Here is a 72,089-nt window from a genome sequence, read left to right as displayed (position 1 = left end):
AGAGAAGAGTGGTTTCCACCTTCAAAATTTATTTTATAGATTTGCAGACAGCACATATTAATTTTGAGCAGTTTAATACTATATAGAATCAGGCAATAGCACCAAACACCCCTACCCATATGTTAGAATACTTCTTTTTTTTGTATTACCTATGGGACTAGGAGTGTCATAACTCCATTTTGGCTGCCCAAAACTGTCTATAATAAGATTCTGCTGCTTCTGATGTCGCCGGTACAAAAGAACATGCTGAAGTTCTCCAGACTGGGATCTGATGATACCTGAGCAAATACCAGTGAAACTCAAACAAAGCACGTCAAGCCTCTAATGCTGCTCCACATAGTGGTATGAAGTTCATTTCTTCAATCATTCTGTAAGACCCAGAAGGTAGACTCCAGATCTAAATATTTGAAAAGTGCTGATGAACAATTCAAGATTTACCATGATTCTTAAGGACAGAATTTAGGGATTGTGTAGCTTGCTTTTTTTTTTTAAAAAAAAAGGAAAACCAAAAGCTAACAGCCTCTTTAAATTACAAGATCATGTTTTCCTTCTCCTCACAGACTGAAGATGAATTGAGACAATCAACATAAGTCATAAGAACAGCCACCTCCTGAAAAAAACCTACTTCATTTGCTGTAAAATTTGGAAGAAAAGCAGGAAACCACAAGAAAAGATTCTCTCAAGGTTAAGGCACGCGAATGCTGCAGTGCAGAATCTGTCTGTAACCGGAGCTCTACCACAGAGCTGATAGCAATGCTAGGCAAGTTGCTTGGATCAGTCCTTCCACAATCACTATTTGTGGATGCCTTTTCTGGGAGCCTAACTTGATAACTGTGAGCTCTAGTTTATAAAACTGCTGACCGCTCACACTGCCGTTCAAGGCAACAGCAGCTCTGCTGTGAATACGCACTACATCATTCCGAGTGGTGACATACGAGTCCCCACGACTCTCAAACCAAGCATCTAACATTGCAAAAGACCTCTCTCTGTGCCAAAGCTCACCCACTATGTCAGGAGAAGGCCATTCATTTATGTCATGGAAGTGTTGGAAAGATTGATTTTTTTTTTTCCCGTTTCTGAAGCGCAGAGCTACTATAGACTGAGCACCAATGAAAAGCTCACATTCTCAGAATAACGTTTGAGTGACAAAGCACACACCAAGAGACCCAGGAAGAGTCATTTGTCAGTAAGCAAGCATTACCTACCCTGTACACAAAGCCTGGTGAGAGTCCCACATGGCGGGGGAAAAAAAAAAAAAAAGACTCGTGATTATACATGCCAACAGGCTTACTTAAGGTTGTACACACAACACTGTCTGGCACTTCCTAATTTTCAAATAGTCAACTTCACAAGTTTTAAGTTGTCTTAATGCTGTCTGATGTCTATAATACGGGTATTCTTGTTTCTCTGATTAGCGAGGGACCCAGTTAAGCATCAAACATGGTATTGACTATGCACAGGCCCCACAAAATATCAAATATGCAGCTTTCTGGCATAGACTGCACCTGCATTGCAGATAACAGACTGCAGAAATGGACAAAGGCAGAATCTTTTTCCGTAAAGCTTTGATGCTGACTTATAAGGGGCTTTCTTAATTAGTAACATGTATTAAATAATCTCATTTTAAAAGAAAGATGAGGTGCATCTAGGCACTTACGTGCATTTGCAACTCCAAGTCAAAGATTCACCATCCAATTATTAGCAAGTGACCAAAGGAAGAAAGATTACGCAATTTTTTTGGTCATATGCAGTCATGCGAAGATAGAGATGAGGTACTCCTCTCCTAGCTTGTATTAGCACTTCCATTATACAATCCCATTAGGAGGTTCCTATACCTTCTTTGGAAGTCTTGCAGCACAGGGCACAGTAAGAACTTTAAGAGTGTTTACTTAATATCTTATCCAAACTCATCTTCTCTGGTACATGTCTTGATAATGAATCTCTATGGTCAATTTTTTTTTCCCTAGCTTAGGAAAACAAGCTCATTTTTAAAGCTCAAAATTATGATAGTGACAAATAAACACTGTAAAGTGTAAACCAAGTTACATAAAAATCACATTATACGTTTTTTCCCTCTCCTCCCATTTTGAAGCACATTGTACTAATGCTGCCTGTCACATCACTAGTCCTTGAACTAATTAATCTTTGAAATTGTATCAAATTGTAATAGGACTAAGGAGACTTGATAGTCTGCTGTATTTAAATGGGATGTACTGAGAAGTGTCAAATTAAAACTCAACAGCATGAGCTGTTAAATAAAATCTCCTACCATATATTTAGCTTTCTGGTACCTGCACAAGTATATACAGAGAGAACAATGGGGCCTAAAGCTATGACCACTTATGCTATAAACTCATTAGATCTTACAAGTTTAGTAATGGTGAGTAGTGTTAAAGATTCAGTAGATGACATGCTCTGCTGGGAATCAGCACTACACCAGCCACTGTTAAGTAAATCGATTATAAACCACTCTGCACGAGAAGACACTGGTTGTAGAATGGCAGGATTTTGGCTGCCATGGTGCACCAAAATCCTCACAAACCATTAAAACACCATGGCACATTAAAAAAAAAAAAAAAAAAGGACATTTTAATGTCGCGATATAATTCAAGCTCCACCTCAGTTAATTTTACTTTGCTCCCCTGACCTTAACCCTGTCATTTCAGTCAGATACAGAATTGTTCTTCAGTACCTGTAGTAAGCAGTTACATTCTCTTCCTTTAACCAGAAGACTTACCTTAGTCTTATAAGGATCACTGTCTCTGTCACACTGATGCAAGTAATGGGGTGAACGTAATCTTCTTTTCAGAGTGGACTAGCTTTGAGCTTTGTGCTTTTGTTTGCAAGAGGTGACTTTGTGAGATGTCTCTCAGTATGATTCCATGTGCTGTAGGAAACAAGATTACCCTACCTCACAGTCAGAATGAGTGACTTAGTTGCAGGTGTGCCCAAGTCCTCTGTACTTTCAACACTGGCATGTCTTCACCAAACAGTTTGCTCATAGAAAGCCAAGAGTTAATGAAACACTGTTCAGTAGATTCCAGAATCACAGCATTTCACCAACACCACAACCCACCGTCCCATTATGCAGTAAAATCACTGGGAAAGGGTCTAAAAAATTGTGAACCGACACGTATAATTATGCAGACCCTGCATTCTGCCACAGAAGAAAGTGCATTTCACCTGTCTGTACACTTAAACTTACTTATGCAGTCTCTGTGTTCAGCACAGACTCACAACATTTTTAAAGCCTATGAAACACTTAGAAGGCTATGTAACTGGAAAGGATTTAGATATATAAGGCAAGGTGAAAAGGACTATAGGTGTCTAAAGCTTCAACTTGTATTCATGTTTAGCTAAACCCTCCTTAAATTGCTTATTGTAAAAGCTTAACACCAAAAAAGTTGTTGTCAATAAACAAACTGTTACTGGGTAATTTCACTGAGGAATGAAGTATTAGCAATGTTTTTTATAATAGCTTGACTTGCTCATATCAAAATAATCATCAATAATGTAAACAGCACAGTTCTAATGTGCCTAGATGTGTATTAGCAACACCTGCCATTACAAGATCAGTCTGGCAGTTCAACAGCAGCAAATTGGTAGGGTACCAATATTGATAAGCAAAGGACTGGAACTGCACTGATACAGTTAGATTGGTTTACAAGGCTTCTATTTTTACAAGCCTTGGCAGCTCAGGTTCTCTAATGAATTTTTAACATGTCAATTAATATGTTTATAGAAAGCAATGTCAGCTTTAGCGAATACATAAGAAAAATCACAGTTGCATGCCAAATGTACAACATAAGTGTTAAAATTCCGTGCTTTACATTCAAGAGATTCAAAAGAATTATTGCAGATGATCTGATGAGAACACTCATCTAGAAAGGAAATACAGTAAAATTGCAAAGTTAATGGGCATGATTCATCACTCTTTGAAATATTAGCTTGACTTCATGAAATGTGATGTATGCCAGGGCTTAAGAAAAAAAACACTTTCTTTTTGGCAAACAGAGTAAGACACTGACCCCCTTGTCATTAAAAGCTACATTATACCAAAACAAATTACTGAGTACTTTGTCATCTTCACCAACATACTATCGATGCCATAAGTTGAGCTATGTTTACTTAATAATGTATGCTTCCACTGAATGTAACTGTATTAAAATACTAGCTACTGTCTTGCAGCTCTTTCTCCAACAACATAGAATGATGTCAAATGAATGCACTGTGCAGATTTCTTTTTTGTTGTAGTTCCCCAGTTTGCTCTGTGCATTACATAAAATCAGAAATTAGATTAACTTTATGAAACACATTTTTAAAATCCATAGGACAAATTTTCAAAGTGCTTTAGATGTTTTATTTTTAAAACATTGTAATTTGTTGAAGAATAAAAACCATAAACTTCCTACAGTAAGATTATGCATGTTCTGTGAAGTTGCTGTAGAAAGAGAAATTTTACCTTTGAAAAGAATCTGTACATTTTGCACTTATGGGCAAAATAATAGAAAATAGTCCTTCTACCAGCATTTGAACTGCATCAGTTAGGCAAGCAGATCATCTGGTAAAAATCTGCTAACCTATACAGCTAGAGGGATATTACAGTCATACAGGAGAGTGAAGTTCCTGTAATTCCTTCAACTCTCTGTGCATTCATCACCTTGAGGATAAAAGATGCAAGCACATCTGTGGATTTGGGTAAACGCCCTTTTGTTAACTAGGATATTATGGTATTTAACATCTGCTTCTACCTTTGCTGCATCAGAGGTAATGCGGTATCATAACCAAAAAAATATTCACGTTTGTATCTTGGTGAGTGAGTGACATATTAAGTACCACAATTTTCTGAATGAAATGCAAAAATTAAAGGACTAAAATACTTATCTGCTACAAGTTGACATTCAAAGAATTTCAATGGTTTTAAAGTATATAAAAAAGCAATAGATGAATTCCAGAAAGCACGCTATTCAGACTGCAAAGTCATCTTTTCTTCCCATTAACTACAGATGACCTAAGCTTTGCAGCATATTTCAGTACACAAGAGAGAACTTTGCACTCCAGTTCCATACTCTGTCACATCCCAACACAGCCTGACAAACATTTCAGGATTTGAGACTACCACAGCTCTTCATTTTTAAAATAACACTACAGCCTCATTTCATAAGTTATCAAACTCTTAGAGCAAATATTCTCAAACCACAATCCCTTGTGATAACCTGAAGAGCAAAGACTGCAACACTGGTTAAGCATCTGTTATGTTTTATGCAGCAATCCTCATTGCTGTTTGAAATCCAAGGACTTGCAGAGCTAATTAACTAACAAGGCTACACTCCTCCAAAATATTATCTTCCACAAGGCTTTTTCATGCTTCTATACCGCCTTAGTCCTGAGGAACTGTACTCCAGTAGGAAGACATCCTCTCAATTAAAACTCAGCTGAAGAAATCCAAAAGAAGAAAGAAGAGATGCAGGCAGCTGAGAACAGTTGTTCAAGAGAGACTGATGCTGGTGCGAGTACATTCATCCCCAGTGCAAGGGTACGCAGAGCAAGGGGAACACAGGGTGCTGGACAGATCCCGCCACTGCCCACACAGCCAAGCAGGCATTGGACTGAATATCAGAAAAAAAAAAGTTTGCAGCCATGGAGGAACACCATAGCAACCAAAAAGAAGAAAAACCACATGCTTTGTCCCCCAGTCTAAGCAGTCTACTGACCTGATAAGTTGGAAGAAGCAGCAAGATTACTTATCCGGAAAAGGAGAAGCAGCATAACCCATTCAAACCTGTCTAGCATCAGCTCTGGAATGTGTAAAGGCACACCTTTTTCTCCTTTTCAGAACTGAAGTAACAGGGCAGGAGGTGTCTGCATCCACTGATGAGCACAATGCTGCCGTTAGAGGTAGAAGCTGCAGAGTAGGTCCCCCCTGCATCCACCAGCCTGGGCATCTCACCAGTAACCTACCATTACCCCTCCCTATGGACCTGCAGTAGCAACGCTTCATCTACATCTACTGCAATCACACAGGTGGCATACTCATCAGCTTAAGGTTCTTACACTACTGTTTCATATCACATTTCATTCAGATAAGAAAACTTATAGGTTCATGACTTGTTTTGCACCTTGTTTTTATGCTTTGTGAAAGACATCGCTAAAGTAACAGCAAAGAGGACGGGAAATAAAACTATATTCTCCCTCCTCCTGTAAGTAGTAATTAGCTGCATAAAATGTTCAAAGATTTATTTAAACTTTTGAGTGCTCACAATGCCACGCTTCTCTAACTTTTCCATTTACAGACTCCCAGTTTGGCTTAACAATAAAGGCCTAATACCTAGAAGAGTTAAAGCCCATGAATAAAGTTCCCTAGTTTGTTTAGGGGTCAAAAATCAACAGAAAACAAACATGACCGTTCACACTTGCGTTAATATTCTGACAATTCCTCTCAGAAAAGGAGATTTTGTGCCTGTACCCGCAAAAAACACAACCTTACATCTACCTCTCACTTGGAAAGTGTCAACAGGACTTAAAGTTTAATATTTGAAGCCACTACCATCCCCGGGCTCGTGAGGAAGAAGCTTGTGACGCCAAGCTCCCACACTTTTCACGGGTAATTAGCTCATCAAGGAGGACTCCTTATAGGTTAATTCCTTTTTCGCCAAAGAAATCTACCTTTCCCAAAGTCGGTGTGATTTATGAAACGAGAAAGCCGACCTATGCTCATGCCAATGTTTTTTAAAAGTCACTCCATATGCAAGGAAAACAGAGCTCCATCTAGCCGGGCATCCCAGGAAAAGAAGCCCCGCACCTTTCCGAGGTAAGAAGCATTGTTACGCAAACCTCATGCACTGCCGAAGCCCCTGACCTATTTAGAGACGCGCCTTATCTTTTCTGGAAACAGACGTGCAGCTGCCAGAGACGCCGATAAACCCGTCCCGCCCGGGCAGGCGGAAGCCCCGCGGAACCTCGCGGAGCCGCACCGCCGCTACCTGCGGCTCCGCTCCCGCCGCTCGCCCCGCTCCGCCACAGCCAAGTTCGCCCGGCGGCGCGGAGCGGGCGGGCTCGACCGTGGGCTCCGGCTCCGCCCGCACCCCGCTGCCGTGCCGGACATCCCCGGCGCGCAGAGCGCTCGTCCCAACTCCTCCTCGCCCTCCGCCGCGCCGTGACATTGAGCAAGGTCCCCGCCGGCACCTGCCGAGCCCCGAGGCACCGCCCGCCCCTTACCTCGGCTGCCGGCGAGAGGGAAGGTGTGAGGCAGCGCGGCGCCGGCGGGCGGGCGCGGCAGCCCCGCTCCAGCCGGACTGATGCGAGCGCGTCCCAACTCCGCCGGACCCCGGCGGCCCGCCGGCTGCCGCCGCCCCGGCGCATGCGTCCGCCCGGCCCCGGCGCCCCCCCGGCCCCGCCGCCGCCGCCGCCGCCGCCGCCCCGCCTCAGCGGGCTCAGGTGGGCGCGCTGGCGCGGCGGCCGGGGAGCCGTTGGCACCTGTGGGCGCGGTCCCCGCCGCGAGGGGCCCCCGCCCCCGCTCCGCCCCCGCGGTCCCCGCCGCCGCCCGCGGGTCCGGGAGCAGCGTCTGGGGGGCTGCGCTGAGGGGCGAACCGCCCCAAGTTGTGAGCGCTGCCCCGGGAGCCGCTCGGCCACGCGAGCCGAAACCGGCTGCTGCGGGAAGTGGCCTCGTCCCGCGGAGCGGGTTTCTGTTCCCTGAGCAGACCCAGAGATGGCCGGTGGCGGTTCTCTCGGCGTTTTCTGATTTTTTCCACCACAGCCTTATCCCAGAAGCAAGAGCTTTCGGAACGAACCCTTTGTCTTTAAACAACCCGCTAGTGATAGTCCCAAAGCCTTGGCCTGCCTGCCCACCTGTGAGCGGTGCTAAACAAGAAGCCTTACTACTAAGTGATGTTTTGTAAACTCTACAAAACTGTATCTTAAATATAAATATTACACTAGCAAACATCAGTGTTTGTAATTGTACCTAATAGAAAAATAATATTATAAATGACAGAAACATTAAAATCAATACAAACTTAAGTATAAACATTTTTACGCAGTATCAGTTTCAATAATTCAGATATCCCTCCTGTAGATGCAAATGGGCAAAATTATGCAGTGATGCAGTACTTAATTTGTTGTTCCTTTGCAGAAAGGAAAACAAGAACATTTGGCATTGGAGAAAACCTTTTTGGTGTATTTTAGTTTCAGCTTTTGGAGAGGAGCAGTGATATTTAATACCATGAAGAATTGCATCATACCTTGTTTACAGTTTTATGTTCAATAAGCTCTTTTATAATTCAAGACAGGAAATTTTCAGGGTTTGCATTAATCATCCCATGAAAACATGAATATAGCCTTTTTTCTGGTGTTTTACCTACCACAAACTTCTTGCTCTGAAGAAATCTCAACACTAAGTATTTTTGAAAGATTTGCTGGTGTCTCCTACAGAGAGAAAGAGAAGCTGAAAACAGGACACATTTCTTTTTTTCCCCAGAAATTCTGAGTCCATCCGGATCTGAAGTGGTAGAATAGATGACACGGTAGAAAGAATGTACTACTGAAACTGGTAACATTGGACCAAACGTAGAGGACTTGTGAGTGCATACAGTAACGCAGCTCACAAAAACAAACAAACAAAACACACACTGTGCTGGCAGGATTTGGGGCCAATCAGACACTAAATTGATAATCTTGAAGAGAAACATCCGTGTATGATGGCCCATTAGCAATATCCAACACTTCCATATTTGATTATCTTTTGTTTATCTTTTAGCCCCTTTGAAGACAAACTTTCTGTAATCTAGAACAACATATGTTCAGAAATCTTGAAATATCTATCAAGACTGTAAAAAAAGTCAGCAGTTTTCTCTTCAGATCCAACTGTTAAGTCCTATTGTAAAGAACTAAGAATATTATGTTCATGCAATATTATTTTTCTATATAAGCAGCTGTTGTAGTTGCCATAGAGATGTTATTCAATCTCAAGTTGAAAGGTGGTCTACAATGACCATACACTATATTCACTGTTAAGCTGAAAATGTTTAAGAACCCCTGTGAATACTATAACAAATGCATTTCTATTCAGTAGGCTCATGAATTACTTTTTTTTCTTTTTTCTTCTTTTTTCTTTTTTTTTTTTTTACAAAAATACATTTCAGTGAATGCTAGCTATCGACCTCCTATAGAGCAATGTAATGGTGGATAGATAACTGTATATGGTTTTGAACACTTTCTGTGAAAGTATATCTTGGATCTGTCTTTGAAAGAGCTGTTCTCACCAGAAACAGCAACATTTAATCCATAATTGTAAACAAATTTTATCAAGCATTTCAGTTTTCTGCTGTGCAAGCTGCCGTTCTTGATTCCAGCTCCCTGTCAAACGCTGCGTTCCAGAAGATGGGATAGGTTGGAAAGATGGAAAATGTTAAATGCCCTGTGATCTGTATTATCCAAGTGTCACCTTTTATCTTTGTCAAATGCTGAAAGCACACTAGAAGTTATGAAATTACAGAGTTGGTGTAAGACTAGTATTTCTTAGGAGTTGAAGAATATCAAAGCAACTGTAATAGGGATGTGAGCAACAGTAAGACCGTTTAACTTAGGAGAGTTTATAAGGAGATAACTGGTCTGCAAACTCAGAGGAACCTCACAGAAAGGAGAGGCTGCTAGTTGCTGCTTTTTCACTGAAAAGCTGCATAAACCAACTTATTAAAACAGGTAGAGGTGGGATAGTACCCTGAGTAAAGTAAGTAATATGTAGAGTTGGAGGAAAACGTGCCAAGTGTGAATTAGAATTGCATTTTGTCATTTCGGTTTACTCAGAACTTTAAATTTGGCTCTACCAAAATAAACTTAGATTTTTGGTTTTGTTTTGGTTTTTTAAACATCTGTCATTGAGAACAGATATTGTGTGATGTGAGTTTGTCACTGAAAGGAATAGATCCATGCAGAATGGTGCAGGCAAACAAACCTCTTCAGGATGCCCGCAACCCAAAATCGCTTGGGGAAATCCCAAGAGCTGGGAAGTATTTCCTGCCAAAGAGAAGGGTGTCATTAAAGCTGGGTGACATTTTGTATCAGATAAGAGAAGTCACCACTGGGAGGCTTTAAGCAACCCTCGCAGACCCCGTAAGAGACATAGTGCAAGAAATCTAAGTAACTTTTCCTCTTTCCTCCAGAAAACAAGGCAACTGCTGGGTTCTCCACACTACACCATTTTATGTATATGAAAGGCCTACTACTTATTTTGAGGAAGTCTTTCTTTACTTGACTGTTGTACTTTTAATGAGAATTAAGGGTCAATAATTTTTTGTCTATTTCAAAAAAACTGCCTCTAAGCACCACAGGGCATTTGAGGTATGAATATTGGCTTGTGTGTGTGTGTGTGGTCTATGCAAAACACGAATTTAGTGTCCTAATGTTCCAAATGCTGCAAATTCTGATTTGCCTTTTTGGTGATCCTATAAGGCAAATAACGCAAGGAACAACAACAAGAATAAAGACTTCCAGGGCACATTACACCAGTCTCCCTCTGTGGAAACTAACCGAAGTGTTTCCAATACTCTTTTTCGACTGGCTTCTCCAGTAACCTGTTTGATGTTAGCCTTGGTGAGAAATGATTCAGTACAAAAAAAAAACAAAAACAAAAAACCTTCAGAAACCAGGAGACAAGATGTAGAAACAGACTACAGGTAAAGTTAGTTCAGTATTTCCCCTCCATTACATACTAATTCTTCTTATAATAGATGTTTCTAAGTGATTACCTCAACATGTCTTCTTTCCCAGGGTAATTGTCCCAGACTCTCTAAATTCATATTTTCCTGATTTTAAATGAATATGGGCAGCCTTTTGTGTTTGCTTTGCACTCTACCCGTTCCAGGACAGTAATAGCCTTGCCACAATGTAAATATGAAGAAGAAATTTGAGAGGCATTTGCCTTTTTTTCCCCCTGAAGATTATAACTTATTTCTATGAGCTTCAAAATTCATGTCTGATAGTGGAGTTTTAATAGAACACAACTAAAAATCTAACCACTTTCATACATGGAAAAAGTACAGTGAAGAAAGTCCCTCTGATGACTGAAGCATGGTCTTCCATGCCTGAATCTGTATCCCTGTCCCAAATCAAACTGAGATTTTCCTGGTATTTTTCCTCAGTTTTTTTCGTTCGTTTGTGGGGTTTTTGTTTTGTTTTGGCTTTTTTTTTTTTTTTTTTAGACTTTTGAAACTTGATTTCCTTACTCAATTTAAAATTCACAGCTCTATGCACATCTTAAGTTTCAATTTCTCTAAGGGAATCTGACATTTTATAACCAGATACCTTATATGGCTATACATTTTCTAGCTTCTCTGTTACTGCCTCTGGGGAAACAATCCCAGATTTAGTAGATCTCCATCTGCCTCCCCTGTAAAAACAGACAAAGCAAATACTTAGCCACCCTGCTACTTGCTAACCAATCTATCTTTATTTTTTCAGTAGGGCAATAATTTATTTTGTTGTTCTGAGTCCTTATTACTTGAGATGCTTTTTGCAATTTGCTATTAACTCTTTACTGCTCTTGGTTTTGTATTATTATTTTTTTATTCTTCCCCACAGATTACCAATTACCTGGTGTTTTTAAAGTGTGTTTAAGTGTCCCATTTGTCTTGTTAACTGCTCAAAGATACCCCTTTTTAAAACTTTTGTCTGCCAGCTGTAGCTGGAACGCTCAGTATCTGATGAATTTAGCTTGGGGAGGGTGCCTGAAAATTATCTGCGTTATTCAAAATTATTTGATAAGTTGTTTATATGAATATACTTTACTCTCTGAATTATCTAACAACCATTCAATCTTACATAACTACACTATTTGTACTGTGTAACAAGTCAGTTAATTCCCATGAGAGCATTTCTATTTCCTGATTGCATGTTGAGTAAAATTATGTGGATTTAGATTGTAAGCTGTTTGGCACAAGGAACTCTCTCTATTATCTGTCTACATCGTGCTCAGAAATCCACATCTATAAACTATGATTAGGGTTGTATGTGCACAGTCAATATAAATAACAAACAGAATAACCAGATTGTAATAGGAATGCTTCTTCACAAATGTGTTTTCATTTATATACTCGCAATTCTTTTCAAAATGACTTGTGAGCAAAGGTTTGTGTTTTATACTAAGTAAAAACAATATGAAAAGTTTCTGATCAGCAATAAGCATTTTATTTTAATGAAATATTTGCATCTGTACTTCATTACCTTCCCAGCTACATTAAATGTTTTTGCCTTTTTGCAGGTTGTTCTTCCTTTGAGAAACTGAAGCAGAAAAAAGCGATCTAGAGAAAAACATGTGACATCTTTCCAAGCAATTGAAAAGCAGCTAAACCCTTCCTTTCAGTCACAATCTGTTCTAAGAATGAGAGCTCACTGGAACATATTAAGACTATCCAATGTTATCCTGCTCCCTGAGAATATCAGCTTCACAGATAACATGGAGGTTTATTCCTCTCCATAACTGATTTACTGTTAACGCTGGAAATGCAGCATTCGTAATTTAGAGGATTAAAAAAAATGCCAATGACAGAAAGGGAAACTCTTCGCAAGAGTTAGATTTTTTAAATTCTAATTCAGTTCAAGGAATAAGATAATTCCTAGACAGGGAAGAACAGTTGGATAAATAAAGTACATTAGTAATATAGGACTTAAGCTGAAAACTGGCAGAGGGAACATCTGAAAACCTCCTGGTAAAGTACCGAGGTAGGCTAGCCAGATGGCATGCTATTTGTTTTCACTACTTCATTAAACGTAGAAACAAACTGTTCTTCAGCTGTAAAACAAAACCAATTAGAATATTTCTTTCCCTCAGTGTTCCTAAACTAGAGTCCATTAAAAATCACCAGGGATTTCCAGATAAGAACTATACAGTTTCTGTTCTAAAGTACAGGTGAAAGATCAGAGTCACCTCCTGAGTTCCCATCTGTTTTAAAAAATACTACTGCCTGCACAGCATAGGAGATGAGGAGGTGGCATACGGAATTTGAGCTAATGCATTCATGCTTTGATGTCACTCAGTCAAAAATCAAGGATGATGTATCATGTATGCTTACATATTGGAAAATTGTCTATTATAAAACTAGTGCAATAAACTAGGATTCTAACAAAATCTGAATCAAAAAGATCATTCTTCAGCTAAGGGACGGTCTCTCCTCTGAGAGATCTGCCACTTCAAGGACAGACAACAAGCCAAGCATAGGCAGCATAAATTTGCCACTTTTCCCCTAACGGAAAAACCGTGAAATACAAAATGCAACGTAAACGCTCATGGTTTAGATCATAGGGGAAACTAGTCATCTTATATCTTGGGCTGTGTATTGAAAAAGGTATCAAGGACACAAGCAACCTTTTATTCTTCACATAGCCTGAACTTACCTTGGAAGAGTTAGTGTGAGGTAAAATAAGAAGGATGGTCGTGAAAGATTCTTTTCTTTACAACAGCCTCGGGACCTTCTCTGAACAATGAGAATAAAAGACGTCATGAAAACGCACTGCAATCCTTGATTGCAAGCACTTGAATTAACACTATTCAGCATGAAATCTCAATGCATCATCCAGAATTATGAAATAAATAATATTCCTTCTAATTAATCCCCAGGGATAATTGTTCTAGTGACAACAAGAACAGGAGCTGGCTCTCACTGTAGCTCTGTCTGCATCTCAAACAAGACCACCAGTGCAAATTTGGCAACACAGGTGATATTACTTAGCTACTTACCTGAACTGGCATAGCATGCCATAAAAATCTATGTATGGGTGTGGACACATCTATTAGGGGTGCTTTATGGTGGTATTGCAGCATATTCCAGTATAGGAAGGCTATGCAAGTACATTACTATACCAGGATATATGTATACACATCAGCTCTACTGATACAAAGATCCACACTAAAAGTTTGTACTAGCATTACCTGTGGTATTGGACACTGTGTGCCATACTATTATTTCTGAAAATTTGTGTTTGCTACTGGTCAGTTTTGGGTTTGGGTTTGGTTGTGTTTTGTTCTTCCCGCCCTCTCCACCCCAGCAAACAAACTGCATATCAAGACTCCTCTCTCATATGGAAACTTCTCCTTTTTCATAGTTAAACTTTTTTTTTTTTCTCTGTCAAAAGTGAACTGTTTCAGAAAAATACAGGACAAAACCCAAACCTAACTTAAATAGTTACATCTGTACAAAAACTGAACAGATACCAGGTCTAAGAGTATTTAAAGGACAAGCTGCAGCTGTGCTTGTTTAATTTCAGCAGAAATGGAGAAATTGCATCAATAGGGTGGATGTCTCTTAGACACACTGGATGAGTCATATGAATCCATTTACAGGGCACAGTAATCAGACATCTGCAAGAGCATGCTTGTTCATGAGAACAGCATAGAAAGAGAAACACAAGGTGACCAAGAACAAGATTTAGTTTATTCTGATTTTCTATTTCCATAGGGATTTTATGTCTGCATATATACATTTGAGTTCCAGAAAGTTGCTTCTACTTAACCAGTAGGAGGGATGGATATATTATGTGGACATACTATTTTTAAAATACACAGGGATTTCATGCATAGTGTTGAAACTATATTATACTATTGGTTAAAGAGTAATGCTGTGATTACTAAATTTTAGTTGGCAGATAATATAGTAAAAAAAACTTTGGGAAACTTAAGTTGGGTTCCTAATTTTAAAGATTAATTTTAATACACAGCCTTATAATTGTGTATTTTTAAAAACCCAACAAAATGTGCAATTAAATAACTGCTTATTAAACATACAATCCCCTAGCCTTACAAAATTATACCCCTACAATTACTATATTTGCCACTAAGTCCCATGACAATTTTTAAATAATTAAACTTTCTTTAGATTGTTTGTATGGATCTTGTACAATAAGATTTTTAGGAGCTCATTTCTGATAGCATAGAAATTATACCAACACTTCAATTCTACATCTGATTTTCTCAAGGTTTATACCTCAGCTGAAAAAATAGTTGCACAGAACATTTTCTTTCATTTGTTTACTCTTTGATTCTCTAGAAGAAAGACAGCAATAGATACAGTTTAATTATATACTAAACAGATCAAAAGCTGCCTCTGTATGATTACACAGTTCCAAAAAAGAACAGTCACCAAAATAGTACCCACCAAACCAAATTACATCTGACAGAACCACAGAGAAGCAAATCAAAGCTCACATGCAAGGTAAAATCTGCACTACTGTGAGATCTGCCTTCTCTCTAAAACGAGGCTTAGCGTGTACAAAAAAAGGGTGGGTTCAGCATTGTCAAAAGAAGCAGCTGAATGGGAAGCTCTCAGATCTCAGAAGTGAATTGCTTAGACTACAGTTGCAAAAAAAAAAAAAAAAAAAAAAAAAAGCAAGAAAAAAAAAAAGCACCACACCTTGTCTTGTACTGTTGCATTTCTTGTCACACTGAGCTGCTCAGAAAGCAGTGATGTTGCTGGAGCGGAGGGCAGGGGTCTCTGTGAAACCCTCCCCATCACTGCACCAGATACGGGGCTGAGCCACCCTTGTGGTCAGGGATGCCTGCAGGGCACACGGGCCTGAGGTGTGGGTCTAGCACCTGTGCCAGGCACCGTGCCTCCACAGAACTGGTAAAAAATATGATGTTTGTATTTCACAAAGCCTCTGTTGGCTGTGGAACAAATCTCTCTCCTGGGAGTTGTGAGCGCCAGTGACCGGCTGTAAGGAAATAGAACAGTGGTCCCAGGGACAACAATAAGGCACAGGGATCTCTGGGGGCTTTTTAAGGTTTTGCAGAATGTGCAGGGTATGGTAGCAGATTTACTGCCTGTGCTGAAAAGGGGAAACAAATTCTTCCTCCTGAGCTCCTACATGTCCACTTGATGGAAGTTCCAAGGGGAATGCTAATGAGTATCCCACTTTCCACGTGGATAAGATAATGTTTCAGTGCACAGATACACACTTATGTACAAAACAACAAACACGGTTTATGTATTAGGGGGGTTTTATCAAAGTTGTTCCACCCTGTAATTATGCTGAGAAATGAATTGAATGGAATTTGAATGACTTAATGTAAATGAGCTATTAACCTACAGGATATTTTACCAAATGATTCATGTGCACTCGCTCTTTCCCTCTTCCCTCTCACTTCAGCGTAAATGTGAAATGAGTGACTAGGCTGATCAGGACATCAGCAATTCTGGCTGCAGCAGTGTTAGCAGAAATGAAAAACAACTTTCCTTACACTAAACAATCCAGATAAAAAAAAAAATCATGCTATTTTAATGTATCACATTTCCACAACATTTGCAAATAGGAAAGAATCAAGCGAGACACTGAGGTAGTCTCATTTTCTTGTAATACGAAATCTGTATTGGAAGCAGCCATAGAAATGAGTGAATTAATTCTGGGATCAGACTGAGAGGAAGACTAAGTGATGCTCTGCTCAGATCTACACCTACACAAAGTCCATATCTCTCACAATTTTTAGCTCATTAGGGACAACTCTTCATGTTTCTTTTCCCAGTAGGGATAGGAAATCAGCTCATTTGAAAATGTGTGACAATCTGGCAACTGCATGGCACAGACAGGCTGTTGTGTCTCAGCAAAGGAAACAATAAATGACACAACTGTCTCTACTGCCAGCCATCACCCCACCAAATTGTACAACCTTTATCCATTCCCTTTGGAGTTTAAAATCTTCATGACAGCAAAGGTAGCAGGGAGATGGACTCTCCCTAAGAGTCCACATTACTCCTTTCTTCACAGTAGCATGATGAATACTAAATGGGCAAGAAAAAAAAATATTTCCTCAAGCTGCAGCTTGGTCGCTGCCTGTCAGCAGCCCTTGTGCAGGCTGGCAGGGTGACATCGGCCCTCTGGCCAAAGGCTGGAGTCAAACCTTACTCTCAGCATCAAAGCAAGTGGAGTTTCCATGTGAACCTTGCACCAGGCGGTCCCTTCAGATTGAATCATATAGGTCTTTAACAACTAAAAAAATCCCCCTCTCCTACAGAACTTTGCTATGACAAAGAAGATTTCAATCATTTTTCTCTGCTCTATCTACTTCTATGGGTAAAACTGGTGTCAACTGGAGGATGTTCTCTCTCCTCTTGAAATCAGGCTGTATTTTGGGGGGTGGTGGTAGATACCTCTCTCCTGGGATTATGAAAATGTGTTTTCCTGGTTTCTACCCCAAATACATCAATCACATCTGAAAGTATGCAGAATTCCACTGTTTCATGTTGTAAACTGCAACCCTGTTTAAGACCAATCATTAAGATTAGGACCTAGAAATTATATAAAGCAGGATGAGATAACTCGCTTAAAACTTATGGAGAAGAGAGTAAGGAATCTGCAGAACAGACTGGGAAGACACAGCCAGCCCTGGCTGTCCAGCTCTGAGCTTCTCCGGCACGGACTGTGTCCATGAAGAGTATCTGTGTAACCAAAACAGAGCACATCATATGCAATGTTGTCTACAATAAGCGAGTTTATAGCCTGGGAGATTGTTTCCTTTTCCCATATCAGTCACCCAGGTGTTCCTACATGCTGTCCTCTGCGGCTGCATTAGGCAGGACGCAGGGAGGACCCAGTGCCAGAGACCGGTGCTGGGCTCCAGCAGCTGGCTGTTTCTGGGACATCACCCTCCTTCCCAGCCGCCTGCTGCCCTCATCCTGCCGTCGGTTCAGCCGGCTGTAGGGCAGGGAGAAGGTCAAGCACCTGGCAATAAAGGCAGAGAGCAATCCAGGGAGATGTGGCGGTGCTGACCTTGGCCTTGCCCTCAAGCCTTTTTGCATGTGACATTGTCCCTGTGCTCCGTGCCAGGCTGCTCCATCTCTGCGTGGGAAACACGTGGCCTGACAGTGGATTAGTAAATCCAGAGGGACTAATGTTGTGTTCACACTTCCTCCTGCTCTTGTCACTTGCTGTAGCAAGCCAGGGGCACAGCAGCTCTGTAATATCTACTTGAGATCGAACTAAGCAGTTCAAGGGATTAAGATGGTTTTTAATAAAGTAAAATATTTTATTTCACTGCTTTTTTTTTTGTCCTTGTCATGAAACAAACCAGACTCTAGCTGTTCCTGATGTAGTTTCAAATGAGCTGCCCAACCACCTAGAGCCACAATAAGGGAGATGGTTTTTCACACCTAGTCTCTTTATCTTATTCATTTAAATACCTTCCCCTTAAATACCTTTATAAATTTTAAAAGTCCTTGATTTATCCCCTTGGAAAGATTTTCATCTTTAACTATTTAATCCTTTAATTCAAGTCATCAGTTGTATAAATTGTATCAAAGTTCTTTAGGGGAATTATTTACGTCATTTTTAGTTACGTGGTAAATATTCAGTAAAAATTAAAGGTAACTAAAATGTAATTAAAATTATAGAAAGATATAGGAGGGAACCTATTTGGAATAATCTAATTCACCTGGACTTTCAAAAAGCCTTTAACAAGTCCTGCACAAGAAGCTATTAAAGAAACCAACCAGTTGTGAGCTAGGAGATGAGGGATTTGAAATGTGGTGCTAGAGTATGAAGCATACAAAGGCATGGTCAACATTCTGTATGGCAATAGTTTAACAGTGAAACCGTCCAAAACCTTGTTCTAACATTGTGCAATACTGCTAGCTGTCATTCAGCTTACTTGGAACAAGAGTGACAGGAACTAAAGAACTTGAATTAGTTGAAAGGACAACACAATGACAGCTGAAAGTCAGTCATTGTTGACAAGAACACAGTAATGGACTTCAGAGGAAATCTGTGAATTATTCATACAAGTTTGGCACACCAATTGTGGAAGAAAGACAAGAGCATCACTGTGGACAGCTCAGTCTCCCTGATCAACATTCAGTGGCTGTCAAAAAGCAAACATACAGACTCATCTAAAGCACAAGGAAAAGCAAAAAAACAATATGGAAAATACAATGTCATTTTGAAAATTAGTGGTATGGTCCCATCAGTCAGGATGCTGTGTTTGATGGCCCAAGAGTACAGCATAGAATCAGAGGACAGAGCGAGAAAGAGAGGGAATGAAAGTTATTTTCGGCTGTGAAGGCCTTCCTTCTGAAGTGAAACTCTGGAGAAGTGTTTACAGAAAAGATGAATAGAAGAGCACTTAGGCCTGGACATTGCCAATAATGAATATTATATGGAAGAGAAAATGAGCACTTCTTACCCTACCTCATAACAGGAGTGACATTCAATGAAAATCGAAACAACACATTTAAAACTGATTACAGCTTTCTTTTAATGTTGTAGATGATTCCATAATAGTCTGCAAGATTTGTGGCATCTTCTTCTGAAATACTGACTGATAAGGAACTAAATATTTCACATGCTATTCTAAGCAATCAGGTAGAGCAGAAAGCTTAAGAAAATAAAAAGGGCCTTCTGCAGATATGAAGTTCCCCCTCCTCCCTCTTTAATTTCTTTTTATAAAAAGAGATAACGGTCTTCACAGAAAAATGAGACTGGAGTTATTAGGAACAAGAAGGAAAAATGGAGTTAAAGTAAATGCTAGGGTTAAAGTGTAGATGAAACCTGTCATTTAGAATAAGAATTTCACAGACTGATGACAACTGCCATGCAACTAACCTTGAAACTCACACTCCCTCGACTGGAGTATAATACGTAGATCATTAAAAGCATTGGTCTTCACGCTTTTTTTTTTTTTTAATAAACTACAGTGAAACTGTAATTATGGAAATAAAGCCTTCCTATAAATACTGTGAAACAAGGAAAGTTTTTGATTATATATGCACCCAAAATGAGGTGGACCTTGAGTCTTGGGTAGAAGCCCTGCGCACTAACCCAGTCATTACTGCTGACCACACTGCTCATCCCAGCCCCGCAGGGGCAGCGCCGGGGCCGGACACGCCTGCTCTTCTGCTTGAGCTTCTGTCACTCCTGGAAAGGAAAATATAATTGCATGTATATAAAACATCAGAATGCGACACCAAAATATAACTAACAATGCCGGTATCAGTAATGCCACCTTTTGAAGTGCCTGTCATTAGGTACTATAAAAAAATACACATTCTTCCATTTTGGTGGCATTATATTACACCACGTATCACCACAGAACCTCAATTAATGCACCATGTACATTTTTTTCCCAAGGCAGATTTCACAACGTCAATATATTAATATTTTGTACTGTTTAACAGGGTATAGATGAAAAATAATGTTTGGGAGCTATTCAGATAAAGCTCATTACACAGAGTATAAGCTGAAATTCATTCCAATGAGCTATATTAATTCACACATACAACTAATCTTAGGCTCTTGTGTAAAAAGAGAATGAAAATTCAGGACTCTATGCAAGTGTGTGTGTTTATACATATGCAGAAAACTGAAATACACTTCTCCAAGATGTCTGCACCTCTGTAAACAGAGAGCTAAAAATGAAATGGGAGGAAAGAATAACTTTGTGAAATGAAACAAACAAACCAACTCCGAGTGCACAGGGATGAATTTAGCTTGAGGTTCCACAAGGAGCACAGAGGCTGCGTCCTTCCCTGCCATGGGCATAGAAAGGAAACTATCCTCACAGTTTCTCCTCACAGCCATAATCACATGAATATACTCAGCAAGACTGGAGGAAATGATGGGCCGTGAAGCACTTGTGGATGGTATCTCAAAGAATTCCCATTTCAAACAGGTACAGTGATCAAAACAGGCTGATGCACCCTCTCTCTTCTACAAATAGGTATAACAAGGGTTTTTTTCTGTGCAGAGAAGAGAGGACAGGAAGGAAAAGAGCTGCAAAGGGACTTTCTTTTTTTTTCTTTCCCAAATGCCTTATTTTCAGTTCCTCATTTCAATCACTGATCAAGTAAGTCACTCGGCTTCAATTTTTTCTTACGCACTTTTGTGTTCCATCTCTGGTGACTCATAACGAAGTGTACAGCACAAGAAGGGGGCCCTGTGAATCTAATCAAAGAATGAGAGCCTGCGGACCAGACATCCAACCTCAAAGCCTGAATAAAAGAAGCATATTCATTCAAAGTATGTGTCTCATTTCAGGTAGTCATCACTTAAGTATTCCTTCCTCACGGGAAGCCACAAAGGCTATCTGCACCCCTACCATAATACAATCTAATATATCAACTTTTCAACTGGCTCTTTCAACCCCCAAATTAACGCAATGTTCTGTTCACCATAACCACCATGGGACCGGCAACTTCAAAGGGAGAATATGCATTTCAGTTAAGTAATTAATGAGCAACACCAGTCAACAAGCTAAACTGAATTAGCATTGCATCTACACACCTGTGCCAGTGGACACAGCTGAGAACAGGTTTGACCTCACCGCCTTACCTGCCATGAGCACCCTGACAATGAAGACAATTTCTCTTGTTTCTTGGAGCTTTGCATCCTCTTCGACTCCCTTGCTCTTTCCTCCACCCTCTTAAGAAACATTGCAGCTTATTTCCTCCCTCAGGAAAATTTTTGGTCCTCACTTTATTTTACAAAATAATGGAAAAAGACAACATAAAATGCACATAGCTTAAACAGAGTCAGAATCTGACAGTTTATTTTCTTAATGGACTTGTCTGGTTTGTGGGTTAGCAAACCATTTTCCCAACAACACTAAGGTTTTCATTTGCAATCCCCTTCCCCCCTTTTTTTTAAGTTACAAGAAAATACTTGATGATAGTCATAAGCAGTAGACAAGAAAAGAAAATCCTTGTCTCTAGTCTCAGCCAAATTATAGATTTGCTTGAGGAAAACATATAAAAAGCACAACATCTCTGAAGTGACCTCAAGTTTTTCCAGTGAATGAAGCAATGTTTTACTCATGCCACTTTTAACCTAGTAATACGTTTCCTGTAGAGTTTTAATTAAAATAGCCCTTTATTCTACATTTGACTTTACCATTTCTTAAAAAAAAATTTACTAATTAAAAAAAGCTTTTAAAAAAATACTAACTTATCTAATTGAAAATAAATTGAAGGACAAGTTTCCCTGCTCTCTGAATGTTATCAGAGTAACTAGAGTCGATTCTGCTAACATCATAATAGACTCTAGCTTTTTCAGATTCTCCAAGAAAATTAGCCTTAGGCTTTCACCAACAGTGAAAGATAATTCAAAGTAGTTTAAGAATGGTGGATGATCTAGTGCCGTCCTTTATATTCATAAAACTGTAAAAATTTAACGACAGGGAGGCACTTAGATTGCTACCAGAGCTTGAAGTGTCCACCCTAGCCCACATAATTTTTGGTGACTGACATGCACTAAGTTATTTTAGAGTATATCCTGCATTCAAAAGTTAAGAAGAGTTATGTTACTGCAGCCTTAAGTAAATTAAAGAACATCATACTCCTATTAGTATACCATCTAAACCTAATTAGTACCTCTAGTAATTTTCAAAATTGTATTTGATTTTCAGTATGTACCTGATCTGTTTATAAAATTCATTTAGCATGAACAACACAAACAGAAAAACACTTCCCCATGCAGAAGTGAGATGAACTATCTACAATTTGAAGTCTGCAATACTGCTTAAATAGCAACTAAAAAGGCTTTAAAATTCATGATCATTAATGACAATTTAAAAATATTTTTAACAAAGAAAGTGAGCAGTTTTGTCCAACTGCTCTCATCCTAGAGGTCATATTTTGATGATTTATGTAAAGAGATGGCCTAAATGGTAGGCTTTTTTTTTTTTTCCCTAAAAAACATTCTTCAGACTCGAGTGTATGAATAATCAAGCTTCACAGACCTTGCTCCAAATAAAATTATGGTTACAGAACATAACTATAGTTCTTACAAATACCACAAACACTTCAGTCAAGATTTATTCCTACATGGATGGTGAATTCACCGGGTGAGTCAGCAGCTCATCTCCACAACTCCTAATGCCACAAGCATGAGGAAGTTCAGAAACTCATCCAGGGAGTCCTGGCAAATGGGATGCAGTCTCACTCTATCTATGGACCTGGATACTACAACCACTTTTGAAAGGTAAATTTTAAGCACGCAAAATCAGAACAGATCATCACAAACTCCTTCCCTAATGTCTTTTGGGCTCACAGCAGCTCAGACCAGCTGAGCTGAAGTCTCCTCCAGCAGCTGTCCCCCCGGCAGGCACAGGCAGTGAGCACTCGCAGCCTCGCTCAGCAGCAGCTCACACCTGAACAGTGACCAGCACCAGGGACTGGGAGCCAACCCCAGAAGCTCAGGACAGTTCTATGTTCAAACACACCGCAGAGACCAAGGCTCCAGTGCCCAACGCTGCACCGCTATGAACATCCGCACTCATCACACGCTTTTAAGTACACTGGTGTAGGTTGCTCACAATAAGGCAGATAAACAGCACATTTCTTTCCTCTGACATCACGTTTTCATTCTTCTGAGTCAAGAGCACTTGTGATTGAAACTTGCAGTTCAGTAAGACCAAAGCAGCTTAGTATTTATTTTTTCTGAGAGGCAGTCAAGGTCTTCCCTCAACACAATCCAGAGGTACCTACATCAGGTGACTTCTGACAGCAGAGGTCTATCAAAGCCATAACCAGACCCAACTGCAGAAAGCTAAGGCTGGGCTGTTTCAACCGTGCTTTTAAGCAACAATGATTGATCAAAAGAGAGAAAAATGTCATAGGACCTCCACTTCTTGAAGTCTTCCAGTCAAAACTGCTATTCAAAACAACAACCTGGAGCTCCAGTTTTAATCAGAGACCAGAGGCAGGAGTTACTTCATTACCGTGCATGGTCTGCAGTTAGCTGTTACTGCTGAGGAGAGAAAGCCCAGGATCACTGTGGATCACTCAACTCTCCAGCAATTGAGAGGATGGACTGAAAACAAACCTACCCTCAAAACACATCACTGTGCAGCTCCTGCGATACCCTCGTTTTGAATACTACATACTATTTTGACTTCTTTTCCCTCATAAAAATTACAGTAAAATAAATAAACAAACAAATAAGGGGCAGGAGGACTCATCAGGGCTACAGAACAGTCCCACGCAAGGAGAGATAACAGGCGAATTTTAACTTCTGGAAAAGAAATGGCAAAGAATATACAGCTTTAGGTCTATAAAAATCACGCACAAGATGGCAAGCAGGAAACAACTACAAACCATTATTCAGAAAACGCATCAGGATGCGGAAAATGAAAGTGATCAGGCAGAACATAATGCCTCTGGCTCAGAAGGTTCTCAGCCACCAGCCAGCTCAGAGCTGGAACGCGCTCGGTGCTGCTGACCAGCACCAGTACCAGCCCTGGGCTGGGGACACTTCTGTCACAGCACAACCGTCCTGCCTGTTCCCATCCACACATCGGAGCTGCTGCCGACTGCCTTACTGCTCTAAGCGAACATTAACCTGCTCATAGGAGTAACAGTAAAAATAACAGCTATTTTTAATAGGTCATTCTACTAAATACCTATTAATATTTCTGGGAATTAAAAAAACCACCACCACCAAGAGATTGCATATACAGACCCCAGCTCAAGTCTTAATCTCACCCTCTCCCTTCTTTTGCCAAAGAGCAGAATATTTTTATCACTTCCTGATCAGCGTGTCTGAGTTCAAATGCTTTATTTTTTAATAAATGTCTTATGTTTTCACATATATCATTTTAATGTATTTCCATTTATTAAAGATGTCATTAACAAGCTTTTAAACTTGAACAGAATGTCTCTAAAGTTATGGGTTTATGAAATTTATGCTATTAAACCCATCACACAGTAAGGGAAGTTATTACTCTAGATAAATTAAGTTTGTACAAATAAACCATTATGAAGTACAGGTAATTTTCAATAAAGTTCATAGAGAGTTATCAAGGAAGCATAACAATTATCAGCAGAATTCTTTTTAGAAAGCATTATTCCAATTGAAGTTTTCCTGGAGTTAACACACACTGCCAAATGCACAAATCATTTTGAAAATGAAAAGTGCATTGGACAAAAAACTCCCACAGTTTAAGCAACGTATACCTCTTGATGCCACTAAAGCATTTTTAGCTGTGTGGTATAATAAGTGGAAACCTTGTTTTTAATTTGCAAGATGAATTCATTTTCCATGCAAATGTTTGACTGAAATGTTTTATTACATGAGAGCTTGCAGAAATAAATTCTGTAAATACAGAAAATTTTTTAGAAGTGTTACATTTTTCTCAGAAAAATGTGACAAGATTTAGGGAAACTGATCTATTTCCTTAGGAATTGTTCTATTTGCTGTTATAAAACAGCTCAAATATATTTTCTATGCCTTATACAAGATGAAATATGATTTACACATGAAATGTGTCAGTTCTCATATGCCCAGCAATTGCATTCATTTCACAAAGGAAAAAAAAAAAAAAAGGAGTCTTATGGCATCAATCATCACATAAATACAACTATCACCTCTGTCTTTCCTACTGACCATGTCTACACTATTTCCTAGTTCATGCTGAAGGTCTTTCAAATTTTTCTCTAGTTACTAATAAGATTTAGAGTCTTAACCAGATTATTTTGATTCATTACTCTTACAATTAATGTTGAGATAGTTGCTTCAAATGAATCCAGGCAGAACAACTTATATTATAAACTGCTGCAGCAACTGAATTTTTTGTGGTAAACTTTGCTTCCAATAAACTTGAGCATTTCAAGCCATGTAATTAAAATGTCTAAAAAGATGTGAAACACCTCATATTTCAATTTCTTATTTTTTTATATACTGGGAAGCTTATTCCTTAAACACATCTTTTGTAGGGCTGGAGTTGAAACCTATGACTTCAAAATAACAAACATAGTTGAAAAAAAACAAACTACCACCCGCCCCAAAAAAGCCAACCCAACTTTTTTTCCCCTGTCTCCAAGATCACAAGTGTAACTAGCTCAGGATGTTACAATATTAAAAAACATTGTGAAAAGTAACAGAACAAGTTGACACAATTTCAAATGTGACATTTAAAACTGCAACAGTGCTTTTCCAATTTTTAACTCTTGAAGAAACAAAATCGACTGAAGCATTTCCTGAAAATTTTGGTCAAACTTGCTTTTGTGTTTGCAAAGTGGAAAGAATATACAGCTACAGAATGCCTAAAGCACTCATGCTGACATTTGAAAATTTCTATAAAGCCTTCTCGTGTAACATTCACATTGTAATCTGAAAATTTTACAATTATCACCCTAGCCTCAGTACTGACTTTCAATTAACAAGCAAAGTTAGAAACCAATTGTCTTTAGACTATAAAGTTACAATTCCAAATACTCTAAGTGACAAGGACACCCATTTTGCTGGGTTCTTAACAGTTTTATTCACAAAATAAACAGTTTTGTCGTTCCAAAGGAAGACTTTAACAGAAAAACTCAATGCAATAGTTATAAAAAAAGAGGTACAAAAAATTTGAAAAAAGTCTGATAAAATTTACAAATGCAAACTATCACTTTGTACAAAATCATTTTTTTTAAAGAAAGTTCAGTAATAAGTTTTAAAATACAGTTTTAACAGCTCAAAAATGCACATTTAGTTCAAACTCTTGTTAAGTATTATTTTCTTCTGTGTGGTGAATTCTCCTTTCGCCTGTCTTCATTCTTTCTGGATTCTCTGTACTGGTCAGAATAACGGTTGTGCTTCTCTCGGTGTTTTTCTGAATCATTTCTGTATCTGTCTTCTTGATCATCCTCTCTTGGACTTGAATTACTATGGATTCTCTCTCTGGATTTTGATCTTTCTCTGGATTTTGATCTCTCTCTTTTTCTACTGCGATGACCATTATCTTTGCTCCAGTGTCTGTAATTTTCATCATCAGACAGAGAAGCTCTCCGCTCTGCTTTCTTCGGTTTTGAATTACTGTGTTTATTTTCTAGATCCTTATTTCTTTCATGGTTCCTATCCTTTCCACTATGGTAACCGTCTCTGCCATTGGACTCATCTCTGTGATAATATTTTGATACATCATCTCTCCTGCGTGATTCTCTCGCATTTCGGTGATTTCTTTCTGATTTGCTCTCAGTATCACTTCTTTCCTCTTGCTGCCTCCTTCCTATTTTCTTTTCAAGTGATTTCCTTTTCCTTTCTTGTTTTTTCCTGGAAACTTTATCAGATTCTTTATTTTTCTTTTGCATTCTCTTTCTTTTGGCTTTAGGAACATCTGAAATTATAACAAATTATGGGATTAAGGTAGCATTTTAATCTATTACACTTGACTTGCTAAACTACATAAGTAGTTCTAGAGACTTATTTTTTGTCAGAAAACTTTTGTGGGTTACGTATCTGGACAAAGGTTTCAAAATCATGAGCTCTGATCTTGTTGCTTCCCCCCACCCCCAAGCGTCTCAGGCAATGGGAGAAATTTCACTCATTCTTTAATTGAGCGGATACTGATTATTTTTAAATGGCTGCCTGCATTAAAGGCTTTTTATTGTATATAAAGATAAATTCTTCATAGAAGTGTAAACTGTCAAGCCCAAGACTACTCTCCAATTTTCTTCTAAGCTTGAGTATTTCTCAGTAACTCCACTGTCATTAACACATGAACCTCATGTTAACAAAAAGCAAGGTCACATCATCCCCAAACCTTAAGAACATACTAATAAGAAATCAGGGAATAGCCTTCTGCATTTCATCCCATTTACAATGCCTATACAGGTATCGAGAACACGATGTAGCTCAAACCAAAACGAAACTTCTTCCTCAACTTACAAAAACACCCCAGCAAACCTGCACTTGAACACAACATGTCACTAAGCAGTTATATCATTGTCAAAATAGAGCAACTCACTAAATAGGAAGCTGACATAAGATCTGCAAACCTGTCGATCCAAGAATTTTTTTGGTTATGTAAGACATGCTTTCATATTTGAAAAGATGTGAAATTCTATGTACTGACAAAACTCCAATGACCTTGCTTTTCCCCCGCTCCCCTCAGTTAACTGCTGAAGAGGGAACAACTCCAATTTGTACAGGTGTGGCTGCCACTCGCAAGTATCTATCAGCAGGGCTGTCAGCCCTTAGCTGTCTGCAAGTGATGCCTGACTTCTGAGAGCCTCTACCCAGCATCCCTTTGTGGACCTGATACTAAAGGAACAGGTATAGGCTGTAACGTCATCAATGCACTCTCACAAATTATTTTTTTAGAAAGATCACCTTTCCCAGACCATCCAGTCTCTCAAAATCATTTACTTTTCCAGTTACTTCCTGGAAAAGCTTATCAGCCAATGGAGATTAAAAACAGCAGATGGGAAAAAAATCTCCATCACTATCCTATGAGGAAACAGAGGCACACTGAAACAGCTTGAGATAGTGGTACTGCAGCAACATTACAATGGCCCTCTGGCTCATTTTCAGGAAAAATAGTGACAGCTTTGTCAACAATTTACGATTAAAACTTAAGTTCTTTATTTCTAAATACACTTTAGTGCTTTTCTCAGTGGAAGAGGACTTACTCTTCCTGTTCGCTCCTTAGAAAGAACCACTAGATTTCACTTGACAGTATTTATCTGTAACAGCTATTTAGAATAACCATTAAATTCACCTTATTGTATGAACTATAGAATCATATCAGCTGTTTCTAATCACCTTTTGAAAATACCACAGCCATAAACAGATTGAATAGTGCAACAAATATCTGAGTTGTACAGCAGATGGCTAGTTTCACGTCTGAATTAAGGCTTCCTGGCATTCTGATAAAACATGATGATGGATCAATTCAGATAGGTTTTAATACATTAACCTTCTTAAACAGTGTTTTCCCTATTATTTTACATCCACCAGAATGCAGAAAAAGACCCAAAAAAGTAAATACAAAGGAACAAGCTTCTTTGATAACAGACAATTTTTGTCCCCTGCTGGACCTGTTTTGGTTGGAATTACCTCTCCAGAGCAGTGCTGAGCTGGCTGGTGAAGTTCCACACATTAACTGTCCATAAGACAGTAATGCCTAACTTAGCTGTATGCTCAGTTTCTAATCAGCAGGGGGTTTTTATTTTCTCTTAAACACTGCACTGTGAAACACTATAGCACGTTACTCCAAAAAATGCCTTTCAACTCTACCAAGTTATTTTAAAAATTTAAAAAGCTGTAAACACAGGAAGACTTGGAATTACAACCAATAATGGACCTCAATCAAATTTACCAATAAATATAGTTCTCTTCAATTAATTAATGTCCTAATCACTGTATTTAAGTACACAAGAACCAGAAAAGAAAAAGTGAAACCGGGCTGCAAAGATATCAAAATGCAAGTTTTAAATAACGCATTCCCAAATGAAGAAAGAACAAGTAGTAAAAGGGAAGGTCCTAAACTTACAAAAATAAAAGTGTTCATTTGAGAAGACTGCAGACTCAGTTGGTTTGTCACTAAAGACTTACCTCTGTGGTTCCTACCAAGCAGCTCAGCAAAGCTGCAGCTGTCGATGCAGTAGCCATCTGGCTCTTTGCTGAACCAACACCTTCTCTAACCCCATTTAATTGTGTCCTCCTCTAGTGCTTTGTCGTCATTAATGCAATTAACGCGATGACACACAAAGCAGACTTTGGACAGTGAGATTGCAATGGAGAACAAAAATGCACATCCAAAGCATGAGCAGTTCATACTGCTTTTATTTATTAACCAACATTTTCATTTCAAAGGCATGCAATAAATCAAATTAATTTTGAATCAGCAAGCTTCTGTACTGTAGGAAGTCATGCTGTGTTATCATCTGCTCATGTTATATACAGTGGGGCAGACTGCACACACTAACTCACACTAGCATGTGCTTTAGAGGTTAAGCAATGTTTATGACACTTCCTGTCAAATAGAAGGCTCTACATCAGCAGGATAATGTAAGATGCTAAACACTAATTATAATGCATAAAACTACAAAATACTAAGCTGTCAGCAAAAGCTAATTTTTCCTTGGAGATTTTTCTACAGACAAGAACCTTCTACTATAGCACCACACAAACTCTTCCTGAAGAAGAAGAATTAGAAATGGAGACTCAGAGACTAAAATTTAAACACATCGCTAGAACTGAACAATGTAACTGCTGACCCATGAAGAGACACGTACTTACAGGGAAGGACACAAGTAGTACCAAGCCAAGCTAAAAGAGTTGTAGACATCAGTCTCTACAGTTCTCTACTAAACATCCCAGAGACAAGAATAGGGAATGACTCTAATCCCTCCATCCTCCACTAAGCTGAAGTAATAGTACTGTGCAACAGGTATCAACTGTGTAAAAAAGTCATCTACAAAACAGTGTTCCTCAGATATTTAAGTCTCTAAAAATGGAACTCTGTTTTTCTAATTTCTAAAATAAATTTCCATGAGAAATATTAAATATTTTAAAACTTGTAAGTTTAAAAAAATGACCAGTTTTTTAAAGCAGAGGAACTAACACTGTCCATAGCTAGTTTTTCCTCAAAACAAGTTTACATAGAAATAAATACGTATATAGGAGTAAATTAAAAGAGAAGTAAATAGTTACAGCTAGTCTTTAAGTACCTGAGTCACTACTGTTGTCACTGCTAGATGATGAATCACTGCTGCTGGATGAATCTGAGCTGCTGGTGCTGCTGCTTTCAGAATCAGAATCTGAGGAAGAGTCTGTTTCTGAAGACGATGAGGAATCTGATGACTCAACATCTTGTTTCTGCGTCATTATCATCTTTGGTGCATTTTTAAGATGCTCCCGCAATTCATCCCTAATCAAAAGGAAAAAAAGGTGTGTTATGGTTTTTTTGTTTGGGTGGGGTTTTGTTTGTTTTGGGTTTTTTGATTTGTTTGGGTTTTTTGTTGTTTGTTTGTTTTTGGTAGGGGCAGGATGGGAGAGAAGGAAAGCAAATATCAAATCAGAAAACTGTTCCTCACGTTAGTCCTCCAAGTCCAATAGAAGTGAAGAAATTGATGGCAAAGCGAGTGTTTCTTGGGTTATCCCGAGGCAATAATCCCTCAAAGAATGGATGCAATGTTCTGATGAAAAGAAACGTCTAAATTAAACACCATGCCAACTTAGCACTATTTCTCATTGACACTAATAAATTGAAAAAAACACTGTATGGATCCCCTAGGACAGCAAAAGTTTTCCCTTCGTGTATTTTTCAATACTTCATGGTTTATATCTGTGATGTATCTGATCAAAATGCTATTTAAAAACTTGTTCTTTCATGAAAACAAACTTCACACACACACAAAAAATTACATAATGTCAGATTATGACAACAGAAAGCCTGAATTTGTGAAGCCCTGAAGAGACTTGTGAAATTGCAGCAGCCTTTGACAGGAAAGGATAACACTTGTTGACCAGGAAGTTCTAAGATCTAGGTACTTACGCTGAAATACCAAACGGGGCCCTAAAGTATAGTTTCAAGTTTAAGTTTACACGAGCTAAAGCATCTACTAAATTCTTCACCATACATCGAAGAAATCCCAACTTATAGGAAACAGCTCAAGCAACTGAAAGGAACATTGTCAGAATGCAATGCATTAAATCACATACAAGCTTAAAAGAATGTGTATCTTACATTAAGGACAAGCAACTAATCTAGGAAAACTTATTAATAGTTATGTGCTTTTTTCTAAATTTTGTCAGAAAAAGAAGCCACCATAACATTTATTACACAGCTAAACAGCTGACAAGAAATAAAAACAGACTTGTACTTGGAAAATTCTTATACAAGCTGGACTATCACTGGGAAAAAAAAAAATACATCTTGCAAATAGTCAGGCGCATACTTGAATCCAAACTGATGGTAACACACGCTGCTTAATGGGACTCTTTCCAATATCTAAATCTATACATGAACTTAGTCTTGAGGTATTGCAGCTACAGAACTGCTGTTTTAGTTGAATTTGAAAAGAGTTCTTATCTGTACTTCTTCAGATAGAGAAACTAATTGACTTTACAGTTTTGAAAATAAATTTAACTTACTCATCTTTTAATCTTGCATTTAGATTAGGAAGTCCCATATATTCACTTAGCTCTTGAAAGAATATTTTGACAAAAATTCTACTGGAGGATGTGGTAGTTTCTTCACTCAGTATTATACATTCAAGGACCTGAAAACATTTGGAAAAATATTTAGAAAAAGTTTTTAAATTTAAACATACATTCTTTTATTTATCTTAAAAACTTCAGTCCTCCTTAAATAACCAAAAAAGACTTGTGGTTTTTGTGTGTGGGGTGGTTTGTTTTTTGGGGTTTTGTTTGTTTGTTTGTTTGTTTTGTTTTGGTTGGTTGTTGGTTGTTCTTCCCCCACAAGAACATAAACTGTGCAATTCCTAGTCAAGATTTTCTTTCTCAAAAATTCTTTTCTACCACCTAGGATCAGTTTCTGATCATACTTATGCCAGTAATTCTTCAAGGATTTACTTTACCCAGGAAAGCTCCATAAGAGAAAAATCAGGTCTGTGAACTTCTGGGAAGTTAAAGATTTGGGACTTAAGTTCTAAAGAGATTTGGACTGACTTATGTGTGCCTGAAGAATGACAACTAGACTAGACTGTGAAACAAGAATAAAACAGTGTGAAGATATGTTACATTGATATTTATTTCTTTATTTTTAAGTTATACTATGTATCTCAGAATGCGAGATTGCTTTTATTTATTTGGCACTTAAATCACAAAATAGCATTTTTTAATCTTAGAATTATATAAAACTTTTAATTTCATATATAAAGAATTTTAAAAGGTTTCTTTATGCTTGTTTTTAGAAATAGTTTTGCTATTTAGATTGCTGATTAAAATGTCAAAATTATTTTTTAAAAAGTACATTTTAATCAACCAATTCCAGCTGAGCTCCATAAAATAACAGCTTAAATCAACTACTTATGAATAGGGAAGGGAGGATGATGATGCACAGGGACAGAATGAGGAGGTGGGAGCGACACAGAATTGTTCAACAGTGTCTGAGAAGATACTTAAAATAATCCAGTTTGCTACAAATACAAGTAGTTCCAAACTGTAGAATAAATACTAAGCCTAATATATTATTTCTGAATACTGGAGATTAATTATTGAAATCTAGGACAATAGCCTTTTTTACTTACACTCCAGGGAATTGCATCGGTGTACAGCAGATGAGCAAACATCTTGGCAACATTCCTCAGTTTGTTTGTTTCCAAACGATGAATGGTATCATATTGTTCTTTGAAAATAGCTTCAAAGGATTCCATATATTCTTTTTTTAACATGCAGAAACGCTAAGACAACATTGTACAATTTAAACAACGAGATTAAACAATTTATTAAACATGCAAATAACCTACATGTAGTTGAGCTAATGGTGCAAATATTTACGGCAAGAATTTCCTTTTAAATAACCCTTGAAGAAGAAAATACCTTCAAATGGATACATCTTATTGCTTTCAGCAGTTTGTCAGAACAAGAAACTCATCTGCATTGCAAAGTAGTAATTATCAGTTTTGAACTACAGCAAATTATCCTGCAATTTCTCTAACTTTCGTACATCCAATATTTTCACCTGATTTAACCCTGAATGTAACTTTTTTCATGACAACACTGAATTACTATTTAGAGAGGCAGCAGGGAACACAGTCAAGAGGGAACACATTCCAGACGTAAACATTCCAAAGCACATGGAAATTAATGTTTATATTCTACTGAATGTGTAGATTCATGTGGTTAGTACTTGGTAACTGACTGTCAGCAGAAGTATTTCCTCAAATACTGGATAAAAAACACAAATGGAAAAAACCACTCGCTTTCAGAATAACATGCGTCCTTGAGAAGACAAATATTTTATCTTAACTAGTCAGATCTGTCAATATCACACATACAGGAAATTTAACTAAGAAATAACTGCAAATAAATTAGCAATTAGTTACACAACACCAAAGAACTAGCTGTTTAGTGAAAAACAAACAAAACCACCCACAAGTCTGCGACAGTAAATAGTCATAGTCTTGTGCTCTAAATAAAAACTACTAAGCAGCTTCGAACAAAGCGGTTAAAAGACAAGAGTCTCCAAAATTAATCTTCAGCACTGTAAAAGTGATATTTTCTGGTAACTCATAATACTTTTACCTCTTTTTAGTACCATTCCTTTGCCACTGATTTATCGTTCTAACATAATGAGAAAAGAGGGAGGCAAAAAGAAGCAACAATATAAAGAGAAAATGAGTTCTCTCATTCTGCATTCACTATGCTTGTCACAATCAAAATTTTAATTGAGTCCACTAATACAACCAATCAACTAATATAGCCATTTTTGGAATGATAAAAACCTATTAGTTTTATTTATCCACTAAAACTTAAGTTTGGCACACAGAAACAGTAAACCAATGAAATTACCTACCATAAAGTGTAAAATCTGAAAACAGAACTCACCCCTGCCAGCAATCCAAAGAATTTCTCATATGTTCTTTGCTGAGCACAGCAGTCAAGTATCATATTGCAGAGTTCTTTCTGGTTTAAGAAAAAAAAATTCTCTAGGTAAATTCACTGTAGCAGCAAAACACCATCATTACTAAGTATAAAAATATTGAAGAAAGCCTTACATGGACTCAAGCTTTGAAACAAGAGCATTTACATAAAGCTTCATTGGTAATATCAGTAGTTTTCTAAATTGCTCATCTTTTAGAAATTATCTGGGGCACGAATATGAACTTTTGCCATTCAAATTTCTTCTTCTGCCAAGAGCAGAGTGTGAGGTCAGTGAGTACACACCAGATTAAACACAAACTTATTCCTCTGACCTGCTATGTAAGCTACAGATTGTAATACAGCTATGAACTGGTTTAGGGCACATTTTGAAACATTAATTAAGACAAACAAGGAAAATATTGTTATATAAATGAAGAGCCATGAAATACATCGTGCTTAAACAGGACTGCAGTTTTTCCCTACTAACTGTTTTTAAAATTATATTATTTTCTCCTAAGACCAACTCCAATTTATGACATTCCAAATCAGTTTTAGGCTGTCAATCATGTATCTTTCATGATTAGTTTAAATTTCCCTTTAAACTAATCCATAAAAAAAAAGGATAATTTCAAGCATCTCGTCTTCTTTATATCTTATACCAGCTTACTGTAACATAAGATTTTATATTCTCCCACTTGTGCCACTCTTCCAAGCATGTATTCTGAAAAGAAACATTTTGCCCATGACAAAAACTCATAACAAATAAAAAGCCAACCACATTCAACAAGAAAAAAATACCCCCTCCAAATCACGAGGCAGTAACATATCAAACTTACAGCTATGTTTAAAGGCATTTCTTTCAACACTGTCACACTGCATTAGTGTGATGTATTAAAATACATATTAACTTTTTATATTATCCTGTTTTACAGTAATGCTGCAGTTAATCAGTTTTTAAACAATAAAAAGGGTAAAGTGCTGATGCCACTGCTAGTATTGTCAGCAAGACCTGAAAAACAAATTACTTTTCTTTCTCATCTTAAATGCAATTGGATCCCCTGTGGTTTACAGTAATTAAATATTTTAACATTTTAATTAAATGTTACAATGACTTCTAGGAGGCTATCTTGAATAACCACACACATGAAAATGGATTTGCCACAAAGACCTTCTTGCTAGACCAAAGTAACTCAAGGTTACATTGAGAGTAGCTGTTTACCAGATTAAAAATTAACAAACTTTAAAAGGATTTAATTATTTTTGCAGATGACAAGTTCACGTAGCAATTCTAGCTTCATTTATAGTTTTAAAGGCTAGTTAACTCATTTCTGTACTCCCACTGGTAAAACTTCTGGTGATGTTTATGGCAGGAAAAGCCCATGTTTTTTAGTTCATCATTTGCTTTAAAGAACGCAATGAATTTGTTTCCCAGTTTAACAGGCAATGTACGTACTGCATTGTTCAACAGTTCCCATATAGTGCTCAACAAGTGATTATTCAGCTTAGTTAAAGTATGTGTAACTATCCAATCACAAAGCAAAGTGCTTCGAAAAATACCTGACATCCCATACAGATGGTGAATGATCTTATGAATGATCTTTAATTCATTATTGTATTATGGAAAAAATAAAAAAGGCACTTCCCAAAACTGCTAAGACAGAAAATAAAGACAAAGTTCCCTCTAAATACACTGCAGTTCTTACAGTTCTCCCTAACCATTTCCTACCATCTCTTATCTAAACACAATAATGGTTTAAATGGACCATGGCTCAACTTCACATAGCAAGTATCATCATACATTTAAAGATGCTAAAGGCTAAACCAGGAAAAAAAACCACACACAAAAAACCCCAAAACAGACTAGCTTTGCCATTTTCAAAAAACCTGAGCACACGCTGCCCACTCTGTGTTCTCTCAGCTTCACACAAAGGCTGTGTTCACTGCAGATAGAAGAGCTAAAGCAACTTTCCCACTCCCTTCCGATCACAGGCTCCTTTGTACAGTTAGTACTTTTTCTTTTTTCCCCTTCATTCCTTCCCTTATTTTTTGCTATTTATTTCCTTTAAGACTTGCATTTAACTAGGAGCACAACTGAGGAGCTGCCCTCTGCCCTCCCTGGCTGGGAGCTCCTTGCCAGCCCACAGCTCTGGTCCCTCCATTGCACACACGGGCTGAAGCAACCATGAGACATCCCTACCCTGTAAGCTCATGTAGCTTCTTAAAGTATAGAACTGTCAACGCAAGCACTTGGTTTCTACAATCATACAAGGAACTAAAGGAATTGATTTGCTGGAAGCAAATGTAGTAAAAGACACAGGTTGGTTTCAAATAATGTGAAATTGGAATTATGTGAAATTAGTCCTCCTTTTCTTTCAACTAAAAACATCAGGAACTGAAATTAACTCCTCTAAGAACAGAGGCAAAAAAAATCTGTTAAAGAAAAGCATAAAGTAAAAAGCCTATTTGACATTTTAGTTGGGCTTGTTTGTTTGCTTTCCTCATAGCTCAGAACAACCAGTAATACCCTACTACTCTAACTACAGTTTTAATTTATTTAAATTTTCTCCTTTAGTAATGTATGGGATTAATGCAGCTTTAACACAGATAATAACAGTAGTTTATAACAGTACTTTTTAAAAAAGGAAAATAGCGTGCACTGCCAAGACTGAACATATGCCCAAAGAAGCAACTCTAAGGCTTGTTCAGAACAGCTGCTCACAAACCTTTTCAACTTTTGATCTACAGGCTTTGTTTGGGTCTAAACAACACCAAGAAAAGTAAGCCTCCTCCTATGAAGTTTATTGTGAAAGGCAAGAATTTCAACTATTTGAATTTCTTTTTTCCTTAAAAAAATAATCAGAAACCAACACAGAAGAATTAAATTCTGAGCATCTGACATACTTAAATACTACCACCTAATGCAGAAAAGCAGAACTAAGATACCAAAGTGAGTCAAATCAACAAAAAAAAAAGCAATAAGCCCCTTCGTTAAAGCTTAAGAATCCACATGGAAGAGTTCAAGGAAACAAGAGAGTCTCAGAGCACAGGAGATGCATGAAATTGTCTTCATATTTGACTAACAAGATTGACAGATCTGAACTAAAGGCAGCAGAGGGATGCCAGGTTAGCAAGAGTCCACTTGGTACCTGCTCCTCCAGTGAGGATGGACATCAGCACAAGAGAGAGCAAAGAAGTGAAATTTAGAAGGCTTTCATACCAGGGCAAGAATTCAGAAGAGAGATCAGAAACAAAAGGGGGGGTAATAATAATAATACAGAAGCAGGAAGACACAGATACCATTTAATCTGCTGAAGTAGTAAGAAACGGTAACAGGGAAAACAGAATTAACTTTAGGCTTTTAGCAATAGATTCAGGGAAAATTCTCATAATAGAACAGAGAAAAGTTTTTTGTTTGGTTTTTTTTTTTTGTTAAGAAGCAGCAGTAGAACAAGCGAGGCTCTACAAAACATCATGCACAGGGGATCCCAAAAATCTGTAATATGGAAGACACAGCGTGAAAAAGGATTGGGAAGAAAGTTTGTGACAAAAAAGTTTGGAAATGCCTTCCCAACATTTATATTAAACAGGCAATGTACAACCACAGAGGAGTAACACTTTTGCTTATTTAAGGTAACTATGACATGCCAAAATGGAAACAAAAGAAACCTGCAAGTTTACAAAGAGATGAAGATAGAGAAACAAGAAAGCACATTGCTTTCAAACATTAATAAAATACTCAAGGAAATAATACATTTTAGAAGATTTAATTTGTAATGACAGAAGAAGGGGCCTTTGATGAGAAGACAACATTTTAGATGACTCCAGCATGTTCAAACAGATTTAAAAGGGTGAGAAATAGACCAAGTGTAATCAGAACAGTTTAAGACAAGGTCCAGGTACAAGAAGCAGATATATGTCCAGAATCCTGGAGCAAAAATGAATAAGAAAAAGATTCAAGGAAAACAAAGAAAAACTGGAAAGTTGGAAACAAATACTGGTTTATGAACCTGGGAAAGAAAACTGTGGAAAGGTGTTTTCTAGAGAAAAAAATAGGACACTGTAGTATGGAAACTTTTCACCCAAAAAGTGGATGGTAAGAAAAAACAAAGGATGAGGAGATGGAAATAAGTATTTTGAGGAAGGAAAAGTCTACAGTTGGAGACTAAAAATTAACTGCATGCAAATCTGATGGGAAACAGAAGATGGATGATTCTGTCTAACAGCATCGCTCACTCCTGAAAAAGCAGCATTTCAGTTCAGTTCATGGCAAAATGAAAAATGCCTTCGTCTCCAGTCAGAACGCAACTATTTTAGGCTAGTAAATAATAAAAAAAAGCCTGTCGACATTCCCCATAGTACCCGGTACTAAACTGCAATGCCAAAAAGCAGTATTATGTTGTTCTATTCCACAGATTATCCATTTGAATCTTAATCCTCTTTCTGCGAGTCAGAGCTGTGCGACAGATCCATTTCTGGTATTAAGCACACGAACACTTGTGTTGCACAGCAGTTACTGTGATGCAATAATCTGATCATTCAACCACTGATCAAAACTGCTAAATATATTCCTGAACTCAGTCCTCCTAAATCAGGCCAAAAATCTCCATACAAAGATTTCTGGAACAATTAACCTGCAAGAAAGTTGTTACGACTATGTTAATCTCAAAACTGTCATTCATGTCTGTCATTAGGTTCTGAATATTCTTATCAGACTTTAGATTGTATTTTATTGACAAATCACTACTCGAAACTTGTGGAAAAGTGTCTTAATGACAGAATTAAAGAAAGATGATTTTTTCAAGGAAAGCCTTTCAGAGGGAAAACATGAAGCTGCTGTAAAATTAGACTTAATTTGAACAAAAATTTCGCAATAAGAATTTTAAGTTTCACTTGATTTTTAAGAAATAGAAACTGCATTAAGCAATACTTTAGTCAAACACTAGCATCCGTTTCTTATGAAAACCTCAATTCACTCTTACCTACGGGGTCTTCAGTGGAAGAAACAACCAACCATGACATTGCCACTTCTCCTACACTCAATCTAAATTGCAATTTTCTTACAAGTGTAAAAAACTTTGAAGATTCACCTAAGAGTTCAGCAAACATTTCAGGAATTTTTCAAAACTGGTTAAAACTTTGAATCATAAGGTGCAGGTAAATTATAAATAAAGACACATCATCCTGCAATAGAGGTTGCTGAAGCCTTCAGTAAAACAGACTCCAAAAAAGTGCTTTATGGCTAAAAAAAACAACACCAAAAAACCAAAAAACCATCATTTTGTTTGATTTGATAATGATGACAGTGGAATTCAATTCACTAAAGGCTTCAGTCAGAAGATGTTAATGTGAAAGAATACAAGATTATTTTCCTTGTTTAGAAACCGGCAGTTAATTCAAAATGAAATTTCCTGCTGAGTACACTAAGATTTTTACCTGCATACACAGACTTGAACCCCAAAATTCCTTGAATAATTTTGTTGTCTGTATCTGGTTGTTCATTCTGCTCTCCCACTGATCAGGAAACCCCTTTTTTTACTTTTTGCCCCTGTGAGCACTCCTAAGGAGTTGTATGTCTATACAACGAGCAAGTAAAAACTCTTACATCTTTGATTAAGGTGAGGGAAAAAGCAACTATGATTATTAGGGGAAACAAATCAGCACAAAGATGATGCCTTATGCATAAGATGCAGTTTTACAGCAGTTTGAAACCTTGAATTGTAGTAATTCCTACAAGTAGAACTGAATCATAGGTTGATACTGATTTATTTTTATCTCCTTAGATAGATATATACTTGCGCGCGCGCACACACAAAATGCCAAAAATAACACTTCTGCATCTCATTCGCAGCAATTACAGCTGAATCATAACATCGCCTCAGATTCTTTTTTTAATAGGGTAGTGCTGCTAACCAAAATAAATGATCTAAGCACCGCAAACTCAAATATTCAAGTACATAAATTCTTATTAATCTAAACGTAGTAGTCTTCAAAAAATGCAATAAATTTCATTAAAACTGTGATGCTTAGTGAATTTTATACATTTTCCAAAGCATGAAGTGATAGGAAAGAATCTGTTGGAATGACGTGTTAAGGGAACAAAATAATATTGTCTAGACTTGACTAGGCAGCTAGTGGGAGATCATATTTTGTCTCCTCCAATCATTTGTTCTCTAAAGAGACATGAAAGTCAGTGGAAACATTTCAGATACTATAGTGCTGCTATAACAGTCACAAAGCTACTATACTCTAAACTAGTTAGCATTGTATTTAATTGATTCCCAACAGTTCCATATGTATTCAATTTACCTATACTTTCCTAAGTCTCAAAACTAGACCCAGGAGTTGCTCCAAGAGCTTTCCTACAAGATTAGGAGCAACAATTTTTGCTTTTCCAGTGCAACAGGGAAAAAAAGCCACCACACATTTGCACATTTTTGTGTACAGTAACATTTATGTATATTTAATTTGTGGTTGATGGGGAAATATAAAGTTTCTCAAATCTGAGAGAAATTAAACCCATCAATGGATTATGTAATACAAAAGGATTCATATTCAGTAAATTAGTACCCCATAAAGTATATGAAAAGTAACAGAAATTCATCTCTGTCCGTCTGGTTATTTTTATTTGCAACAAGCAATGGATTCACAGAAATCATAAGAAAACAACCTGGCAACAAATATTAAGTCAAATCTCAAAAATACCAAATCAATTGGTGAAATAAGATCTACTCCTTTTATGCATCAAAGATTTTGACTAAAAGAGGACTGTGAAAGCAACAAGACCAGAAATTCTTTTAGCACTATGCTAAATTTCAAGTCCCACTGACAAAGTCTACAGGTGCCTGCAAATATGATCTTCAACTCCGAGTTCTTTTGGAGACAGAGCTCCAAAAGTGATCGCCATGCTACAAGACTTGTGTCATAGGATAAACCCTTCAACAGTGCAACCAACAAACCTTCTCAAACAGGTTTTGAGCAAACATTTGAACTGCCTGGTGGAAAGGAGCAATTGTGTAAGACAAATGTCTTTGAAATATGCGTCAGCCTATTTGCTCTAAAGGTTGTAAGACCATTTTGAGGAGTAACAGCTGTAAGGAATTACTCTCATTCATCTGCTTGCTATACAAACTAGGTCCCAGAACAAAAGTAAGGATTCTAGACGCTAACATAGTACTATTTCTTCATAATGTTAATAACAAAAAAGAATAAGTAGTGAGGCTTACAGTCTGGCTTTCAGGAAAGTCCATTTTCAGCAGTTTGTGAGCACATTCTTCAAAGTCTAAGCTGTAATAATAGAAAAAATACTTTTCATTATTTGTACAATATACATTACACTAAAAATACTTCAGAATTATATTAACATTGATTGCTGGTACTGAAACTTAAACTATTTTGAAATAACCATTCAGAAAGCTATTTGTTGTTTCATTTTATTTTTTGAAAAATGTCTTGTATTTCATGAGTTTATATCTAAAAATTAATCCAAAGTCATTGCATTTGCAGGCGAGCTGAAAACAAGATGACTTGGGTCATTATTATTACTATTATGTCATCTTAGAAAACCTGGCAAAATACAAACATGTGAGCTCATTTTGAACATCCTGAAAAACATTGAAATGCAAGCGCTGTACATAAGCTCCAAATGCAGTATATACCACCCTCTCCTCTTTGCACGCCTGTCCTTGGATATTGAAAGCCTTTTGCTATCAGTAAGTGCTGGTATTAGTACTTATCCACCCAAATGAAGATGAACCAACTTGAGTACAGCAAGAAAGTATTGAACTGAGAAATACAAGAGCCTTTCATACATCTCAGTATGGTATTAATTCATATGTCTAATGATCAATAGCATAACTACATTATCTCACCCTTCATGCAGGTTCAGACCTGCAGAATATTGTGGCCATGCCTACTTTTAACTTTTCACCCAGCAACACAGGAGTTATACCGCCATGTTTTGATTATTTGTGCCATGTACTGCAAGGGGATTTAACTATCAAGATACGTACAAATACAGCACCCTCCAGGATTGGTATCTGTTACTTATTCTCCACACAATGCAGATGGCAGCAGGCCTAAGTAGTACCACGCTGCAGAACTCCTCTCCCTCAGAAGTGGAGAAACTCTATAGCATCTCTACTTCAAGAGTGCCACACATATTTTTGGAATCTCTTAAGATTCTGTATGATCTGAAGATCACTGACTTTCGTTCACTTGGAATATTTTGATTACAGTAATCGTTATAGAAAAGCCCCAGTGCACTACTCAAACAGTTTGAAATAAACAGGATTTATCTTAGAATGAGAATTTGGGTACTCATTTGTCATCACAGTCTGCTTTATACAATTAGGTCAGGCTCCATAAAGAACACTTCCATGCTGCCTTTTTTTTTGTTTTATAAGTTGCACACAAAAAAAACCTAAAAAGAAAGAGAATCCCAGTTCAACCATTTCAAAAGAACTACACTCATAAGTGTACAAATTATATTATATTTACCTTGACTGAATGGCAAGATAAATCGTTCGACGGAAGGAGACCAAGTTAATTTCTGTTTTGTCATGTACAGTAACTTTCTGACCTGGGAAAGAGAAACGAGATTTTGTAAAGAGTGAAACACTGAGGCACATAGGCCTAAACTCTTAGAACAGCTCTATTACTAAGTCTGCAGCACACTATATAGTACTTTTTCTAGAAATAGTTAGGACTGTTTAGCAGGTTTATCTATTTTTTTTTTATTTTTACAGAGAAGGAAAAAAAAATGAATCAGTATTTGCCTCATCTGTAACTAACGTAAATATTTAGAGATATGATTTTAAGAGGATAACTCTCCTTTTAACGACTAAGCCAATGCGACCTCTCAGTTTAACATTTCTTGGCTACCTTATTAGCAAGGTTTTTTCTGCACAATTTAACTATACAATGCTTTATGCAGTCTCCTTGATACTACCAGGAAACTCTCTGTTTCTGTTATGCATAGAATCTGCATTACAGAATTCTGCAAAGATCCGTTTTGTCCTGGAGCAAGTGTAGAAAAACCTGTTCTGAAATGAGAACACTTTCATTCATAAGGTATTTGCTATTCCTTCTTTCTTTTAAAGTTTGGTAATAGCATAAATGATGAAAAGTTATGTGAACTCTCATGCTTTTCATCAGCCTGGAAGCTCTGCTGCTGTTCTGTGAAATATTCCAGCAAACTGATGCGGAAATCCATTCCTGGTGTTCTACAAGAACAGGACTTGGCTGGCTTTTCAATTACTCACACAGTCTGCCCAGACATCTGAGTTATGCTTATCCGTATTTTTTTTTTTCCTGGGAAGCAAATACATTATTTGAAAACATGTAGACACTGACTGCTTCCACTAAAGATCAAAAGACGGGACAGAACTAAGAAGTGAGATACAGAGGATGTAAATACAGTTGTAACAAACCCATTCTGATTTTGACAGTGACTTAAAAATACGGTAGAGTACTAGTAAGTGTCCAGAAAGGTTGTCTTTGTGGGTTTTCAATGAAATGTTTTCCTTTTTTTTAATGTTTGCAAGGCTTTTCTTGCGTGAAATTGGTGTGGTCAAGAACAATCAGGCAAAGCTGCTTTTTACTTTCTCCCTGTGCTGAATGCTTCCTTTTAGACTTTTTATACTATTTGCTAGTAAATACTTAGATCTGAGAATAATTTCAAATTAAAACATCCCTTTACACTTGAACATTATTAGTTTTACAAAATGTGTAACAAGTTAAGCTCTTTCCTTTTTCATCTACAACCAATCACTACTAAGGTACCAGTCATACACTTACCATCTTCATCCTCGTCTTCATCTTCATCATCTTCCTCACTACTTCCAGCCTCTTGATCTGCTTCAGATTCACTGTCACCTTCATCAAGAATTTCTGAAAAAGCAGTACCCCAGATTAAAGGAATAGAGACCACAACAGTTTCATTACAAAGAAAACCTGATCCATCAGCTAAGAGCAAAAGGGTGTTTCATGTGAAGAAATTGGCAGAGCCAAAAAACCGGTATGTCGTAACTAAATTAAAATGTAGCTTAAGAAACAATGCTGAAGAAAATACCAGGAATACATTGGAAAGGTCTATGATGAACTGAAAGACAGTTATCTGGGACACAAATATTACCCACTGTTAAATAATAAGATTGTTAACTGTAGTGGAATAAGTAAATGCCCCATAAATAAGTGTGTAAATATAAAAATATTACATATAAAATATGTATACACACACCCCCTACCTTTCTTCAGCATTTTGTATTTCTCTTCATTTTCCAAAAAGTTCGGATCCATCTTGAAAACATCTTTAGAATAAAAGAGAATATTTAATATACAAAATGAAGAAAATAATAAATACTTAATCTTAAATTCATATTCACAGGGAATGCAGTCATAGAATTATCTCTGTTTCTAACTTACTAAGAACATCCTCTGGGTTGTAGTCATCTTCTAATGGCAACATATGAGTAAACTGATCCTCCTCTTCCACTAGATCTAATCCCTCTGGAATGATTGGATGATCCTTGAAGCCATCCTTCCGTACGGCAAACATGACTTCTATCATATACTGGACACGCATGTCAATTTTAGATTCATGCAGAATGTGCCGAAGACGGTCAAAGATTGCTTTGGAAAATGACAGAAATGTAAATATGAGAAGGATTTACTAATACAAACACCAAAAAGACAAGTGTTCTGGCTAATTACACTTACCATTAATACCTCTAGGAGAAACTTCTGTTAACTTGAGCCCGCTCTCTTTGATAAATCCAATTGCTACTTCAATACTGTCATCAGTAGGCCTTTCGAGAAGCAAAGTGAGCATTTCCAAACATAAAACCTCATGAGCCTATGGAAAGAATATCAGTAAAGAATTAGAATGTACAGAGTTACACTACTATTACATGGATTTACTTGACTGAGCCGTCCAGCCGTTGAGGATGCCACAACACACTTGTTTAATCACACACACAAGGCAACAGTAGTGGGACAAAGTTAATTAAGAGGAAGTCAACATTTCAAATACAATTTTTCCACCTGCATTTACACCAACTTTGTAGCAAATGCGACTATGCCATTGAGATGAACAAGCAAGCAGTGAAAAATATTTGCCATTACGAAAAAAAAAAGAATGCATTTCCAAGAAGCAAATATTATGGAACAGGTTACAACAGTTACAGAAACTAGTTTTAAGTGCACTGTGCCTATAATTAAATCAGGTGTTCCAGGTTCAGGCATACAATCAAATGGCACATCTCAGATTAGTTTCTTCTTTACCAAAATGCTGTATATCCCAAAGCATTCCTGAAATGCTGCTTCTTGCCATTATTCAAATAGGCGTATCCTGATTTCTAACACATAAAAAAGTGGCATAGAGCTGGATACAAATTTGATTTAGATACAACTGAATCTAGTTCTGCCTACTCAGATGTTTAAGCCAGATCACAGCGTTGCAAGAAAACTCTGTTTAAGATATGTGAAACACTTGCTTTGCATCAAGATTTGGCTGAATACCAGCCCAAACATATTTACAAGGTCAGGGGAAGCTCTGGAACATGAGTGTGATGGTAAATAACAGTAACTGCACAGGCGGTTACCAATGTCTTTTCTAAAAAGGTCCTAACAACTTAGAGCAGGCATAAAAGGAAACCTGAACTCAGATTTTTGGTGACCTTTAGAACAGGGAGAGTGTCTTGTCATAGGCTACTACTGTCTTCAAACTAAAGAAATAGTCGTATAGAGGCTGGACTGAGTAGAAACGTGAAGAAACATACCACATTCTGATTCATCAAATGGGCAACAAATTTTGACGATGTTAGACAGAGTTGCTGCAAAAGAAATAAAATAGGAAATTTTAACACATCGCATATGGAAGAAAAAAACTGTAACTCAGACAAACTTACTATAGATTTCTGCATCTCACAATCAAATTATGTCATGTAACTAGCTATTCTGGGATACTGATACTGTACACAATTAGGATTGTACATTAAAAAACAAAAAACAAACAAACCAAAACAAAAAAACGCACAAAACCAGAAACAACACTAAACACCGCACCTCCCCAACGAAACCTAGCACAGTACTAACTCAGAACAGGTTGTGTAGCTTTCACAAAACTCGAATACTGCTATACTTAATGTACTAATGACAGGTCCTAACCCACAGGTCTTCGCTCTGCCCCTCTGAAGTACATAATTTGAACAGACTTGATGCAAGGTTAACACAGCAGAGTTGTAAGTTTCAGCATGTCGCTTCTCCAGATTTACATACCTTATCATTTCTGCGATATCCTTTGCGAAAATTTAGTATCAACCTCTTGAGAATCAATTCACCAATATTTGGAAACTTTGAATTGATAATTGCCACAAGAGCTGCATAAACATGAGTAAAAATTGGAGAGGCACTCTGAGCTTGCAAAATGGATCTAGATAGCAATCCCCTGTAAAAATACATAAGTTTAAGATTTTTCTGATAATAAAACATTTAATGTTTTTATCCAGTATGTATCACATAAAATAGTGTTGTACAGTTGGAATATGAAGATACCAGATGGTCATTTTCAAACTATTGTTTATCATGCCACAAATGGAGTTTTGCAAAATGTGTTGCCCAAACACGTCTGAGCTGAGAAATTCTTAAACTGATACCTTTCATTATTGTTCCTATTAGAACTACATTTGAAAATAAGCATGTAAAAAGTCTTCATCTTGTACCCCTTTTCTAACCCCACTGCAGGCTCTTCTTAGCTTTGAAATTTGTCTGATTGTGGTTTTTCTTTTCCTCAGTTAAAAAAATAAAATCCTGTTTGTGACAGAAAAAAAAAATCTGCTCTGCAACTATTTAAAAAAACACAGAATTGTGTTCCAGTATAGTGATAACTTAAGCAAGCAAAACAAACTTCTAAGAAATAAAAATTGTATTTCCATAAATAAGACCCTAACAATAAAGATCTACCCAGGTATTATAAAACTGAATGTTTAGTAAAACCAGAATGGGCAAAGTCATGTTTTTCAATGCTTTTCTCGTATGAAATCGCATATTTTCGGCATAATAGGTATGTTTCGGAACTGAGAACTGATTATAAAAGACAACTACTTAGAGCCTAAATTAATTTAAACAGAGGGCTCATGAGAGAACACGGTTCTTTTATTATACTAATAGGCTCTCTTACATTTCTGTCAAGACTAAAGTTTGAAAAGAATCTGAGACTTCCCCACCCTGCCCCCACCCCCAAGTTTTGCCTTTTCTAATGCTTTAGCACATAGAAATTAACTTTTGCTGTATTACTCCGTTACGAATTGGGAATGGGGGAAGCCCTCATCCCCAAAGTGTACACTGGTATCCAACTTTATCTTCTCTGTGGTCTATTGAAATATTAAAAAAACCCCCAAAAAACAAAAAACAACCACCACCTCCTAGATGGTACTAAATACAAATTGCATAAGCACCTTATTCCTACTTCAGAGTTGACAAATGGAATAGAACTCATTTCATACTAGTGCACAGAGTATTTGGTTTTGAAATTGTTAGTTACTTCTCACTGAAACTGGTCTGATTCAGATCCTATTTAACCCCGACTTAGAAAATTCAGAAAAGCACTTTACAGTTAGGTAAAACTTCGTGTACTTTTATATGCACCTTTGTGCAAATCTAGAACTCACCTGTAAGAAGATAAATGGTCCCATTTTCCATCTACGTTATTTTGAAATTTATAGGTCACACACAAAAACTTCCACAGACAAGTGTATTCTTTAAAACCTTCAATAAATTCATTTTTAAACTAAAATATTACTGCTTCTACTAAAATTGAGTTTCAGGGACATGAAATGCAGGCAAGTAAAAAACAGTTCTAAAACAGGCTATTCGAGACTTCGTTATTAATTTTAACAGAAATCACATTCAGGAACTACTTGCTCACTCTTCTAGATTTTATTTAATTCTCTTATTTTTATGCTATCTTCCCATCAGGTATGACATATACAAAAGTAACGCATTTCTTAGCTATAACCTCCTCAAATAACAGTGATTAAGTTGTGACAGAAGAAGTGCTGCTATCTGTTTGAAAGGTAACAGAATTATCTCCGAATATTTTGTTCAGAGTTTTTTTGGTGGTTTTCCTTCGTCTGTTTAAACAAAAGCCAACCTAAGAAATCCATACTCCTTTGAACTAGCATATTTAACATCTGTTGGCATAAAAATTGAAGCAAGGAAAGTCATCACACAGTACTGGCATAGTCACCATGACTTAGTACTGAGCTCAAATAGCATAATAATCTTTCTCTACAAGTATAAACAATCCAGCCAGATAACTGTAGTAAAACTTGATTTGCTAAATACTGGCTACAAATATTTTCTATCCCACAGAAAAAAAAATCCAAGAACATGAAAGTAAATAGACACGAGACATCTGTAAATTGCAAGTCATTCAAGTAAAATGCATGGGTAAAACCTTTAAGAAAAGACATACCATCTGTTGCACTCTTATTCCTCCAAAGACACAATTCCTTCCCCTACTGGTCTCTTCCCCAAGCAGGGGACTACTCTGCATAGGGCAATCTAGCCCAAGGTTACTTTTCAAATCTGACTAGCATCCATACACTACTCACTACACACATAGCGATGTACATGTGAACAGCATACGTATCAGCAGAAAAGCAAGAGAATTGTTTTAAAATACTAAGCCTTACCTTCCCCGAACAATATTTTCCTGAAGGAGCTCATGAATGATATTTTCTATATTAGAAACGTTCACTTTATTGACAAGACCATTGATTGACTTCTTCAAGGCTTCCCAACTCATCCTCTGATATGCCAAGCTATTACAAAAGTATCACAAATTATTAATGCATTAATTTGAGGCAGCACTGAGTGAATTTACACATATATATACAAAAATGTGAATGTAGGATGTAATCAGTAAAAACGGTAAGAAAATACTCACCATGTAAATATGAAGACTAGTTCCCAATTATACATTTAACTACTACAAAAATCACTGAAGCAACATGATACACCAAACTGTAATTCTCTGCAGATACAGTATAACCCCATATGTTCAGTTTTCTAAGATATTCCAAAAAAATCTCTGGTTACATTCTGTATCCCACTTTTCCATTTACATTTCGCAGCAGAAGCATGTAGTCATAATCTGATTGTCTTAACTCTCTTCTGATAAAAATATACCTTCAAAGAAATGACCACGGCTGTCAAAAGGTACCCCTTTTTCACCAAGATTCACTAAAATCCTTTAGTGTTTGGCTTGTGAGTAAAAATTCTAATACGTTACTTTCAACTCACCTATTTTTATCAGTGATTTGCTCTTGCATCATCCTGAGCTTGGCAGGTGGAATATATGCACCACCTGTGCGAGTAAGGATGGGATCCACTTCTTCTTTCTTCTTCTTTGAAGTGGCCTCATCATGAGCAAGTGAGCTCTGGGCTGTCGACCGCTCTGGACTCCTACGATCAGGCGATGAATATCTTCTCTGCTTCCTTCGATCAGATTCTCTCTCCTCTCTTCGATCGGATTCTCTGTCCTCCCATTTTTCATAGTGTCTCTCCCTTCCCCTTTCCATCCTTCTAAAAAAAAAAAAAACACACACATACACAAAAAAAGCCCAAGGTTTAAGTTTTCACCTTTTTTTTTTAAATGAGTATTTTATTACAGATTAAGAAAGGGCTCGATACCTTCCTTCTGAAGTTCTATCATCATAGTATTCCCTTCTTGAGTATTCCTGATCATATCTGCTGTCATCAGAGTGTCTTCTCTTTCTGGGAGACAGAGACCTGTCACGTTCTTCATCCCTATTCAAAACCCAAGACACGAAATTCTTAGTAAAAGGCTTAGAAAAGCAATGCTAGTAATATCTATTTGCAATACAATGTTACAACACAGAACTGTTTCACTTCTGCAACCTGAGTTTCACTAAGCTTCAAATAGAAGATGCTCCTTTTATAATGGGGGAAAAAAAAAATCAAAATCAAAATAGCACTGTGAAAGAAGCTCCTCCTAGAACTTAAAATTATATGCTAAATGGTAATAATATCAAAAATTCCGCACTATGCATTCCTTGGAACATATGCATTCATTTGTTGCATCTACGTTTGCCTGTGTAACATGATACCAAATAGACGCTATTAGAAAAAAAATGATAGTGTTTAGTACAAGAGGTTTCATTCCAATTAAAACATAAAATTAAACTGGTAACAGTTCATCTCATGGCTCGGTAGACTGCACTTCAAATGATATTTCTCCATCTCCTATCTTGCTCTGAAGTGACAATTGTGGCATCAGCAATATGCGAATCCAAGCAAAAAGCTGGCATCTAATTTCCATTTTCAAGTCCCATGACAATTTAACTGAATGCTAAGGGGTTAAGATTTAGCTTTAAATAACAAACCTATTTAATTATTGCTGCATTAGCATGTGAGTATTTTATTAAACCTATACTTCTTTTTCACTGTTTAGGTATGGTAATATATAAAAAGAAACACAACCTGATTTTTTTTTTTATTTTTTTAAACTTCTCTAACTCACTATGTGAGGTACACATACAGAACTGTAGGGTATAAAAATCCATCATTCTACCTGTCCTCTGGAGACAAGCTTCTTTGGCGTGAACTGTAGTTTTCCTTCCTTTCATAACTGGAACCATGCTTTAAGAAAACAGAAAGAAAAAATCAAGACCCAATATTATATATTAATTACTGGGAGAACATGCATCTTGAGATCAATGCATTCCGTATCTTCGGCTCCCTAATCCTTTACAAGTAGTAAGGGCCATCAAATAAAGCTAATAGGAGTCAATTATGACATGGAGACCTTGCTCAAAAAACAAGCACTTCAGCAGCTGGATTCCCTGCTACAGGATGCTGCAGATGCCAAATGCTTACATGGGTTCAAGAGACTGGGCAAACAGTGAAGAAAAATTCACATGCGTTACAAAATAAATTCTCTGGGTCAGGAAGCTGCAAACAGGTAGAGCCTGGGTGAGTATGTGGGTCAGTACTTTTACTATTGCCCTATTCCTAAGCTTTTCAATTTCAAGGCATCTGCTGTTGATTACTGCTGGAGATCAGAGTAGACGGACCTTCAGTTTGGCTTTCCTGCTTCCTTTTTGCATACACCATTTTACACTTGATTGCATCACATGCAATACCATTAACAGAATTCTACCACTTCTTGTTTAAAGAGCGTCCTTCCTCTCTCCTGAAGATCCCCTTTATTGCATAATTTCTCCTTACCTTCCTCTTTTTTACTAACCATGATTAATTTTCTCACGAGTCATTCCTAGCTTCATACATCACAAACATCTAAGTTATGCTGTTCTACTTGACAGATCCTAGAAGTAAATTTAATTCCAGATTTTTTTGAAATGTAAGTTTGCAGGATTGTTTAAGTGATACACATTTAAATAGTTCACAGAGAAGTCTGTGGGCTGAAACATGACATATAGAAGTATGGAGTCATAAAAAAAAAATCAGAGCATGACAGCATCTACACCACACATTGAAAGACATTCACCTCATCAAGATGTTTCTAAACTACTTTGGCACAGGGAAGAAGCACCTTTTATGACCTCTATACTTTCATTGTAAAGGTCCTCTCTTCCCTTAAAATATTACTTATGATTTTTCAAAACCACAATCTCATGTCATCTGCCAGTGATCAGCTGCGAAATAGGTAACACTGCACCTTGACGCAGGAACTCAGTGTCAGGACTTGCTTATGCACCTTGACTGAACTTTCTGTGGAAATACTCATCTCATTTGTTGAAGTGGCATTCTATCCATTAACATCCTAACACACTAATTTTTGCTCCACCAAAGAATCAATTAAAGCCGTTGGTTAGAAGAATACAATGACACCGCCTTCAGAAGCAGACTCTGATGGGCAGTTATATTCATTGATCTCCAAAAATTTAATTAAAAAGTATCTTTACTAAATACAAGTGTGGTGTTTGTAATGACCTGTGCAAGCAAAACCAACATTAACTGAGGCTTCCTAAAGAAATACTATCAACACAAAGATTATGAGCAGCATCCTATCAATAGGCCAATGAGGCTGACTTGTTAGCGCTCAAATTGGAGTATGTGTATATACATGTAAATATATATTTATATTTGTGAGGCCACTATAACATATTCTAGGATAACGCCTTCCCTAGGGTACATTTCTAACACTGCGTTAAATTTATTCCCAGTATTATCTTGCCTGAAACAAGACAACGGTACAAAACAAATGCAGCATCACTTACTGGAAGTGCGTACCCCCACAAAAGTAATGTCCATCCGACAATTCCAGAGTGACGTTATCTTTGATGGCAAAGCTAATACAAGAAATTAATGTATTTTCACCAAGGTTTTCTTCTACTGTCAATACTTATCTGTGGGACTATATCATACAGCAGATCACTGAAATCATTCAAGGTTAAAAGTGTTTTTTTGGTTTTGTTTTCTCCAAAAAAAATAATATAATGCAAGATTGTATGCTAAGCTTCCAAGGAAGTGGTAATAAAAATCTTAGAAAAATCACAGAACAGTTACTATATTTAAATAATATTTAGCAGAGGGGAAGAAGTCCGTCTTCTTAGGATGAACCATTCTCATGAGTTGTATATCATCTGCCTTTGCTCAAGCAGACCCAAAAAGTGTTCACGGAAACTACCACAACTACCAGATCGGGAAGACAGGAGAAGATATCAAACTATCCCTCAAGCACTCCTGTTAAAAAACACTTCAGTCCAAAAAGCTGGAACCAAAAGAGTGAAGAAGCCTATGCAGGATCAAACTCTAGAAACATAAGCCGAGAAATACCATAGACTGCAGAGTGTATCAGAAGAGTAGCACTTTGCTAACCTCTACCAAATTTAGGGTACGTTACAAATGTGGCATTTCTAAACCATCGCTTTAGGAGAATAATTTTAAAGCAAGTTTCTTCTTCTTGCATTTGTGAAAATCACTCCTATCCCCTCAGAAATGTACTTTTAAAAGGGATGGCTTTAACTTTCACAGCAAGAAGTACAGTTACCACATTAATGGTTACTTCCTGTCTCTTTATCTTTTCATTTTAACATGATTGTTAATTTCTCAACACCTCTCTTCTCCGTTCCTCCACATGCTTATGTTCTCCATTGAGCCATGATTCAGCCACTTTCCACCAACTACTTTATTACTATATGCTAATAATGTTCAGAACTTCCATTGTAAGGACAACAAGCACTAGAAACAACTGTAACTGACTGACTAGATCATAATATTTCTCTTGTAAACTGCTGCTGTCTATTATGGATGTTTGCTTTACATTTAGAGTGTTTTGTTTAACATAACACCAAATACAAATGTAATAAGGGAATAATCAAACCCTACAATTTAGATTTAAGAACACTTACATTCACTTGGGTCACCCTGCTCTTCATCTTGGCTTCCTACTTTTTTACGGAGTTCTGAATGTGCAGCAACGAGACAATCCAAGATGGAGTTCAGTGTATGAAAAACATTTCACCTGTAACAAACACAAGACAATCAAAAACCTTCTACTGCACACTGTGCAGGAACCTGCACTTTTAATATATTCCTTAGGCCTGGATAACTTCTTAAAGCAAAACAAACAGCCCCCGCCCCCAGCCCGACCCGGTTCGATCTCCTGAGGTTCCACAGCACCTGCCACAGGAGGTAAAGGCCGCAACACGGCGGCCGGGAACGCACCAGCGCCGCGGCCGCTCGGCACAGCCACCCACAGGCCGCGCCTGGGGACGCCGAGGCCCCGCTCACAGCCCCAGGGCGCCCGCCCCGGCCGGCCACGGAGCCACCCGCGGGGCTGCGTTACCGCCGGGCCTGCGTTACCGCCAGCCGCGGCCGAGCCGCGACCTGGGAGGGGAGGTCGTGACCACCCAACCCGCGGGCGGACCCGGCCGGCAACGGCGCCCGGGAGCTGCCCCGACTCCCATGAGCAGGCGGGCAGAGGGGAAGGGCGCCCGCCGCGAAGCCCGCGGGAAGGAAGGAGGGCCCGGCCCGCACCCCACCGCGGCCAGCGGGCCCGCACCTACCGCCCACCGCCGCGCACCGACACTAACACCGCCACTTCCGGCGGGACGCGGCGCACAATGAGCGCGCGGGGCTCAGGCCCCGCCCAGCGGCGGCGCTCGGCGCACGCGCGCAGACGGCCGCAGCTCCGCGGGCAGCGCGGGGGAAGAGCGAGGTTCCGGCCACCCGGGCCCCGCTGCACCACGGGAAACGTAGTTCGCGGCGGCCGCGCGCCCGGCGGCCATCTTGCGGGCCCGGCCGCGGCGCTGGCGGGGCCGGTGCGGGGTCACGGGGCTGCGTCCCCTTAGAGTTTGCTCTGCAGAGTAAAAATGTTTGCGGCCGTTGTTGCAGCTGAAAAAAAAAAAAAAACAACACCACACCAGCGGGAAACAAGCCAATAGAGTAACTCCTGAGTAGCTCAATATCAGGTGTATCATTCCGTTCAGCCTGTCCTGTGGTGATGTCTGGGGTGATGCTGCCTCAGGAAAAACAGCCACATCGCTACCAAATGTACAAAGTTCCTGTCAGAAATATACGTAATAACAAACAAGCGCTCGGGTCACTTCCCTGTCCAAAGTCTGGCAGCACGTACATAAAATACAGTGTATTTCCTGAGGGAATTTAGTGCACGTGGCCATTGGGTGACACCTGTAGCACACGCTTGTGTCAGTCACACGTGAGCTGCTGGTCAAACCACTCGAAATACATGCAGGACGTGTGTAGCACATCATGCCGCGGTGAGAGGTGCAGTGCTGGTAGGATACCTGCTCCGTAGATGGGGATTTTTTTGGCCTCTAAGGGTTTGATGTAATTGCGCACCACCGATTCACGCTAGCAGAGAGCCTGTGCTTTATTACAGGCACAAATTTGTTTGGGTTGTTAAAAGTAATTAAATGCATAGGGAGAAAAAACTGTGAAAATGCTATGCAAGGTCTTAAAGTGCTCACAGTTCAGTTTCAGCTCGTGAGATAATGAAAATACACTCTTAGAGGACAGAGCAGGTCAGGGTCAGCAAGGGACTAATTCAGCAGAGAGTTGGGTGGTTTCAGCAGAGATGCGGGTGACAGAGCCGTGGGGCAGCACAGTTTCTGCAGGGACACGGGTAACCAAGCCGTGGGGCAGCACAGTTTCTGCAGGGACACGGGTAACCAAGCCGTGGGGCAGCACAGTTTCTGCAGGGACACGGGTAACCAAGCCGTGGGCAGCACAGTTTCTGCAGGGACACGGGTAACCAAGCCGTGGGCAGCACAGTTTCTGCAGGGACACGGGTAACCAAGCCGTGGGGCAGCACAGTTTCTGCAGGGACACGGGTAACCAAGCCATGGGCAGCACAGTTTCTGCAGGGACACGGGTAACCAAGCCGTGGGGCAGCACAGTTTCTGCAGGGACACGGGTAACCAAGCCACGGGCAGCACAGTTTCTGCAGGGACACGGGTAACCAAGCCGTGGGGCAGCACAGTTTCTGCAGGGACACGGGTAACCAAGCCGTGGGGCAGCACAGTTTCTGCAGGGACACGGGTAACCAAGCCGTGGGGCAGCACAGTTTCTGCAGGGACACGGGTAACCAAGCCACGGGCAGCACAGTTTCTGCAGGGACACGGGTAACCAAGCCGTGGAGCAGCACAGTTTCTGCAGGGACACAGGTAACCAAGCCATGGGCAGCACAGTTTCTGCAGGGACACGGGTAACCAAGCCATGGGCAGCACAGTTTCTGCAGGGACACGGGTAACCAAGCCGTGGGGCAGCACAGTTTCTGCAGGGACACAGGTAACCAAGCCGTGGGGCAGCACAGTTTCTGCAGGGACACGGGTAACCAAGCCACGGGCAGCACAGTTTCTGCAGGGACACGGGTAACCAAGCCGTGGGGCAGCACAGTTTCTGCAGGGACACAGGTAACCAAGCCATGGGCAGCACAGTTTCTGCAGGGATATAGGTAACCAAGCTGTGGGGCAGCACCACTGCCCACCCTGAGGCAGGTCCTGGTGCTGCCTGTGCAGTGGAACACGGGATTTGCTGAGGGGAAGAAAATGGCACCGAGGTGACAGCAATGCTGGAAAAACCGTGCTCACAATTTCCCCTTTCAAACAGAAGGGAGAAACACATAGCAGAGTAATTCTGATGAGCTGTCGTGTATGTTGGCCGTATGCTGACTCAGCCAAAAATGCAGTGTTGTCTGCTAATGCATTCCCTGCAGCCCTCCCACAGCTGCAGTTTGCTCAGCCATGATCTTCATAGACCAGTTCACAAGATTGTTTCCCCGTGAGTGGCAGGTATTTCCCTGCAGCACCCCTGCAAGGACCCAGGGGTGAAAGCATGGCATTTTATGAGTCTTATTCCTGTTCCCCCTTCACCTCCTGTGAGAACTGCATCCCCGATCATGCGCTCCAGTCACGACAGTGGGAAAACGTTTCCACTTTCTCACAAGTAGGTAGCTGTCAAGAGAGGGTGACTGTGGTCCTCAAACTCAAGTTTCAGTGTACCACAAAGCATGGAAAAAACAGTGAAATCAAAATGGCAAACTAAAGGAAGCAAAATGAAGACTATTTCATTGGGAAAAACCACTAAACTTTGAAAATTATGACACACAGCTCTGTAAGAAAACTCATATAAAGCAGACATCCTATTCAGTGCTTGTTTCTGAGGAAAATCCCTTAAATACAGAATTACTGGAAATCTTCTGTTGACTTATTCTGTGATATTGTTTAGGCTACAAACTTCAAGCTGCACACTTTTTTTGAAAGCATAGTTCTCAGCTTGCTACTTGCTACTACTTGCTACTACTAAAATTATTTACTGTCAGGAATCTCTTAATTTTTTTCTTGTTCACAACAGCTCATGGTTACACACAATTGCTGGAATAGATACCATTTTTAAAATGACCTTTCAGGACACCAGTTTGCTTTCTTTATTATTCAGCAGTCTCATTCTTCTTTTAGAACTTGATGTATACCTATGTGAGTCAGTTCTCGTTGTGGGAATGATACAAAGCTTCTGCTTTTAGAGGATCAAGATGTTGATTAAAAAGGTAGTTACTGAAAGGATGGGGATATTTGTTATTCCTAATAACAAAACAACTTTAATTTGTACATGTTCTGAAAGATTTGTCATTGCTTAAATACATATGTGTAGAGCACTAGATGAGAGTATTAGAAATTTAGTGGTGCTTACATGTTTAATGTTTAACACTTCACATTTTATTCATTCTCATCAATATGGAAATACAATATTTATTTTGCAGGAATCCTCTTGGGACAAGGGTATTTGTACTGAAAGAAAATGTTTTTAAATCCCAGTGATGCAAACCACTTACTCATTGCACCCTGTGGATTGTTTTGCAAAATGAGGACCACAACATCCTCTGTATCCCGTTCTTGCTTGAGGTGCAGTGCAGGGGTTGGCGAATTTGCAGAGCTGGGGCATAACAGCTGTGCTCCTATAAACAGCGTGGGATTAGCAGGATGACGTTGACTGGGGCTTTGCTGCTTAATTGCTTATGGAATTGGTTTTGTGTTTGTCTTGCATATTTTCTAAGGGTAAAGGACAGGCTTAGTTACATAGCTTGCAAATGTTACCCTAATTACGCTTCACTCTAAATGGAAATTGATTCTACCAACAGGTTCTGTCATGCAGATGATTACCAGTGGCATTAGGACATTATATCACATAACCAGATTTCCTGAAATGCTATAATTTAAAAGAACCATTCCTCCCCAGCATTTATACTCACATAGAGTATATATTAGTAAATATGAGTCTGGGATTATTTTGATTCAAATATAGGAAGACATTTTAATCATGATAACTTTCTTGTAGTCATATTGTATCATATAGTTAAAATTCAGATCCAGCATTTCATTCTGCAAAAGTAAATGGAGAGTCCATTGTCATTGGTGCTTTCTGAAGAAATACTGATTTTCATGAACATATCTAGTTGTCGTGGTTGGCTTATAAAATATGTAAAGGGTGGAATAGATGAAATACATCTTCAATTGTTTTGGCATACTATGATGAAACCTCAATATTCATTTTGCTTCTGCTGTCATCTGTTCTTAAGTTACGTATTCCTCTGATATTTAATGATTCTACATTATTGGCTGTGGAATGGCATAACTTGTTTTTTCCTTGACCATATAATTTCTGTTCAGGCTTCCTGAGGTTTTCTTCCAGTTTTGCCAATGATTTGCTGTGATACAGTGGGCTAATTCCTAATCTTCCTCGCTAGTCAGAGAACCCATTTACAGAACAATGCAGAAAATGGCTTCCTGGGTGTGTTGGGGATTTTTAGATCTGGTTTATATTTGAATCACAGTTTTTGTGGGTTGTGTTTTGTGGTGTTTTTGTTGTTGTTGTTGCTGTTGATTTTTTGTGGATTAAACTGTATGAGTGCAATGCAATTAATATTTTTATGTTATTTAAAAAATATTTTTCTGGTTATGTTAATTTTTAAAACTATGAACTGAATTTAACATTTTCTCGAGGTTGGAAAATTCTACAAGGTGTGGGGGGTTTTCTTTCTTTGTCTAGGTTCTTAAATCAACTTATTTATTATTTACTGAACATCATATTACTTCTCTTTTGGCACATCATGTAACACTACTTTCACTGCAACAAGTATTATAGGCTTAAATCCTCAGTGCTCACCAAATAAATCCCAACAGAGTGAGTAGGGGACATTCATTATTTGATAGACTAAGTTTGGTTAATCTGTTGCAGCCGTTTAAGACTTGGTCACCAAGATTTAAGCTGTCTGCCCTGCTCTGCTGTCCAGGACGATGATCCCACAGAAGAGTGAGGGAAGGGGAGCATCAGCCCATGACTGCGATGACTGTTCATGCTACGCAGCATTTTAACTCCAAACCACTTTGATTTAAACTAAGATAAAAATCTTTGCTCTCAAGCACTTGAAGTGTTGACAAAATTAGTACAAAACTCTTCTCAAACTTTTCCAAAGGCCAGTAATGCTATTTTAAAATTGTGCATCACACCCAATATAAATATTCTGCACTCCAAAGACAATAGCTGGTTTTACTTACAAAGTCATAAAAGTCAGCTTTCTCACTTTGCAATACTAAGAAGAATAATCAATAAAGCAAAGAATCCCTAATCAAATGAAACACAGGGATAGTATATGTTTAGTAATAATAATTTGGAAAAGTGCCTGAGGGTTTTTCTGCTTATAACTAAGTTTCAACTATGGAATTTGATTTCTTTGGCTTTCAAAATGACTTACACCTGTGGTGCTTACACAGGAGACTGAAACCAGCATCTATCTGGATGGTTATACAGACTCTGACAATATGGATTGTTAAATGCTTTCACTAGATATTCTGTGAAGCCACTGCAAATCCAATATCCCCTGCCCCTGAATGCTCTAGGGTTTCCCATTCTGCTGTGAAAGTAATCTTTTTCCTGACTCACACTGTGTAAACAGGTGTCATCAAATAAAGAGGCATATGGCAGCAGCACCTCACGAGAGAGAGTCCTGGGGCTGATGGCGCAGGTACTGTCACTCGGGCTGTCCCTCTACACGCCCTGGGAGGCAGCAAACATGGAGCTGAGCGTCCCCCGCCGAGGGAGCCTGGGGACAGGGACGGGAAGTAAACCATCCGCTTGGCAGTGCCTTCACCTGGAGACAACTGATTATCTCTAAGAAAGGAATTTATGCTTTGAAAATGGCTGAATAACACAGGGCGACATAAATTACACTCAAGTTTCTCTGCTTCTATGTGGGAAGTGGAGCAGATGCTGGGAAGGTGGGATTCATTGAAGGAGAAAGGGAAAGGGCAGTTTAATGCTGAATAAAAGCAGTCAAGTGCAGTTTTCCCATTCTCTTTTCCTAAGTTAATGCTTTTACAATTGGATTATGGAGTGAAGCTCCCTTCTGCTCATTTCTTCTCTCCTGTGCTCATCTTGCAGTCCTGTTTCTGCAGTCTGTCACCCTTACATTTTATTCCTCATCAGGGTGAACAGAAAAATGCCTTCAGTTTTATAGTTGGTCTAATCTTGTGTCTTGGTGACGTGTTTTAAGAGATGTAAGTTTTAATTCTGTGAGGGTGAGAAGACATGCATGGCCAAAGCCTGCACTTCCCAAACGAATGCTTTAAGGAGCAGACAGCAGTGCAGGTTGAATACCCCAGACCAGCCTTTCGGAATCTACTACCCTCAAGATCACAAATGCCTGAAGTAGAGTCATGACTCTGGTTTCTGACTTCTAGAGAGCAGGAGGAATTCAGGTGCATCCTCTTGCTTGGTGTGTCTTGAGCACCTTCTTGCTCAGCATGTGGGGCCTTCTTAACTACCTGGGAAGCACTTGGGTCCCTCTGATTGTGGTGGACAAAGCATCTCACTGTGGCAACTCTAATCACCCTGCAGGAGTCATGCAGCTAGTCTGGGAGTAAGATATGGCTAGGATCTCTTATTTTGATCTCAGTCTGAAGTAAATTCTTGCGATTGGAATGAAGCATGATTATGGAGTCTATGAAAAATACAAAAAAAACCCCTCAAAACCCCAAACAACCAAACCCAAACACAACACCACCTAACAAACCCAAACAAACAAAAAAAGGCAAAACCCAACAACAACAACAAAAAACCAAACGAAAAAGCCCCCACAATCACACAAGAAACAAACAAGCCAAAAAAAAAGCCCCAAAGACGCATCTATTCAATAGTCAGTCCTACATGTAGACACAAGTAACCCCAGTGACCTCACAGAGCTGTCCCAATGTGCGAAGAGCAGGTCCCAGGTAACAGCACCTTCATCCAGTGGAACCAGTCAGAGCATGGCAGGACACTATTCAACCCTGAACTGAAACTTGACACCCCCCCAGTTCCAGTAAAATGCGTAAAAGCAAGAGGAACTCAGCGACATTATTGAACAAACACATACTGGAAGAAACTAGAGCTCTTTGGAGGTTACTTTCATGTGGATTTATGTGGATTTCTGAGTTACATCAGGGCATGTCTACTGCACGGGGCAAGTGGAGCTAAGTTAATGCTCAATGAGCTAGTTTGGTACCAGAAACATATTGTATAGCCACACTAAATAGAAATCTGTGCTGTTTGATATGCCTTGTTTCATTAGGTAGAGCAGTGCTATGGATGGGCTAGCAGGATCACACAACTTCTGGTATTTGGATTAACTCTTGTCAAGTGGCTCTGTGTATATTTAGCACAGAAATAATCAACATAGAATGCTTGTCCTTTTTTTAAAGTGAGCACAATGATAGATCAGACCTTAAAATATTATGACACCCAATTCATACAATGAAATCAACACGAGAAGTTGTGTGTTCAGATAAGGCAAACTTAAAATCTAAATTTCTACATACTGAAAATGCTAAAAGCAGTGACAATTCAACGGAGACTAATAGCAATTAAACCAAACATAATTATAATCTTTGAAACCTGCACAAAGGGAGAAAGGATAATCTATCCAACAAATTCATATTTATCAGCTTAATCTTGTGCATGATTACTCTATTAGTAAGCCACAGGAAACACAGTTTTAGTAATGTTGTTTTCCCATGGCAGCTTTTGCCACTGTGTGTGAAATTGTACCAGTTAAAAATCCCCCACATGCTGCACTCCCTGGACGGGTGCCTCTCCTGGCACAAGCAGTTGCAGCTCCATCAGCTCCCAGCCTTCTGCAAACAAGCAGTAAAGGTTTGTGTCTAGAAGCTCAGTGAAAGTACCCAATGGTACTGTTAAAGCAACCATAGCTGCTCCAACACCTTGTGCTGGTACCCGATTCCTTGCAGTTCATATTGCTTCATTAATTAATCACAGAATGATAGAGACTGATTTCCCTGCCTGCTTTATTAGGAGTAATACGTTCATACACAACTAATGCCCATTCAAGATAATTAGCGTGACCTTTAGCATGCTGTAGAATTAAAATGTTTTGCAAGGCTCAACTGTATTTCCAGGTAGCTGTTACAATGCACCAGCTGTAGGGTATCGCTCCACACCTCACTGGCATAAGAAGTCACATCCTCTGCTGTTTCAGGATCGGGTCGGTGAACTGAGCTGAGCTCAGCAGCAGAGAGCTCTGAAACAACAGAGCTGAACTTGTTTGGAGGCAGGGTGGGACAGGCTATGCAGCCCTTCTGCTACCGTTTTTTGTAGCAGCAGTAATCTCTGCTATGGGGTCTTAAGAAGCAACGTGCGAGAGAGAAAGGAGGAAGCTCTTACATCATGTTTATACCGCTGTTTCAGAGGGATCTACTATCTGTGCTGCAAAGTCCCATCACTGTTACATTTTAATAAATGCTGGAAGATCATGGTCTTACAATATTAACTCATTTTAGTACCACAAATGTGTGACATCTGTGACATTCTGTCACAAATTTTATTTTTTCCAAGAAAATGCCAGCAGACTCCTAGCTTGTTTGGAAACCTCATCAAAGCAAAGCTATTCTTGTGAGCTCAGTGAGTGCGGATGATCATATGTGGAACTTCCACACAGTTTTCACTGTGTGAAAACACATAACATATGCTTTTTATTATTTTTAATGACCGTCTCTCAGCTGCTTCTCATAGTAGTCAAAAATCTGCTCAGCTCCTGTTTAAAGCAGGTTCCTAGTCTGTATGCTAGGATTTCCTTTTTTTTAATTTTGTGGCAATGTTGTTCTTCAACCAGCATCTAGGACTGGAAACAATTCCTGTCCCTTCAGGCAACTTCTACCCTCAGAGTAATACACAGAGTAAGCATATTATTCAGAAAAGTAGGGCACATCAAATGCAGAATGGCATTTTAAAATATCTTTTTTAACTCTCAGGTTTTGCTCATTAGTGTTGTTAATGTTTGTTTGTTTGAAGTCATTCTTATTTAGTGTTGCAGGTTGAAGCCAGAGGCAGTGCTGCAGGTACAGGTCACTCCATCTGTGTGAACAGGTGTTCTCCTGTCCTTAGTTTCACTTTGTACTTACTGTGGAAAAATGCCAGTTCTTTTCCGCAGTGCTGAGAGTTCATCAAACAAAGGTGTTATTCTACAGCCAGACCCCTGAAGTTAGAACAAGCCTGTCTAAGATGTTGAAGCTATACCATGAATTAAACTGTGTCATCATTTGGCAACCTTAGCTTATTTAGCAACTCAAACCCTTTCAATTATATTTTTGGTTTGGGGATTTTTTGGTTAATTGGTTGTGGGTTTTTTTGTTTTGTTTTGGTTGGGGTTTTTTTGTTTGGTTGGTTGTTGTTGGGGTTGGTTTTTCTGTTTGGGTTTGTTTGTTTGTTTGTTTTTTGTTTTTTTGGTTTTTTTTTTAGTCTCTATGAAGTATTTTTATATCTCCTGGCCTTTAAAGAAAAAAATATTTCTGCTGTTCTGCAGAGCTGGGACAGTAGAGCCCCATCATGGGGATGTGACATTCAGTACCAGAAGGTGGGTTTGTGCCCAGAAACTGTGGGCCATGATGTGATGAATGCACTTTTCTTTTGGCCTGCCTTCAGTAAACCAGTGACCACATGGCATAATGTGCTGGTTGGTGGTCTGGGGCGATGTGTCCACATTCTTTGCTAAGCGTGCAAAGCATATGTGATGTAATCCTTCTTTTACTGAAATCTTGATATATAATTTTACTCAAATTTTACTCTTTCAGTAGAAAGGCAACATGACTGTAAAGATATCAGAAACAAGAATATTGCAACCATACTAGAAATTCCACCTAAATTTTGTCCTGTATTAAGGACCAATGAATTAATTGTTACCTGCGTGTAAAAATGTGACTAGATGGTTAGACGATTCTTCAACTTCGATTTTACAAGCTAGAAATGGAAAATATGTGTTCTTCCCATTGTTTACTTTTCACAACAGTTGAAAGAAGAAAAAAATATCCCCCTGTTCTTTCTGTCACTTTTCTGCTGTATTTTTATTATTATTTCATGGAGCAGAAGCAGCCACACGAGGCTTTAACTGAAGGACAAGTTAACATAACTATTTCTCAGCTACTGAACTGGCATTTGGATGTTGTGTTCATCTTTCATCTCTTTGGCAATGCAGAGGGAAAGGTGCTGCCTGACAAGGGCTAGTGACTGCTTACAATGAATCTCATGTGAGATTAAAGCATAAATACATTAGGGTAGATGGTATGTCATCATGTATTGGAAAGAACCTGACAATATATAGTTTGCCTTATGTTTAGTGGACCTGAAACATAAAACCTGTGTATTAATTACTTCTGAACTTCTTCGTTTTCTTGATCCATCTTATGGTCCTGATGTGATGACAGAACATCCAGTTATTGTCAGGGCATTGAGCATTCCTCGGAGCTCCTGGTTCTTGCAGCATAACCACCTATGTGAGCTCATCTCAACCGAGATGTAAAAACCTTGAAGGCTGGTTGAAAATATTTTCTTCGGAGTTTAAACACAGTAACAACGCAGGGAAGACTCCCTGAAGTATTTCACAAAGAACTTTATTATATACAGAACAGTAACACAATTGAAAAAATAAAGGCAGGATAGTATAGTAACAAGAAAAGTAACAAATTCTAAACTTAAGCATATTTTTATTAAAATATTTAATTCCTCTGTAACAGCTAACTAGTGTTGCAGTAAGTATTAGGTTTTGTACAAAATGCAATGCTAATATTATTTTCTTGGAAGTGATACATCTTAGTTATATTAAAAAGCAGCTCTTTACTATGCAAGATCAACATTTGTGTTCAGGGTGAACATGATTTGAGGATCTTTTCTGACTTCTCATTGTACCTGGTCTAAATCCTTGCAGAGCCTTAATGCTGTCTTCTGTTTCTCATTTTAATCTTTCTAACCATAGTTCATATCATAGCAATTGTTCCTTAGACCTACCCAGAAGACTGTCTGTCTTTTCCCTGGATCGAAGCTTCTTCTGCTGGTGTATAATGCAAAAGTTAGCACCTCACTCTGGAAAATAAGATATTTCAGTCAGTAAATAGAAATGCATTAAATAGATAGAAACAATGACTTTGGAGTGACAGTGACAGCGACAGCATGTCTGTAATTCAATATGATTTTATTAATAAACAAAATATAGAGTTTCTGTCGTGTTTAAAAACGTATATACTCAAAAACCAGTTCACCGAAATTGGCAAAATGACGTGTTCAAAATAATAAACACAAATGCCAAAATGTTGATGGTACTTTGATAGTTTTACCAGTTGTAGTATGGTTTTGCACACTGTATATTCAACAGTAAGAGCTCCACTTTACCTAGAGACAGATGTAAGATCTTTTAACACATTTTTCCTTTTAAATTCCTTTGGTATGTTGTCTAAAATTTTACTGAACAGTGTTATCTAGAAGTCACTATAAAAAGCCCCTTCAGAAGTGCGTTCATCATGTCATGGAATGCTACATTTGTTAAATATCTTAACGCTATAGCAGACCTTCACATTAATAACTATCACAAACTATAGGCAAACAGTAGGTGCCTGACTTAATTAACTCGGACTCTGTGTGGTGTGATCTGTATCTCAGTGTTGCTTGTGCTAAAAATGGGCACTCATTTTCCTATGGCATATGGCTGTATTTCTCCAAAGGGCTGTGATACAGCAACTTCAGGATCTAGAATACTTTATTATCATTTGATGATTTAGTTATCATTACGGCCTGCAGATCAGAAGACCTGCAAGCACCAAGACACAGCTAATGGAGTAATGCCAAACTAAATGAGTCATAATTTTGATGGAGACCTCTTATAACTAACAAATAAAAAAAACTTTTAATAGGAATACCAGGACAGATTTGCTGTATGGCCTAAATAGAAGCAGACTGTATGATGGCACGGGTGGGATCTTCCAAAGGGTAGAAACCCACTGCACTCAAGGAAGAGATTTCTTATTTTCCCCTGCAAGGTAAAATTCTAATCCCAAGCACCGTCTCCTCCCTGTGCCACCGTGGCCACGCACAGCTCCCCTCAGCTGCCCGGGTGGGAAATTCAGCTGCTGGTGTGGTTATACCTCTTTGCTGCCCTGTTACTGGTAAGGTATCTGCATCATGAAACTTTGGGGGGCTCCATGACTGCAGCTGAACACTGACAGAAAACCGTCTGCTTCCCAGGAGTCCTTCTGGACAGACAGATTTCATCCTCGCTCTGGGGAGCATCATGTAAAATAATCACACTGTTCTCCTTTGAAAGCACAAAGCAATCATGAAGGCTGCTCACAAAAAGCCTGTCTGGATACACGTGGCACTCTCTGTCCCCTCTGTGTGGGGCTTAGTTGCTGGTTGGGCTTAAACCACAACACCAGCATACTGACACTTAGATTTTTTACAAATTTGTAAAAATTTGAGATTTTTTTTCAAAATATGCAGTTGTGGATGTCACATCCTTTTTGATCATGGTTAAAAGACTTCTACATTTTCAGCTGTAATACGCAGCATGAAAGCATGTACAAAAATAGTGGTTTTGTTTTGCACTTTGCTACAGAATATGTGGTAAAGTCCATATCAGAAAATGTCATATATAACAACTATCAAGCAATTAACCAACAATTTTATCAATATTTAGAGTCAAAACATATTTCAATACCTGATGAATATTAACATTTTTTGGTTTTTAACAGGCTTTCTCCTAAAACGTTAAATTTGGAGAGAGGCAGTACACTCATCCATGGTTGTTAAGAGTACTTTCTATTTTGAGTTGAGACCTTACGGTCTTCACAAAGTACCAAATGTTCCTATTTCCTATGAGAAAGGTTTCCAAATAAGCCTTTGGCAATATTTCTGGCCTACGTGGACCCACTGTAGAAATAAACTGGCTTTGCATCTCAAATCTCCATGGGGCTTATGAGGCAAAATGGCTTCAGCAGAGAAAGTAGGTTAAAGCAAGGACAGACAGCTTCTAAATTAATAGAGCTGAAAATAAGCACAAATAGTCACCCCATTCAGTAAACATAAGATTCAGTAGTTCTAAAAAAGAGAACAGGTCAAAAAGAATAAAATTACTAAGATTTACAAAAATACAAAATTTGAAGTTAGTCTGCTTTGGACATAAATGTTTCCTGACAACCTGATTTGATTTTCTTTTTTGGTGTGTGTTTCTGCCAGGAGGATGCATTAGTAGGTGTTGGAGGTTTGTTTTTTTGGTGTGGTGTTTTGATTTGGTTTTGTTTGGGTTTTTTTTTTTAAGTATTGGATCATAGGTAATTTGCTTGTATAAGAATTAACAGGAGAAAGACTGCCTTGTTAGTAAATTCTTTTCAGAATTTCTTCTTTCAAGCATGGATTCTGTATGAATTAAAATGTATTCCTATTTTTCCCTACCTAATCAAATAGCTGTTGTTTTTTTCTACCATGCCAATTGTTAGCAACAATATGGATTTTTTTCCCCACCTCCTACCTATATCTATAATGAGCTGTTACTTCTGGAAATCCTTTTGGAAGTTCCCTGATACATTGTTCCACTGCTTATCAGCTCCAGTTATGAATTACCTGGAATGTAGTTATTAATTTTTGACACTGAGGAGTTTTCATATCTCCAAAATTTACTGGTAATGCTGCTATCACTTACGTGTCATTCTCTATAGTATCGCTGTGTATCATTGTGGGAAATTAAATTCTGAGAAGCATCTTGTTTTTCTCAACTTTTCTTCCCTCTTTTTGTAATGAAACAGTGCCCCCAAGAGCTTTTATCTAGAATGGGGCAGTTTAAGAAAATTAAGTCAATTAACTATTCACTGGTATATTAATCTCTAAACATAAAAATTCTGCCAAGCATTGCTACCAGAGATGTTGGTTTCAAGACAGACGCAAACCAGTTTATTTGGTTTTCTTATTTTTTTGCCCAATAATAGAAAGTTAGCTAAATGACTGAATTCTTTTAATATTTCCAGCCTGGAGACCTCTGCCCACAGAGGATATCTGCGCTGGCATTTTGAAGAAAGGGAGGATGCTCTGTCTGCCGAAGCTGCAGTTGCTCCTTGGCCAGTGTCTTCATTGCGGGGCTGGTTCTGTCCTTTGCCGGTTGACACCAGGACAGCTGGTGGCAGCCCGGGAGCCAGCGGGGAGCACTGTTTGTTTGCTTGGTTGTGTGTGGATAAGCAGAGAAGAAAGACGGCATGAAGAAGAACAAAGAGTAAACAAGGAACAGCTTTAGCTACAGCAGAGTCATAAAAACACAAATAACAAGCCTACTGGGCATTTTCTCTAAAATACATGAAATAGACATGAAATTAATAATTAATAACCTCTGAATCTCTTAGAGACAGATTTTTATAATCACCTGAAGCAATATAAGTTTTTGACACTTTTTAAGTAGTAAGTGTTTTTTGCAGTAATATACACCAGTTGGCTGACAGCATCATAACTGTTGAAAAACTGAGGAATCATTATCACAGCATCTAGAAAATTAATTGTCCTCAAAGGATATATTTTTTAACGCAAAATTTGGAAATGAAGAATGAACCTTTACATTCAGAGAGAGCATGAGGGAGAGGGGAAGGATAAGAGAGAAAAACAGGGCTTGAAAAGCGGAAAGGATGCCACTTGGGCAAAAAAATCCCTTCATTAATCTTTGCATTTAGTGTAGAATTGAATTTAATGTGTTATTAGCACCACAGAGCACAAGAAGTGTCATAAGCAAAAAGGAAAGAAAAGCAAATCGTGGGGTTTGTGGCAAATTAATCACTGACTTCAGTCTGCAAACTAGTTTTGTAAGGGTATTTAATTATAATCCAAAGCTGCCTGCAGATTACCTACAATATACAGACAGAACAATTTGGACTGTGGATCTTCCCGGAAAAGATGATATTCCATCTAATCTGACTGCTTGATAGTATATTCATGTTGTAGTTATCTACGGAAAAGTACCAATTTTTGTGGTTCAGTAAAAGCGTATACATCAGAATGATGCTACAAGTTTGTGCATGGACACTAAACATTTAGCTCTGATTAGGTCATTGCTGGGAATGGCAAAGGGAGAGAAGGGGACCGGGGCGGACAGGCTGAGGCTGGGTTTGCAAGAGCAACAGCCAGGAGAAGCGGGCACGGCCCTTCATCATCAGGCTTCTCCTGGAGTAACAGACACTACTGGGAAGGAAAGTAAGAAAAAGATTCCTACCAATGAGCTCCACACCAATGAAAACTACTTCAAAATAATTTAAAATGAAAGGTAAGAGCATCTGCCTTACCCAGCAGTTACCCCATATAGCCGTGACAAATTAAAATCCAAGCAATGGAAAGGAAGAACTCCCTGTCCTGGCAGACAGAGCCTCCCCGTCAGTCCCCTGCACCACAGCTCCTGACAGATGCAGCATGCTGCGATGTTTAGCAATACAGGCTGTTTCACACCAAAACCCAGGCTCTGCAAGGCTACCGAAGTCACACGTTCACGCACCTCAGCTGATTTTCTAGTGCCCAGCTGAGGCACCTTCTGGCTCCAGCAGGGTCCCTGCCACCTGCCGAGCTGGTGACCCCCAGCTTTGCTCGCTCACTTGCTCACTACTGGTTCAAGACAGCTGCCTCCTCCACAAACAAATTTGTTCTCCTCCAGTATTTCTTACACTACTCTGGGGCCCTAATATTGTTTAACACTAAAAAACATCTGCCACAAGCAGAATTTTGAGTAGTTCTATCTCTTTCTCTCCATCCAATTGCATGTGTTGGCCATAAGTTGAAATTTATACATGAAATTTAAAAACATACATATGCAAATAATTGCTCTAAATAATTTTCAATAACCTGTTGTAGGAACAGCTCAGGACTTTGCCTACCACAGAAGCAGGAAGTTTAAATAGTAGGCACGGTCCCCCAAAAGAGCCTGCTAAGAGCTGTCTTTCACAGAGTGATGTGGTTTTCTCAGGTACATCTCAATTTAAGTAACACATGATTTCCAGCCAGGTCCTAGGCCACCAAGAGCTTTAGAGGTCAAAGCCAGCACTTTGAACTCTACCCAGACACTATACAGAGCATTTCAGACTGTTAAACAAGTGTAAAAGGCTTGTGATGTTGTAAGATCTGTGCCAGAGCAGTAACACAGTACACTAGATGATGTTGTTTGGATCAAGTGTACAGCTGGCCAGATGTGGTTATTTCTGAGTTGTACAGATCTGTGTGAATGAAGCAAAGTCTAAGAAAAAGTACTATAGAACACACATACGAAAAAACAAATCATAGCATTCCCAGGTACTCCCAGGTTCCAAAGAACAAAACTATGCTTTTGGTCATGGGAGCAGCACCAGAATTCAGCTTAACTCTGTTTTAGCCTTGTTCCCTGCATAAGAGATGTTGAGATTCTGCAGTTTCCCTCAGCTTCCTTACACGTTCACTAAATATTTTTACATAGAAATTATAAACTCATTTTGGGTTGCAGAGCACATCCATTTTTTATCTCACTGAGTTTAAAAAATTAATTATTCCTTGTTGTAATAGAATTACAACTAATCAGATCCCCTACTAATAATAAAAGAAATGTGCTGTAATTTATCTGTCAAATGCACATACATAAACAATATTTTAAGGGCTATGTTCTTTTTAGCATTAACCCAGTCAAATATGAAACTTGAACAGGTGTATTAAGGAGTACGACATTTCTTTTCCCAGTACAGCAAATAGTTCTGCTGCTCTTGAAGTGTCTTGCCCTTGACAACTATAGTTGACATTTACCAACTTGAGCTGGCAACACCAAAACAGGATCACACACAGCAAGTCACTTGCTGGTAGAGCAATGATCTGCAAGCATGTACGTAGTGGTGCTGTAGTGTTTCTCTTGTTTGAAACTATAGTATTTCAGGTGTGCATTTGCTATTTAGTTGGAGTGCATATGTGGGAGAGGTCTGCTTTTTATTTTTTTTTTTTTTTAAGGAATATTTGTAACTAATTTTCCAATCTATAGAAATAATTCCTACTCCAAATTAGAAGTAATTTCAATTGCAAAAGCAGGCATGAATTTTTCCCTCTCTTGGTTTGATTTCTGTGTGACAGTAAACTCACCCAAGACAAAATGTTGTGGAAGAAAAGGAGATAATGGATGGTTTTATAACTGGGGTGGAGTGAAGGTTACAAAATATGGGAGAAAGGTGACCCCTGTTCAGAAGCCTCCCTGCTCATTAGCAGATAGCTGTCATTTAATGGTTCCACCGTCGTGCAAAGAAGGAATCAAATTAGATGCCGTATGGAGCTGTCATTATTCTGTGTGTTTCTCTGTACAGTTCCAGCTTACAGCATGTCATTCCCTTCATAGCACCCCTCAGATGACTGTATCTCATCCTTTCCACATCAAAGTGCTGTCAGCACCTTTATAGTATAAAAAGAATGTAGAGATAACTTTACAATACATTCTCTTCAAAGAGCATTGGCTTGTACACTTGCAATGTTTCTTTTTATTCTGGGATTTGCAAAAGAAGATGCACTAAAATGAGTAGCATTTGAAACTGAACAAAACCAGGAACAGAAATATTTATTTAAAATTGGACCAAAGCACCTTTGCAGAAATGGTGTGGATTTTAGAAAGTGAATTCTTCTCAAGTGCTGTCTGAATTATATTTCAGTCAGCCAGTAAGAACCATTGTGAGTGACGAAAGCGTGTCCATTCTTTGAAAAGCATGGATCGTGTCTTTTTATTTACTAGCTATAAAAATATGGTACCTAAAAAAGTCTTCAGTGAAAAGTGTAGTAAGTCAGAACCCACTCACAACATCAAAGGCACAGCCTCAGCAAGTAACCACTGCACAGAGAGGTGGGCTTGCTGTGTTGACCTTATTGCTTTGTGACAAAGCGAAAAAAAAATAAAAAAGAATACAGGAAGGAAAAGAGGGAAAGGCAGCAGAAAGACATAACTTTGTAGGATTGTC

The 72,089-nt window shown here is 38.5% G+C and overlaps 1 protein-coding gene across 1 annotated transcript; it reads right to left on the bottom strand.

The window, feature by feature from the left end:
* Positions 1-24,590: 24,590 nt before the first annotated feature.
* CWC22 (CWC22 spliceosome associated protein homolog) lies at positions 24,591-54,383 on the bottom strand. Its single transcript, XM_065638218.1, has 20 exons — positions 54,342-54,383; positions 53,685-53,797; positions 50,882-50,949; positions 49,981-50,097; positions 49,591-49,872; positions 48,981-49,109; positions 46,564-46,732; positions 46,065-46,118; positions 45,004-45,139; positions 44,710-44,916; positions 44,532-44,594; positions 44,083-44,175; positions 42,784-42,865; positions 41,511-41,571; positions 34,252-34,329; positions 32,952-33,104; positions 31,834-31,961; positions 30,774-30,875; positions 30,408-30,607; positions 24,591-27,070 (listed from the first exon to the last, which is right to left on the bottom strand). The coding sequence occupies exons 2-20, from the start codon at positions 53,709-53,711 to the stop codon at positions 26,466-26,468; spliced, it is 2,754 nt and encodes a 917-aa protein (XP_065494290.1). The 5' UTR covers positions 53,712-53,797; positions 54,342-54,383; the 3' UTR covers positions 24,591-26,465.
* Between the last annotated feature and the right edge of the window lie 17,706 nt (positions 54,384-72,089).

Source organism: Caloenas nicobarica, chromosome 6 (assembly GCF_036013445.1).
Source record: "Caloenas nicobarica isolate bCalNic1 chromosome 6, bCalNic1.hap1, whole genome shotgun sequence".
NCBI lineage: Eukaryota > Metazoa > Chordata > Aves > Columbiformes > Columbidae > Caloenas > Caloenas nicobarica.
The sequence above is the reverse complement of the archived record's forward strand: the minus strand, read 5'-3'. Positions and strand labels throughout refer to the sequence as shown.

Bases quoted from the DNA above. Each gene is read 5' to 3' on its own strand.
- CWC22 (XM_065638218.1), bottom strand. From the start codon at position 53,711: ATGAAGAGCAGGGTGACCCAAGTGAAT. The intron at 50,950-53,684 runs GTAAGTGTTCTT...GTTTTCTTAAAG, and splicing joins GCAGGGTGACCCAAGTGAAT to CATGGTTCCAGTTATGAAAG. The intron at 33,105-34,251 runs GTGAGTTCTGTT...ATGTTGTCTTAG, and splicing joins TCTTTGGATTGCTGGCAGGG to CGTTTCTGCATGTTAAAAAA.